The sequence below is a fragment of the Terrapene carolina genome, unplaced genomic scaffold (genome assembly GCF_002925995.2).
Source record: "Terrapene carolina triunguis isolate 2854851 unplaced genomic scaffold, T_m_triunguis-2.0 Scaffold88, whole genome shotgun sequence".
NCBI lineage: Eukaryota > Metazoa > Chordata > Testudines > Emydidae > Terrapene > Terrapene triunguis.
The window spans coordinates 48,178,463-48,229,172 of record NW_020664439.1 but is presented as its reverse complement, the minus strand read 5'-3'; the positions used below and the strand labels follow the sequence as shown (position 1 = coordinate 48,229,172).

The following is a 50,710-nucleotide window of genomic DNA, read 5'->3' as shown; positions in this document are numbered from 1 at the left end:
CGAGATCAGGGCTTTGTGCATAAATCTGAGGCACGGACCTAGATGCAGAGATGTGTCAAAGGCTGATTTGGGGCTGAAGTCTAGGACTGGGTCACAGTGCAAGTCCCACAGTTATCTATAGTCCTTCTGGAAGACGATCAGGGATAAACAAGACACCGTTGTAGGTTGTATTTTGACTGTTGTACACAAGGAATCAACAAGATTGACCCGGACTCTTTATTCAAGCAAACTCACATTAGCTTAACAGCTCCACCATCTTGTTCTCCGGCAGACTCCTTTGCTTTTCTCTACTGTTCCGAAGTGTGCATCGCACTTACTCCTGTTCTAATCAATGATCATGAGCTATCATGCAACATCATTTTTTTTAAAATGGAGGAATCCATCTTAACCATCAAGCACCACTGGTGAGGAAATAAATGGTATGAGATGAAAGAAGGCTTCCATGGACTTCTGGAAAAAAGAATCCATTTGTCATTATGATTTTATTCTGAGGGTTATTGTAATAGGACCCTGTTGGGCTATATTCTGTATATATGCCTCGTAAGAGACAGTCCCTTCCTCTAGTCAGCCTCTTGGATACTTGAAGTTGTTCAGAGGCGAGTAGAACCCCCTATCCTCACCCCTGTCCAACTTATGTTTCATAAGTTTTAGGGCAAGTCAAAATTGGGCTACCAATTCCTTTCTGACTTCTCTCTTAGCCAGATATAACAAGTTCATGAAGGTATGGTGGAAAACCAATTTAATTATATGTACTAATAACAAAATCTAAGGCAGGAGGGAAAATACATGCCTGTCTGTAGGGAATAACACCAGAACATTGTTTAGAGATAAAATAGTATTAAATAAAGGAAAAGGAAAAGTTTTCCCCTAACACTAGCTAAATAACTGAGGGAATAAATGTCTTCCTTACTTGTGGCACCTTAAATGTGTCTGTCCATCCACCCATCTCACAGACCTCCCTTCCTGGTCCTATATGTCAGGCAAACGTCCCTCGTGAGGGTCTGCCCCAGGCAGGAGAGATGGATGTAAAAACTCCCTCCTCCCCTCCCAAGAAGCTGTGTCAGTGAATTCCAGGTTTGCAGATCTTCCTCCCGTTGTGAAGACCAGGCCCTTTAAGAAAAGGGATAATGGATGGCCGCAGACTGCTGGGTGTTGCAGTATTTCTTGCTGCCCGGTAGGTGGTGCCCTTGTCACCTACCAACAACTTTCCGTGCCTAGGAAAAAGTGGGTTGTCGTTTTGATGGAAGTGAACTGATGTCATTCAGAAAAGGCCCCTTTCTAACAATAGGCCACAGCCCATCGAAGGCAGCCTCCAGAGTCCAAGTGGAGAGAGGGACACAATTCAGATCGGAAGAGAGGAAAACAAAACCTGGTCATCAGTAAACAGCCCGTGGAGCTGAAGGTTTATTGGGCAGACATTGCGCTTTTGGAGGGAAAGAGGAGAGAGATTCCATGAGAAACCCTAGGACAAGAAAACACTGGATACCCAAGGGTTTAGGCTCCCAATGCTGCAAAATACTGACTGCAATGGGGTTGCTCATGGTAGGAAGACCTCTACCAGGAATATTTGCAGGATTGGGCCCTTATGCTGGAAATCTTACTGCCCATTTTCAAGTGATCTCTCTGGAACAAGGCTTGCCTTGATTTTTTGTTTCGGGCCCTAGATCCCTTACTACTGGTACAGGGACCGTTGTTTAGATTCACAGGTTTCAATTGATCAACAAATGGAGGTCAGGAAGCAATTTTCTGTAGAACAGCAGTTCTTTAGCTTTTCAGTGTCTGGACCTCACCTTAAGCAAAAAAGAGAGATTTTCATGGGCCCACCTCACCTTCCCACCTGTGGCTTAGGGATTGAGATGTGCCCCATGTTGCAGAAGCACCAGGAAGGGATCCACAGACTGACAACACGAGCCATAGTTTGAGAACCACTATACTAGGATGTCCTGGCAGGGAACTTCATCTAGAGAAGTGAGTGGGGATCATCCATTGGGATTAGATGGATGTATCCATGCGCTCAGTTTCCTATGACTGTAGGAAGGTGGGCACTGGTGGAGATCAACCCAGAAAACCGTTCTTTTACTTTTCAATAAGGGATCTTGAGACATGGCAGGGATGATAAATTGAGCAGCTCTTAATTGAAGCAATTCTGTGTGTGTTCTGCACTGGAGTTCTTGATAATGGTATCTTACTGACGTGCAGGCAGGGAATTTCAGGGAAATAATTGCAAGAGGAAGAAATCTGAAATTAGTTCAGTGATGGACGATTCCTTTGAAGGTCGAAATTGTACAAGTAACAAGGTTTTCCTACCAATACCGAGGACACATTTTTATGCAGTTAGATTTATTTTTTTAGAGAAAAGCTCGGGAATGGATATGACAATTAAGTCAGTTAACAAAGCTGAACAGAAACAGTTGCGCAAATAGCACTGGCTTATTCAGCCTTTTCTATGGCATGATACATATGTCCCCTCCAATGTACGAGAGACACTGCTGTTCAGAGCACATTGCTACGAAGATGGCAGAGATACCACTTCAGCATCCCCACCCCACAAGCCCCCAGAAGGAACTCTGGTTCAATCAGCAAGAATTCCTCCCCAGGACTCCATCCACAACCTGGCTCCTCTACATCCCGGCCTGAGAGTGCCGGGGCAGAAGCTTGCCCTTAACTTGAGATGGGCTCAAATCAGATCCAAACAGCCCAAACTTTGAGGAAGCCGAATCCGTATCAGGCCCATATGAATCTTTAATAATAATTAACAAAACTGGATTGATTTTGCGTGCCCAATGTTATTGAAACCGCACACCTCTTCAGCTGAAAAAACCTGACTATTACCGTAGCTTTGTCAATTGTTACAGCGCATGATGGCATCACTGCCTAATGTTTAACTTTAAATTATCGCAAAACTCATTCCCAGCAACACCCTTTGTGTTAAATCTGCAAGGCCCGAAATTAATGGTGCATTGCAGTCATGGGCTGTAAGCCTCAGTGACAATCTAGTAATGAATGTCGAACAAACCAGAACTGGCTGTTTTGTTACAAACAAAGCTAAAGTGCAAAGAGTTTTCCAGCTATGCTTTAACAATAACAATTCTATGCATCTATCCTTGGTATCTAAGCAACATTTACCTATTGATAGCAAAGCCATATGGATCTTTGGTTTCCAGATACCTTTTGCTCACATTATTGTTACATTATTGCGGAAAGGGATCTGGGGGTCATAGTGGATCACAAGCTAAATATGAGTCAACAGTGTAACGCTGTTGCAAAAAAAGGAACATCATTCTGGGATGTATTAGCAGGAGTGTTGTAAGACACGAGACACGAGAAGTAATTCTTCCGCTCTACTCTGCACTGATTAGGCCTCAACTGGAGTATTGTGTCCAGTTCTGGACGCCACATTTCAGGAAAGATGTGGACAAATTGGAGAAAGTCCAGAGAAGAGCAACAAAAATGATTCAAGGTCTAGAAAACTTGACCTATGAGGGAAGATTGAAAAAATTGGGTTTGTTTAGTCTGGGAAAGAGAAGACTGAGAGGAGACATGATAACAGTTTTCAAGTACATAAAAGGTTGTTACAAGGAGGAGGGAGAAAAACTGTTCTCCTTAACCTCTGAGGACAGGACAAGAAGCAATGGGATTACATTGCAGCAAGGGAGTTTTAGGTTGGACATTAGGAACATCTTTCTAACTGTCAGGGTGGTTAAGCACTGGAATAAATTGCCTAGGGAGGTTGTGGAATTTCCATCATTGGAGATTTTTAAGAGCAGGTTGGACAAACACCTGTCAGGGATGGTCTAGATAATACTTAGTCCTGCCCTGAGTGCAGGGGACTGGACTAGATGACCCCTCGAGGTCCCTTCCAGTCCTATGATACTATGAATTTACGTGCTGCACATTAATTGAAAAATTGGTGCCATTCATACACACAGCTTTACATGCACAATATGCTATGCTCAATTTTATTATTCTACTGTAGCGCCAAGGAGCCCTAGTTTGCGTGTAAGGCAAGAGACGACAGATGGCTACAGACAGATGGAGGAGCACAAGGAAACAATGAACCAATATTGGTCGGTATGATCAGCTCTGGTCTCAGTACACCAGTGGTCTAACTATTATCAAGTTTTTTGTGGGCATCATGGCAAAAGTGAGTTTTAGGGAGGGTTTTGAAAGAGGACAAGTTGGTAGCTTTGTGGATGTTTATGGGGGGCTCCTCCCAAGCATGAGGGATAGCATGGGAGAAAGCATGAAGTTGATCGTTTGAAAATTGAACCAGAAGGGGAAGGAGGCTGGGATCATGGGCTGGCCGGAGGTGAGAGTCAACCTCTCGATACTGAATGAGAGATAATGGGTAGGGTGGGGCTAGGCCATGAAGGGCCTCAAAAGTGAAGACAAGCAGCTCATGTTTGATGCGATAGAGAAGGGGGAGAAAGTGGAGGGATGCAAAGAGAGGGGTGACATGGGCAAAGAGACAGGCAAAGAAAATGATATTTGCAGCAGCATTCTGAATGGATACCAACAGGGCAAGATTGCATTTGTCAAGGCCAGAGAAGGACACCTGAGAACATGGGTCTAAAGGGACTTGCAAACTTCAGGCATTTACTGTCCCATGACTGTCCCCTGGGCATAAATTGTGGTTCTTCGGTGTGCATTTACATTCTGCAGTGGTCAGATCAGCAGCCCCATCAGAATGGCTAATAGATCCCGCTACACCAGAAGGGAGAATGTGCCACTGGGCTGTGTCATCTGAAGATAGCAGCCACCTGCACTGGATAGGAACAGGCTGAAGAAGACTCAACCATCTTAACATTACATATATATTAGGTACACTGAAGTGAGTCTTATGTCTTCCTCTGAAGTAGCGAGCATCGGCCACTGTCAGCTACTGACACTGACTAGACTGCACCCTGTCCTGTCCTGGTATGGAGGAAAGATGAGTTTATGGTTAAGGCATTGGCCCGCGAGTCAACTGATGGGGGCTTGATTCTGAGCTTTGCTAGACTCCCTGTGACTTTGAGTTAGTTACTTAGTGTGTCTCTCTCTCTTTCTCTCTGCCTCAGTTCCCTATCAGTAAAATGGGCACACTTTGACTGCCTCCTCTGTCTAGGTTGTAAGCAGGTGGTGTCTCTAGCTATGTGTACGTACAGCATCTGGCTCAATGTACCCCTGACCGGATGGAGGTTTATTTTAATAATAATAAGTATGCAATTCTTACATTGCCTGAATTCACCAAACCTCTATGATCTGGAAAAGAGGGTTTGAAATCTCACCAAAAAACGGTTTTCTCATGATATCTGTAGGGTGTTTCCCACTTCAGCTCTGCCTGGAGACAGCGCAGAAATATCCTTTCTCCAGCTATTTAATTTGGCACTGCCATGTTCAAACCAGATCAGGATGATGCCAGTCACATGACAACGAAGAACATTCAACCAAACATTTGACTCTCAAGGTTCGGTTTTGTCTTGAGGGATGGGCACAGATTTGGGTTGCTTTATACTTTTATCCAAATTGGATCACCTATTCCTACTTGGAATTATGCCAGAATCCACCCTGAGAAAGGGGATGACAACCCCAGAGGCTCAAGAAATAGTTCTCAGTGCTTCTTTCACTGTTAGAAATTAAAGATCAATGGCACAATCCAAAGCCCTTCAAAGTCAATGGACATCTTTCAGTTTACTTCAGTGAGCTTTGGATCCAGCCCTAAAGGAAATGCTTTCCCTCTAACTCACAGCTAAAATACAGCTTAGTAAATATCATACAGCCAATAAATGCATGCTCCTGCTGAGATCATGTGCGATAAAATAATGGAACAAGGATAAAACCTCCAAAGCCCAAAGCATACAAACAAAAGAAGAATATGTATCCAAAAATAAGCCCTCCGTGCCATACCCTACTCACTCGATTATGCTTATGCACTGAAGCTGATGGAATTATTTGCGTGAGTCAGGCAAGCATGATTTTCCCCTGTTGATGTAAGCCAGCCATCCTTACTCTCTCTCTCTCATTGAAGTCAACGGCATCACTCGCGTAAGGACTGTTCCTGCGACTTAGGCCTGCAGGATGTAGTCCTGTATTTGCAGCAGGTCTAGGTAAATGTACAATGTTATGTTAATATGGAACCAGGTGTTAGCAACAGGAGTTTTCGAAAGCTACAAAAGGATCGGAACATTTGCAAGGTGCTGACCTCAAACTAATATTCATTTAGGACCCCTGGCTATTTGAGTGTGTTCATGCAAAGCGGCATTCATTCCCTGGCTATTATTCCGGAGTCACAAGGACCCATTGGATAATGAATTCCATGGCTCAAAGGACAATTTATAGGGATGTGTAAAAGTCCCAGATCATATGGGATCCTATAGCGGAAGCTATAAAACAGAGCCTTGCAAGGGTTTCTGTTGTTAACAATGCGGAGCCCCAAAGCTCAGTGTCTCACCTGGCTGATCTCAGAAACTGGAGGCCTATGTCTGACATTATTCCAGGTAACAAAATCTTTTACTGGGGTCAGACTTTGATTGACTTTGGGGCTCTGTTGAGCATGTTTTTATTCCTGGGATAACTTGGCAATAACAACGTTTGTAAAGACCTGCCAAGTAGTTGGGATTTTATCTTCACAACCAATTCCATCTAATGTACTGATATTTTTCTTCTAGTATATGAATCCTTTTATTCAATATATGGCTGTTGAAATTAGAAAGTGCATGTCTCCAGCTGAATTAGTAGAATTTCATTGAAGACAGTTTATCTGTCTATCTACAGTGTTATTTGGGTATTTATGTGTGTCAGTAACATCAGGAGTGATGGCTTCACACTGAGTTACATGGGTTCATTCAGCCATAAAAAGCACTCACAGCCACACATGATCCTGTCTTAGTTTTTTTTCACCTGCTCTCCTCATAATTGGCAGAAGTGAGGCAAACAATTAAAAAATGATGCCCCACCATGTGTGTGAGACTTGGCAGATGAGCGCAATTTGAAAAGGGCACGTCTGGAAAAGTTCATTTTGAATTCTCGGTCTCTTTCTGTTTCCCATTTCATTTTAAATCATCCATGAAATTTCATAGATAATGTTTTATCTGAAGGATTCGTTACACACAGAGCCTTTTGTTATACCTGGGGACTCATTCTGCTCCCATCGAGGTTAATGGCAATGCAGACAGGATTGGGCCCCTTATATAGCCTTGTAAGATGATTTATTGCTGTTCGGGGTTTTGCTGGTGTTGTACAACATCGCTCTTACACTGATCCCTGCTAATTAGAAATGTGATATGCGATCTGTCCAAATGGAAATCTGGCTTATATGCAAAAGAGCTTTTTGGTTTTGACTCAAAGGAGGACACAAATTTATATGCCTGTCAGACACATGTAAAAAGAAATACGACGTATAGTAATTATCTGCAAATTATACATAATTTTTTATCTAGGACCTGAATCTAATTTGTCACATTTTATTTATACTGTATCATTATTTTACTGCAATTTGATATTTGATTTAAAGTTTTCTGCAACAGGGCTGGGAAAATATGTCCCAAAATTTCCACTGATATTCATTTGAGATTTTTAATGGATTTGATTCATCTTGTGCTTATCAACTGTTTTGTTCACTTTCCACAGATAAGCTGGAAAATGCAGTTAGTGGCAGGAATGTTTGCCAGATTGAAATGAATGTTATAAAATATTCCCCCAAAGCAACTTTCAGATTCATAGTTGCAAAGATTCACAAAGACCTGATTCTAAGAGTTGCACATTCCTCCAGTCATGGAACAGAAACATTCCAAAACGACTCAAATTACAAATATTGAACATTCACAACGAACGTCTTGCAAAAGAGCTGCACCCCAACAATTATTCACAGACACTGTTCAGCAACCAATGTTGAATAACAAATCAATGCCAGTGTTGTAAACATTTCTGTTTATGCTTGTTTGTATCTCTTTGCTCTTGGACTTTGGCATGTCACTTAGCAAAAACATACTTCACCCGTTAACACTAAACATCTTAACAGGATGTTTTTCTCCCAGCTTTCATTAGAAAACTAAGGATCTGATCAAACTAGATGGCAGACTTTCTGCTGACTTCCACAGGAGCTGGATCGGGCCATTAACAGAAAAATCTATGGGCCCAATCCAAGAAACTTTATCAAGGCTGTTAGTCTTCCTTAGTTAGGCACACAAACTCAATGGGACTGCTCACACAAGTAACAGTCACAAGATCAGGCCCTGAATTTGTCTGTAGGTGCTTTTCAGTTCAAATATAAAAGGATTCTATTAATAAGATACTGTGTTTGCCCTGACTGGTTTACATGTGTGTTTCAGTTAGCAGACTCCGATCCGAAATGTGAACCTGATGAACTGTAAGTACTCACTCTCCACATTCTCACTGGTTTTTATTTTGTGTTTGGAATTTTACAGGCAATGCAAAGTAAGGAAAACACAAAATAATCGAGATGCTCTGCACAAGAGTACCATGTTCATACCATTAATATAAAAAGGGATAGCAAGCATGCTAACAATGGCCGTTTGAGCTTAATTTTTCTTCCGAAAGAGAGAGATACAAAGGGGAGATACCCAGCTGGTTCTTATGATAATGTATAATTTTGTTGTTTTGTTAACATAGAAAGAACGATTGCGATGTACAATATATTTGAAGGAAAACAGATATACACATTTGCATTTAAACACATCCCATTAATTAAATGTTGTACTACTATAAATTTGTTAATGGTGCTGGTTCTTCCACCGCTCAACTTAAGGACGGCACTTCAACTGATTTCATGTCACTGGGCTCAGCGCTGTCCCAACATGTTGTCTGTTTCTTTAATTGCTAGATGTGTTAATTACAATGAGGAGAGCCTCAGTGCCTGGTATGTCTGGTAAGTACTGATCCATTCTAAAGACAGAATTGGCAAAAAAGTCTGTACTGATATATAGACAGGAAAGCTGAGTGAATAATTGACCAAACCAAGAAATTCAAAATAATTTAATTTGGGGTAGAACCAAAATTAAAATGTTTTTGGTTTTGCGAGGTTTGGGTTTTGTTTTGTTTTTATGTTTTTGGGTGTTTTCGCCCTTAAAAAAAACAAACAATTCTAGCTAAATTTCTAAATAAAACGCCGTTTTGAAACAAAAAGTTGCCAAGTTTCCTTTTGAATATGTGGAAATGTACTGTTTTGATTTTTTTCTAATTTTTTTCATTTTTTATTTGACTGGCTGTATTTGCCAAATTTGACCTGAAACTGCATTTTTCAGCAAATAAACTATTTGACTGAAAAATTTCACCTAGCTCTAATAGATATGGAGAGAGCAGTTGATAGCAAGGAACATTTCTCCTCACACTTCACCTGAATTTTCTGTGCTTAAACCCATTATTTTGTGTTCTGCCCTGACTGGATCATTTCTCCTTATCCCCTTCCCTGTTTGCGGACGGCAGAGCTGATCAGCTCAACATTTTTAATGGAAAAACGTCAACGTTCTTCATGAAAAGTGTTTTTGCAGAAATTCTGAATTTTCAGAAAAAGCCAGCCAGCTGGGAGGGCCTGATCCAAGGCACAAGAGCAACCGATGGGACTTTGGCCATTGGCTGCAACAGTCTGTGCAACTCTGGTCAAAAAACTGCCACCTCCCCTACCCCACCCTCCCCCCAAAAAAAAGTTTTGCCAAAAATGTTTTGAAGTTTTTTGTGCAAGAGAATTTCAATAATTAGATCAACTTTGCCCTTCTCCTAGTTAGCAGGTCTCTTCTCACTCCCCCCAAACCCGCCCTCCTGCCTCTCACTTCTGAAACCTTTGCAGTTGCCACCTGCTGTTGATTGTCCCATGTCTATGTCTCTGCCTCAGGTTACTGATCTTGTTCTTTCTGGCCATGATCCTGTCCTGTGGGATTCTCTTCTGCCTGCAGTGCTGGCTGAAACGACGGAGCAGCTTCCCCTCCCGGCGCAGGCTCGCCGTCTTTGCACTCAGTGACTCCGATTCTCTTGGTGGTTAGTTTCCATCTCGATCTTTGCGGGGCTTCTTGTCGCTAAACCTGCTCCGGTACGGTCCAACCCAAACTTAGTGGCAGGGCCATAGTTCACTGACTCGGTAGGTAAAGTGATGCTGCGTTCAATTCAGTGATCTGGCCTCCCACCCAGATGGGAATTACTGCCCTGGGCTTCCTTCCTGGAGAGCTGTCCATCTCCTGGGGCATTCAAAACAATCATTAGGCCTCATATTCATTGGAATGTTGTCACAATGGAACATAGGCACTGGGTTAATTGGGCCCAGCCCCTCCCACAACGCACCCAGGGCTGGTCTCTTAGAGTATCTCGGAGTATCTCCATTAGCTTCAATAGGCATTGGATCAGATCTTAAATGAGCGCCCCTCAGAAGAAACCCCAAGGATGTCCCATCAGACCGAGTGCGTGAGCCCTGATACTCCAAGAGGAAAGCCTGGTAGCTTTCTGGGTCGGGGGGGTAGGAGCAAACACTAGGCTCTCTGGGGAAATCACACCAAAGCAAACTCCTGACTCCTCTAGTGTTGGCAGATTGAATTCAGAGCTTCCCAGCCCACAATGTATAGTTGGCTGGTCCCAGAGCCCTGAGATGCAGCTGCTGCACGTACATGGCAGATTTCTCTTGTAATTTTCTTTCAAGTGACTGGAACCACATGATACTTCAATATCTCAAGCTAATATAGCTCTCACGTCATCATCATTGTCCCTTCTCCCCCACACCCACACCCACACCGTCACCTCGGTCCCCCATGTGTGGTTTCCCTCAAGGCTGGCGTATGGTTACCAAGAAAAGCTCCATTTTTCTCTTCCCAGTAAGTGAAGCTTCTCCATATGCCTTTTCCGGAGTGCACGCCCACTCTCCAAACTCAGAGCTGTGCCCTTCTCCCGTCCTGCGCGTCGGCACCAGGGGGACTGGATCGCCTCCTTCCTACGAGGATATTATGAAGGCAGGCAAATACTAGGGGCCTGATTCATACCTCCCCGTGTTACTCCAGATCTACACCAGTGTGAGAACAGAATCAGCCATGAGGCTGAAGAGGAGACAGAGGAAATATTTTATTTTTAAATTAAAAAGGGAAACAAAATGCAAATAGAATAATGCCCACTTTTCCGTTATGCTCCAAAGGACTACACTGCAGAGAGTAAGTTTTCACCTTCCCCGCAGGCTCAAGATCTGGATCTGAATTTCAGGCTCCTCCAAAGTTTAGGTCTGTCTGTACCCAGCATTTTTGGTTCAACCTGAACATTTAGCCTATTAAATACCCTAATTCCTCCCATGTGCTTACAGCTCACTGCCTCTCAGGAGCCAAGGCTAAGAAATGACTAGGCAGCAGCGTCTCAAGTTGGAAATTGATGGGTTTGCTTCAGTCATTTGGCACCAAGCCAGCATGGCACCACGCAGCGTTAGAGTTACACTGTTATACTGTGCAGTGTGATATGAATATGCCCCATGTAAGTGATAGACTGTTTGCCTCCCGTAAAATGCGTAGTACGGTTTAAAAGACACAGACAGTGCAAAATGCAGCAGCTTGAAAGGCGGCAGAGGGAAAGCATGACCCATGAACTGTTCAACCAGAACCAAAGTAAAACATTGCTTTGGTTATTTTCAGTTGACGTAAATACTCTTGATTTCCGTATTAATATTGTGACTGTCTCCACTTCAGTATCTGTCCGAACCAGAAAGGAATGACGCTCAGCACTGCAGCTCTGTGTGCCGGCCCAGCCCCAAAGGCCAGGAAGCCTCTGAGACCACTGCCTGCTTTCCCATTGCCACGTTCCAGGCCTGTTGACTTCCTAAACTCACCAGTGCTGAGATCCAAGATTCTGCTTTGGGCTTAGAAATAACAATAGTTTATAAGTAATCGAACACGGCGAACTCCATAGGTGGTTTGTAGTTTATTCTGCATAAAGCTGTATCGACTTATTATTTACTTGGTTCTAAATATGTTGCTGCTTTTCATTTCATTGAATGTCACCTTCTAGTCATATTACGGGAGATGCTAACAAGCAAAGAGGGTCCAGTTTTTCATTATACACCCTCATTTGAATACTTTATTCACAAGATTCAGTAATCCACGTTCATTTCACAGATTGTGACTCTTCTCTCCAACGTCCAGCAGAGGGCGATACAGACTATCAACAGTGATTAAGGGGCTTTTTGGTTACATCAAAATTGAGCTTCCCACACAGAACAGGTTACGGTTGCTGTGTTATTGCGGGGGGTTAAAATTTGATTTGTTTCACATTTTGGTGCTTTTGTTATTCAAAAAATAAAATGGGTTAATCCAATTGTGTTCAGAGGCATGCTTGATCTGCAGTAATAACCCCCACAATGCTATGGGATAAAGAAAATGAGACAAAGGGAATCTCATGATTGTGAGATGACATATGTGACCACAATACCTCCAGGCAGCCTGCTTTAACACTATGGGGGTGCCAGGGGCAGCTTGTGGGGGAAGGTCCATCCGCTAAAGGGCTCAATGAGAATGTTTGGGGTGAGAAGGCTTTGGGCCATGGTATCTTGCTGCCCTTGCCTGGCTCACTGATGTGAAATTCCCAGCCCACAAGAGCCAGATATGCTTGACACTGGTCTCTACTTCACTGGATTATCTACAGGGGGAAGGTCATCAGAGGCAAATACCCGATGGATACTGGTGACATCTGGGAAGTGAACCGGGAAACTTGCATTTTGCTCTGAGGCTGGGAGTTCCTTTCCCACATCTGCAGAAGAGCTCTGTGTTGCTCGAAACGTGTCTCTCTCGCTAACAGAAGTTGGTCCAATAAAAAAATATATATTCCCTCCCCCACCTTGCCTCTCTAAGGAAACTCAACGCAGTAACGTCGTTTTTGACACTCTACCCTGCCTGGTCTGGGTATATAACTTCTCATACGCACAGACACACATCTGCTCATACTGGCAACCTACAAACTTCAAGCCAGATCAGGATGCACTCCAGGACGAGCTCAATTCCCACCAGAGTATTGAAGCATGGGGAAAGTGGCCATTGTCACTCGCCATGCTGTACATGTACCGTGCAGAAATGGCAGACCTTCCTCTCCAGAGCTGTCAATCTATCCCCTTCCACCAGCATAACATTGCGGGAGGGCTGAGCATTTGTCCCCATGAAAAGTACACCAGGGCATGGATCCAAGAGGGTTTGAGCAGTAAGGAATTTCCCTCCTCATCGGTGAGCTTGGTGTGGAACAGCTACACCGCTTATGACCAGTGGTTTGTCGTAATAGCTGGAATCTCTACGTGCCCCACAAGAAGCAATGTGGGGTAATGGGTAAGGCACTGGGCTCAGAGCTAGCACACCTGGGGTCTATTCCTCACTCTGCCACAGCAATGACGTGTTACCTTGGTCATGTCACTGTCCTGTGCCTAAGTTTCCCCATCTGTAAAATGGGGATAATGACCGTTGCTTTCTTTTAAGAATGACTGTTACTCTTACTTACTTACATGGAGGCATTTAGGTTTGTGGATCCACCCAGTAGCAGCTCCACTGGTGCACTCCTTCGCTCAGGCCCAGGCCCCTCCGAGCTGTCCCAGAGCAGCATGGGTGGATGCGTTCCCTAGGTGGTCTCTCCAGAGAACAGTCGCTTTGCTTTGTGCCTTATGTTCCCATGCAGCACTCAGCCCCCCAGGAAGAGATTTCTTTTTGCCTGAGCTATGTTTCCAAGAGTTATCAGCTGAAAAATCCCTGTCTTTCTGATGTAATCGTGCTGAGAATGAATGATGGCACTCCATAACTGCCTTCCAACTAACATAACTGCCGCTGCACATTAACAATGCAATGAAATGGAAATCATGTGAAAAAAACGTGGAAGGCAATCAGGGGGTGAATATGTTGACTTTGGGATCCGCTGTCGCTAAGTCTTGATAGTGGATAAATAACGAACTGTAGAAGGATTAATTGCCTGGGGTCCAGTAGGCCGCAAATGAAGGAGTGTCATGAGGAAGGCTGCATAGTGAGGCTTTCACTTCATCACTCCAGTCAAGGATTGAATAATAAAGTCATAAATAAAGTAAATTGGATGGAAAAGCCACAATGGCCTTTTGGATCTAATGCAAAATGGAGCAAAATCGAATACAGACTGGACATGTTGGGGGGATGTTTCCAAAGAGAAAATAAGAACATAAGAACAGCCATACTGGGTCAGACCAAAGGTCCATCTAGCTCAGTGTCCTGTCTTCCGACATTGGCCAGTGCCAGGTGACCCAGAGGGAATGAACAGAACAGGTAATCATCAAGTGGTCCATCCCCTGTCGCCCATTCCCAGCTTCTGGCAAACAGAGGCTAGGGACACCATCCCTGCCCATCCTGGCTAATAGCCATTGATGGACCTATCCTCCATGAACTTAGCTAGTTCTTTTTTGAACCCCGTTATAGTCTTGGCCTTCACAACATCCTCTGGCAAGGAGTTCCACAGGTTGATTGTGTGTTGTGTGAAAAAATACTTCCTTTTGTTTGTTTTAAATCTGCTGCCTATTAATTTCATTTGGTGACCCCTAGTTCTTGTGTTATGAGAAGGAGTAAATAACAATTCCTTATTTACTTTCTCCACACCAGTCATGATTTTATAGACCTTTACCATATCCCCCCTTAGTTGTCTCTTTTCCAAGCTGAAGAGTCCCAGTCTGATTAATCTAAGCCCCAATCCTGCATCAGTGCCAGCAAGAGATGTTTTACTGCTGACTTCAAAGGGAGCGAGATTGTGGCAGTAGCTCCAGTAATGTCAGTGGAGCTGCATCAGGGAGTTTGGGGGTAGAATTTGGCCTCCTGGTTCTTCTATGGCAAGGGTTGCACAGCTTGCTCTTTCAGGTGAGAAGCACTGCACCCTGCTGCCCTTATTATTATCTTATTAATCTCTCCTCATCTAGCAGCTGTTCCATACCCCTAATCATTTTTGTTTCCCTTTTCTGAACCTTTTCCAATTCCAATATATCTTTTTTGAGATGAGGTGACCACATCTGCACGCAGTATTCAAGCTGTGAGCGTACCATGGATTTATCTAGAGGCAACATGATATTTTCTGTCCTATTAGCTATCCCTTTCTTAATGATTCCCAACATTCTGTTCGCTTTTTTGACTGCCGCTGCACATTGAGTGGATGTTTTCAGAGAACTATCCACAATGACTCCAAGATCTCTTTCTTGAGTGGTAACAGCTAATTTAGACCCCATCATTTTATATGTATAGTTGGGATTATGTTTTCCAATGTGCATTACTTGGCATTTACTTTGCAAATCAATCAAGAATGACAAGCAACATGTAAAAAAACCAGGAAATAACAGAAATGCTCATTGATCTGTTTTCCAGCTCAATCCGAAGACTCGGTATTATAGTCTATAACGATTTGTTTGATGGTGTCTTTTGGGTAGAGGGAGAGGATGGGGAATCCATTTTGCAGGACAGACGTAGGTGGCTGTTCTTCTCTGGGCCATTAGATGTCAGGATTTCCAGCTTTTTCGCAACATGAACTGAAGACGCTAATCCAAGTACTGTACAGGCTCAACCTTGTAAGTGCGTATCGGCTACCCTTGGAAAAGTGCCCTCAGCTCCCATAGACAGTGCTGAGCACCGTAGGATCTAGCCCTACGGGAGGTCTGTTGAGCTGCAAGCTGCAAAGAAGCCAAGACATGTTTTTCTTTGGTTCCTTTCTGTCGAAACTAAGGCCGTGATTCTGCCGTGAGCCCCCTGCTACCAGATACTTGTACCACCCAAAGAGAGCTCCATTGAAGTCAGCTGGCTCCACACAGCACAGGGGCTCAAGTATCTCTTAATAGTGCTTTGAATCTATAAAAGGGCGGTGTTGTCTATTGATGTGCACATAAAACTGAGAGCCAGGAGCACCCGGGATCTATCTTCAGTTCTGACACTGGTTTTTTCTGTAGCCTTGGACTAGTCACTTAACCCACCTGCCTCAGCTTTCCCCTCTGTAAAATGGGGACAATAGAACTCACCTGCCAGTTAAGGTTGAATTTCCTAATACGTGTGAAGCTTTGAAGACAAAATCACTCCCAGTGCTAAGCGGTATTATTGATTATTATATATTTGTTCACTATTATTAAATGCTGTCAACATCTGCAGGAAGAACTCAATATCCTGGCGATCTTAACAGGTAAAAAGCCTTTTGGTTTCCCCTTTAAAGAAGTGGGGCACCCCAGGCCTGTTGTTTAGTCATTGTGTTATACAAACTAATCTCATTTATACTTCTGCACATTCTTGGGACTCATCGATGCAGAAAGCAGCCTGTATGGATGCTCTTTCGGTATGAGTTTTCTTTTCAGAAGCATTTGCCATTTGGAAACAATAAGAACAGGTTAAAAAACATGGATGCATCTAAAGCTCCCAGCAAAGGCTCCTAGATCTTGAAAAGCAAGTGACGGCGATATGCAGTGGGATCCAGTGTTAGCGATCAGAGATCCAATCTCTTCCTAAAGCCTCTGCCTATTTCTGCTGCTGCCTTTTGCCCCTCATTTCCAGGAGGGACGTCATCTACATCACACAGATCACGATCTAGCTGGACCATCCCCTGAGCACCTCTCCTCCCCTCCCACCACCATGGGAGAATCGATTCCTGCAGGATTGGAAAGTACATGCATTTCGCAGCGTGCGTTTTATTACAGTTCTAAAATGTTTAAGTACAACTGTGCTCTCTGGATCCACATCCTCATTCTAATAAAATCACCAGAGCCCGGTGCAAATAACTCATGAAAACAGGGGGAGAGGGAAACGCTATATTTAAAAATATATACATACCTCTGCATCAACAAATGGTTTAATCGTAAGATGTCACAACAAAGTATATGATTTACATGGTTAACTGAGGCTGAGGAAAGTAACAAGAGGGTGAAATATTGCAGACTAACATGGGTAATACAGATTGAATTGTTTTATTATAAGACCATTTTACTGGGTGTGCTGCAATCGGAAATCAGTATCTATTTACAGGGAAGGAAATAAACTAATCAAAGAGGTTATTTACAAACAATGTATATTTTTCCATAAAGCACCTGCATTTATACACCTCAAGGACACTCATCATGTCCCTTGAATCCAAGAGAGCCATTCCAATAGTAACTGGAAGTGCCTAGCACCTTGTCTAGATGGGGATAAAAATGCATTGCTACCACAATAGCTAACATATGCCAGCTAATGTGTTCTAAAACTCGTCTAGACAAGGAGTGTAGACTTAACACATGCTAAACTGGGTGCGTTAAACTTGACACTCCCACCCACGGTCTGCGGCTACCAGCAAACGTGTTGAAAATTGCCCTGTCTACACTGGGGTTTTAACTTGTGTTAGCTAATTTGTCAAAAACATGATTTTTTTTCCTAATGAGGAAAAGGCCTACATTCTAGCCTACCTAAGATCTACATAAGGGCTGCAGATTTCATGCCCAGTAAAATAGCTCTGAATTGGATAAGAAAGTGTTTTGATTTAAAGGGGGTTCAGGTCAAAGGGATTTTACAGTCAGTTATATCAGCTCCTAGTTAATCCATTCATCATGAGACAAGGCCAGTTCTGCATCCTCACCCAATTTGTCCTTGTCTGACTCGGGAAGGGAATGGTTAAGTACTGAATTAGGATTTCCAGAGCTGGGCAATAGAGAATCCCAAATGGACTGATCAGCTACTCAACATTTGGTGAAGAGGTTTGCATTTTGCAGGGCAGAATGCATCTGAGCGTACGGCGTTTTCTCCAGCTGGTGATTTGGGGGCGAGCCTAAGGCACAGACAGCAGGGGAGGGTGCAGGTTAGGACAGCCCGTTCCCATCTGTACTGATCTGTTGTTGCTCTCAAGGAGAGGACACGCCTACGTCCTGACTTCATGGATTCCAGATGTTGACCTGGCGGCCCAGCCGTCTCTCAGCAGAGGTCCATATGTGTGGTCCCCCTGGTCTGACTGTCAGCACCTTATCACACCCGGATTAGCTCTGTGATTTCCCACCCACTCTTATTGTTTTGGTTTCTTTATACAACATGTAGGTGCCCACTCCTGCAAAGAGCTGATTTCTTCCAACTCACAGTGAAGTCAATGGGCCAAATTCTGACTGAGGCTGAACAGCAAGATGAATGGAATTCAGCTGGTGTTTAGCACCTCTCAGAATGCAACCCAGTGGGAGCCCTGCCTTCCTGACCCTTCCTGGCCGCTGCTTTCTTGCTTTGTTGCTGAAGATGATGATTTTATTTCAAGCCCCCGATATAGGCCATTCTACACGTATCTGTGAGGCGCGACTTAGCATCCCGCTCACAAACGCTGGAGGCAAGGCGTCTGGATAAGCAGTTCAAAATAAAAGCAGAGCTCTAGTCTCCTCATTTCCTGTTCCTCACACTCTGGTGTCCATTGCGTACATTTTGGCAGTCGCTGTCTGAGACGATGGATAGTAGGTGTTTGCCACAGTCGTTCCAGCTGGGGAATACATCTTCCTCAAGGAATTAGGGGAATAGAACCTCCCAGAGCCAACATCTGTGTTGCAAAAGGAAAGAAAGAGGGAAATCTGATTAGCAATGACCCAGCCATTTCCATCAGCAAAGTGTCCTCCGAATACAGGGCGATGAGGGTTCCAATTTGTTAATAAGGTAAATAATAACATTGCACTTTACACTTAGCCCTCATCTTCCATCTGAGGAGCTCAAAGCCCTTCACAAAGATGAGTAAAGTATTACTATGCCCATTTTACAGGCAAAACACTGCTGCACACTTAACCATCACCCATGATGATGCTGGATAGGAGATGAAGCTTTTTATATAGGCTCTGTGATATTGGGGACTGGGCGTTTAGGGACTGAGCTTCCCAGACAGAGCACCTGGGCAGGGTGCTGGGAAGCTCTTGTTGTTTGGCGCAGCCAGTTGGACGGAACCAGACACAGAACACAGCAGATCTCCTGCGAGCACATGAAGTACTGAGTGAGCTCTGAACGCCACATTCTCCAATGCAGTCAGATCAGGAGTGATCCTAAGGTAATAGCCTCTGACAGGCCGCTGGAGAGCTATAGGAAATGTGTGAAGAATCTTGGTCCTGTTCTAAGCGGCTTAGGATCCACAGCCCAGCAGTCAGACCCACACTGGTATTCTCAGCAGTGAATTCAAGGGTCTAATGGACACACAGACTTGAGCTCTCCTCTCTGCCCCAGAGATGCCCCCTAAGCAACGTTCTATCGCTCTGGGCTCCCACGAGATTATTAACCTTGTCTTGACTGTGTTTAGTTGATGCCGTTGGGTCTTACCTCGGAAGAGATACATGCAGCAGGTGAGCACAGCCCCAGATAAGAAGCAGCCCAGGGACCCAGCCATTCCGAGCCAACAAGACCAGCCAAACTTATACTGGATGCCCAGAAACACATTGTGCAAAACCAGGGAGGAGCGCTCCACGTACACCCCGAGGGCGTACCAGACTGAGCCAATAAGGCCCGGGAAGCCTGCAGGGCAGGAGAGAAGAGCACCGGAGAGATCTGTCAGACAGGTCACGGTGATTACCGGGACTATACGATTCCCAGAGTATACTCTGGCATCTCCTAACCCTCCCGTTAGCTCCTGCTGACTTCATCTGGCGGGTCCCATGTGTACTCAAGGGCAGTTTATACTCGATGGGTTTGCTTGCTCCAACGTGTGATGGACACTCTAGCTGGTTGACATCTTTCAAATTTTGAAACCTCTACTTAAAAGTGTGGTGGGAGGGAGGGGGGATTATATATCTATGCAATTCCCCCCTGCCCCACCATCCCTTGTTTATCAACTTGTAGCTCATCAGGAGTTTTTGAATGTCAATGTTTTTCAGGCATATTTTGAATTTGGATACACATCCGGAGGAAATTGCCAACAAAATGTTCACAAAGTGCTTTTCGATTAGCTCTAATATGCACCGGGCCATATAGAAGCGGATCTCTGAGCACGTTATAAGCACGTGTATTCATAAGCCTCCCAGTAATTGGCATTAGAGTCTTTATATCTGTGAGGGAAGTGAAATTGGGAGAGCTTTTTTAATATTGGTGCAAATCCAAATAAATAAAGTTACTTTGTCCATAGTTAGCCAATGCTATAACTTGGCACCTATTTATCCTAGTTACTTCTCTGGCCCCCATCACGCTAGTGTCTAAGAATCTCACACTCTAATGTTGTTAGCCTTAGAATACCCCGGTTGTGAGGCTAAGGCAGGGCAGTGCTCTTATCCCCATTTTACAGATGGGAAACTGAGGCACAGAGAGGCTAAGTAACTTGCCAGGGTCACAAAGGAAGTCAGTGGTATAGTAGAAAATTGAATTTGATTCTCTGGCTAGCAGCCTAACCATTGGACCATGCTTCCTCTCACAGAGCGTGTGTCTCAGCCCACTAAACTACTCACACTCCTTTGCACTAATTATTTATTTTTAATCGGGCCATCCATGATCATGTGACCATACTGAACAAATACCTGCTATGAGCAACGTAACTCCAGACACGAGACAGATGCGCAGCTTGATGGTGGGCTCGTCCGTGAGGAATTTGACACAGTCAAGTCCCAGGAGCAGGAAAGCGAATCCAAACCCCGCCAGGATGTCTGCTGTGATCATCATGGCTCTGGTCAGCACCAGCTTCACTGCAGGACAGGGTAGGGGATTGTGGTGCAGCAAGGAGATACAGCCAGGATCCTAAAAGCTAAAGAACTAGGAGCAGGTCTACACTACCGTGAGTCGAGGTAACTTACGGCACTCAGGGGTGTGAAAAAGACACCCCCCCAAGTGACACAAGTGACAGCGACCTAAGCGCTGTCCACACCGGTGACATAGCTTCCGCCTCTCGCAGAAGTGGAGTAATTACGCTGACGGGAGAGCGCGCTCCCATCGTCACAGAGCGTCTTCACCAGACATGCCCATTGAAATCAAAGCACCCAGGGTAGCAGAATCTCTCTAGAAAGGGGTATTGCATGAAACCTTAGGCCTGGTGATCAGCTGACATCTGCCACTTCCCAGCCACATTTAATCCCCAAAAGAGAGTGGCTGCTATGCAGCGCTCTAAAATGATTAAGTCCCCCACATAAAAATCATAGATTAGAAGATCAGGGTTGGAAGGGACCTCAGGAGGTATCTAGTCCAATCCCCAGACAGATTTTTGCTTCAGATTCCTAAGTGGCCCCCTCAAGGAGTGAGCTCACAACCCTGAGTTTAACAAGCCAATGCTCAAACCACTGAGCTATCCTCCCCCCCAAATCTTTTGGATAGCATCACAGTGTTAGGCCCCACCATTGATGTCACACCTGGATGACGGTAGTTGACAGGCCCGTAGTTGATGCTAGTTATCCGTAGTCTTGTTTGTATACTGGACATTAATAAAGAAGGCTTCTTCCCCCAACTGGTGACACATCCTCAATTAATCCCACTGCACTATGGCTAATCTAACCATAGATACTTCAAGGGTAAGAATGACTGGAAGATGAAGAGATACTACTGCACCGGTGACTCATGTAGGCCATGCAATATTCAAGTGCAGATGATGAAGGACATACCAATAAGGAACAACTTTACACTGCCCTGGGCATGGACAAGAAGATATAATTACTATCAATAGCTGCTTCTAGAAGTGTATTTGGGTCCAGGGATTTGGTTTGGGCTCATCCGTAATTTTAAGGGGATATTACCTTGAGGATTTATTACAGTGTGCACGGGTGGGTGGTAGTATCTAGATCAGTGTACGGTGTCATCATCCTATCTTGGCCAAAGAGAAATTCAAACAGAAGAGAACGTCTGGCTGCCTATTCTCTAGGGCTCATTGAAATGTTTCAAAATAAATTTGGTGGTTTTTTTAGTTTGTTTTATTCAAACTTTTTTGTGATTTTTTTTCAATAACAAAACTTTCAAAATTAAAAAGGAAATAATACAAAAAATTCCAAAAATGTAATTTTGTTTTGGTGGGTAAATTCCCAATTCTGTCCCTTTTTTCCCCACAGGGAAGTGAAAAGGTGAGAGAATTTAGGATTTTACCCACAAAACCAAATGAAATATTTTGCAAACATAATCAATTTTCTTCATACTTCCAGGGTTGAATTTATCCACGTGCTTTGGGATTCAAAGTTGCTGTGAGGGATCTTTTCTCAAAGGCTTGAGGTTTCATTTCAAAACCAGAATGAAACAGAGATGGATTGAAAGGAGAAACCTCAGTTGTGCTTAATCTGTGTTATATAGGGAGGAATTACAAAGCCTTGGCAACCCAGGAAAGGCCCTGAATGATCTTTTCTATGGGTGGAAGTTGATATCTGCTGATTTTCTTCAATCACAAATATGTACTGGACATTCCTTGAGAAATGAACCATGGTCCGAAGATTTTGGTGCATCAATTTACCTTTGAACTGAATTAACTAAGATGAACTCTGGGTATTTCTGACTCCACATTCTATGTTCTGGGTCTCTGAGTGGCTTTCTGGCACGTCTTTCAATTCAGTCATCAACTACAAGCTCCTTTTCATTGACACGTTCGTTTTCAAAGACTCTTCTGCATCCCTTCCGAGCAACGGAGAAGCGGCGTGAGCCCGCGGGTGTCATGAGCCTTGCTAATGGCCCAGACTGAACACCATAGCCCACTGAAAGCAACAAACAGACTCCCACTGACTTCAGTAGCCTTGCGATCAGGCCTTATTGTTTAAGGCCCTTGTACAATAGGATTCAAGCATGTGCTTAAGAGTTTTGCTGAATCAGGGCCCCAGCTGTCTAAGCTGACCCAGGGGTTGGGAACAGCCAGATTCTTGACTCGGCAGGTCGTGGAGATGAGCTGATGAGCTCAATCCTGGGTTCTAGGAATATCTCCTTCGGCCTATTTGTAGATCAGTGCCACAGGGGCCCTATGTCAGCAGAGCATGTAAGCATGTGCCGAGATCAGTCGCGGTTCAGCAATACTGAAGACCATGGGACGTGCCTAAGTGCTTTCCTGTACAGGGCTGTTGTGCTGAGCCTTGGCCGGGGAGAAGAGGACTGGACTAGGTGACCTCTCGAGGTCCCTTCCAGTCCTATGATCCTATGATTCTAAGAGGCTCACTTGTCTGCCCACTGGCTAGCGGGGCAGCCCAGCAATAGCAGCAGCTGAGACCAGAGAATGTAGAAGGGAAACAAATGGCCCCCTAAAGATGAACTGGGGAAGGCTAGCAATCCATCCAGTGGATGGGAGCAGGCACCGTGGGCAGGTCTTTGCTGAGGCTTTTTTATTGGGATGTGGAGGCAGCCAGAAACCTGGGAGAGGGCGTCATCTTGTCCTGAGCACCCCAGCCAGCTGTGCATGTCATGGAGGTTCTGCTGACAGGCCGAGAAGGTGAAGTTGACCCCCTGCAGATGGCCAGCACCAGGCGCACGCACGGCCCGTGCCCCACCTAAGGGTCTGTCTTCACTGCCGAGTGGATAACTGGAGTCACTCCTCTCCCGTTACCTTAGCAAAAGTGAGAGCAGCCACACTGTGAAATCCTGCTTGAGTTGCTTGTGTCCGCACTGGAGCTGGCTCAAAGGTTTCTGGGGCCGTATCCCATGGTTCTGCCATAAGCTGAGCCACGCTACGAATTCTTTCCCAGTGAATTGTGGCAGAACTTGTCTGTCCTTTTGGGGCACACATGGGTATTGTGGGAAGGCCTGGGAGGACTAGCAGCATTTGAGTGGGACAAGCCTGCTTCACACTACTGAGCAGTTGTGTTAGTGGCTGATGAGTTGTGCTCACTCAAATGTGGGCTAGCCCCCCCGATGGGCCAACTGGCTTGAGTTAAAAGCACCATCACACTTGAGTTAAGGATTCTTGTGTGTGGACAGGACTGGAGTTCATAGAATATCAGGGTTGGAAGGGACCTCAAGAGGTCATCTAGTCCAACCTCCTGTTTGAAGCAGGCCCAATCCCTAGACAGTTTCCCCCCGATCCCTAAATGGCCCCCCTCAAGTATTGAGTTTACAACCCTGGGTTTAGCAGGCCAATGCTCAAACCACTGAGCTATCCCTCCCCTCATAGGGACAGCCCTGGAGTTATAACTCATTCACTTTGCAGTGAAGACAAGCCCTAAGCCCTTCAGGTTTCTAAGAGTATCAAATCAGCTTTACATCTTGCAATATGATAAAAATCTCCTGTGGCGCCTACCATACAAAATCTGTCCTTGGAAAGGGGAATGTTTGAAGCTCCTTCACCAGAGGTTTTCTAAAGGAGGCTGGATAGCCATCTGTAACAAATGCTGCATCTTGGCAGGGGGTTAGACTAGATCGGGGTTCTCAAACATTTTTTGCTGGGATCCCCTTTGAAAATATTTCAGGCTTTGACAATCTCCACTCCCACAAAAAGTGACGAGCCCCCGCATACCATGCCTTACTTCTGCACTGCTACTGGGGGCAGTGCTGCCTTCAGAGCTGGGGCCTGGCCAGCAACCGCTGCTCTCCAGCCACCCAGCTCTGAAGGGCTCGGGCTGACAGCACGAACCCCCTGCATGCATTAGGGGCTGATAGCTCGCAAACCCCCTCCTTAATAAGCTTGCGACCCCCAGTTTGAGAACCCCTGGATTAGATGACCCTTGTGAACCCTTCTAACCCTATGGTTCTATGATTCTATGTTCTCTACCTGCACAGTTTGTGATTGAAATCTGAAGCATACGTACAGGGGTGCTCGGCAAATATAGAGTCATACTCGTCACAGGTTTGAATCCCATCGAACACGTTGGTGACGCATTCCCACCACAGGCCACGGCACTTTGTGCTCACCTAGAAGTAAAAAAGCAGCGGGTGAGCACACCCAAATGCAACAGCAAGAGCCAGAGGAGGGAGTGCAAGGGACATTTTAGCCCAGCGAAGTCAATGACAAAACTCCCATTGACTTCCACAGGGGCTGGTCTTCATTGCTCAAGCGAAAGTGTTCAGTGTACTGAGACCACTACCTATCATGCTGACCCGTATTGCCTCATCGTTTTCTTGTGCTCCCCTGTCTGCAGCCCCCTGTTGTCTCTTCTCTTACGCTTAGATTGTAAGATCTTTGGGGCAGGGACTGTTTGTACAGCACCTAGCACAATGGGGTCCTGGTCTGGGCCTGGGACGCCTAGGCCCTACAGCAATACAAATAGTTAATGACAATAAGAGTTTTGCCATTTCCAGAATCAGGCCCCAGGCTGGTGGTTACCAACATGCCTGGCACTCAGGTCACTCGGAACTGAAAAGTCACTGTATCACTTGGTTCTGAGGGAACATTGTTTTAAATTAAGACGATTCTGCCCCGTATAATTTTACCTCTAGCCACCAGGAATTTGGTAGGGGAAAAAATCCCATGGCTTATGCTTTGGGGTTTCCTGTTTCAAAGTGAACTTAGTGGGAGTGACAGCTGCTGAACTGACATCCCCAGGGACTAAGGTCCTCTCCTGAGTGTGTGGACAAGGTGGCCAACAGCCATGACGGCTCCCCCCAGGCTGCCTTTTTGCCCCGGGACCATAACTCGGGTTGAGGTCATTCACCATTCATGCCCCCTCGCCCAGATTCCCAGCCCCCTGAGCCTTCCCACCCAAACCCCCAGAAGTCAATCTAACACGGAAGATATTTTTGTTAGCACTGTAAATATGCCAACGGGAATTAAGCACCTCTTGCGTATTCTTGGCATTGCTCGTACGTATAGCAGGGAGCAGGGCTAACGTGTGTGCTACCTTGGACTCAAGTCTGCATTACGGCTGCCAGAGAAATCCCAGCCTAGTTTAACAAAAGAGTAACCCCTGTAGGAAAGAGGAACAGTACCTCTTGTTTGGATGATGAGACAAATCTACTTTTTTGGATGGCAGAACGCACCAAATATCAGCCTTAAATGTAGTCAGATAATAACAGGTACCAACCCAGTTAATAGGACATGTTACACAACTTGTAATCTCTTGAGCTAGGGGAAATGATACCACACTATCCTGAAAGAGAATACTCTGTACATCTATGACTGGGTATATAAGCAATCCCTCTTGGCGTAAGACAATACCTTACTAGTTTTCGTTACTATTACACACTGGACTGACCGTTTAAATGTTGGTTCTGTCAGTTCAGCCAGTCCTTTCCCTCTAACATATTAGCTAAGCCATGGCTACCCTGCGAAGGGGTATACTGATACTCAAGCGCAATGCTTTACACTTAGACACACTCCATTTCCTATTCCACCTAGTGTCAGAGCGTCAGAGAGCTTAAGGCCAGAAGGGACCATTAGGTCATAGGCCAATAACTTGTGTTAGACTAAAGCATTTCAGTCCTCAGGATGTTAACCTGTTGTGTGCCACAGGCAGAGAACAACAGAGACCGAGGCTGCCACTCAGCCAACTCCTCCTGAGAACAGCTAGCGCCTACAGTCAGACACCGCCCCCACTCACCCCCAAGTTTAGTGTCGCCTTCAAAATGAAGGATTTCAGATAGATCTATACTCCAAATCTAGAGCTCTGCAGGGCTTCAGGACTCACCAGCTTCCATGGAGTATCTACGCCTCTATGTGCAAAACTCTACCCTGGGCCTGAAATCTGAACCGAGCCCTTTGCTAACCCAAGAGAGCTCAGTCAAAGTTTTGTGTGTCTTGGTGTGTTTTGACGGTTGCCCCCCAATCCTGGCCCTGAATTCATTCAGACAGCAATGGCAAGGCCAAAACACCATGGGAGAGGCTCCTGTCTTCCCGCATTCTTCCAGGGTGACTCTTACCTCTGCACTGCCTTCCCTGTCTGTACCTGTACGGCCACTCCCCACCCCTCAGTCAGAGCTCGTCCCCAGATCCACCTCTGCTGCAGAGCCAGTACGGAATGAGCCATCTCACCCTGGCTCAGTTGAGGAGCGCATGGGGCTAATTGGTGCGCTATTGTAACGGGCCTGTTTCATCCTTGGGCTACACCAGTTGTGTGCTGGGGTAACTCTGTTAACCTCCTTCACTATGTTGTTCTCCCCCGTCCTCTCCTGTGTCGTTGGTCTTTTCAGCTTGTTAGTTAGGTTGTATTTCTCTAGGTACTGACACGGCTGTTGTCACAACAGTCCCTGAGCGCCGCCCTGAATAATAAAGAGAATGGCAAGCAAACGGCTCTGTCTGCAGGGCAAAGGCTGTGTTCACCTTATATGTTTGCACCATGCCTAGCAGAATGGGGCCCTGGTTCTGTGCCGACAACTCCACTCCTCTGGCACAATGGAAATTTCTCCCGTCAGAATAAAGCTCATCTGGGCACCAAGTCAGAGCTTCCTTGGGAGCTGTGCCAAGACTGTGGATCTAAAACTCTCCACCTTCAGCTACCCCTGTCAGGTGCATTTCTGACATGTCTTCTGTAACATAAACATAGAGCAATGCGTGTCTCTAGCTCTAGAGAGCATTTTAAAAATGACAACACAAACCACTGCCCTACACACACTTTCCCGCCTAAGGAGAGGATGAGAGACCCAAACACATGACAGATGTCATGGAATGCATGGTTGGAAGGCTCTCAGATACTAAGGTGATGAATATGGTAGAAGAACTGTTAGAGAATACAATAAAAATGTTAATAATAACTTCTAACCTGGCTGAAACCAGAGAGGGATGACGTCCCCCAAGAGAGCTTTTTCTGAAGCAGTTTCCAGGCCCGGGAGAGTTCGGAGACCTGTTCAAACTTATCCCAAGTGAACTGAGCCTCTAGCCCAGAAGCTCCCAAATGTCATTGGTTCGTGGTCCACTTTCTTAACAGATGGTTGTGAAGTGAATGGAGGGAATATCAAGCTGATGTTCCCCCAGTGGTACGTGCACTCAGTTTGGGCACCCCTGCTCTAGGGTATTGTTATCCCAACCCAGCAGCGTGCGTAGTGATGCTCACACTGAAGGAAACCTAACTCCGGCTCAAACTAACAGCCCCGAATAAAAAGTGCTCAGGGATTCTTACTGGAAACGCAGCTCCTCTCCCTGCAAACCGAAAGCTGATTGAACAATTCTTTGTCGCCTGCTGAAACCAGGAGCAATGTCAATTTCTGAGCGCCCAGGTAATTGATCATTTACCTGCATGCCCATATTTAGAGAGGCAATGAGCTCATTAGGGGAATTCAGAGGCTCGTTCTATCAGGTATTAACGCTGGGGGCACTTTGCTGCGTGGTTTGATATTCACGCTCAGGGCAGGTACGTGAGAATAGTGGCTACCATTAACCCAACTCCGCGTTAATGGAGCACTTAGGTGAAACCCGGTCGGAGGGTGAAGGCAAGGTTAAAAAGCCTTTTGTTCATGGGCTGGAACCTTTATATGAATTGTTTTATTCAGAATGAATTCAGGTCTATGAAAAATGAACAGCGAGGCACAGTATAGTTATGATGCAGTCAATATGTTTAGGTGCTTTACTGTCAACAGCTAGATTCTGGTGTCTCCCTGTTGTCTTTTAAACTCGTCATATTCAAGCCATCTGCTGCTAGAGGCAAGGAGAGAAAAAGCTTCCAATGACTTCGGATTTCTCACCTCTGCCTGCAATACATTTAAAAAAGAGCTAAAAGGGTAGACTGAAAATCCAGGGCCAGCTTTGGTATAGGTGGATGACGTCCATTTACACTTGCTGGGGATCAGTCCTTAAACGTATCTGAGCTTAATACTTCGACATGCTGAACATTATCGTTTTGTTTCTTTCTACAGGATAGATCTCTGAGCACCAATCGCCATAGTACCTAGGCCTTGAGACTATTAGGGTTTGTCTTGTTAGGGGAAAACCGTCTTTCCCTTTCACTGTTCTGGGTGGGCCCTAACACCATGGTTATTGCTGTGGCATCTGAAAGCCAGATTCTGATCTCTGCGCCAGTGGTGCCCAGCCAGCATTACCCCTCTGATTCCATACATTAGCAAGTAGGTGGTAGATAGAAAGTCTGTCTGTAAGGCTGCCCGGGAGTGAATTTCACCCTGATTGTGCAAAGCGCAGACTTTTCTAGAGAACATGTGTTTTAAAAACTGCAGCCCTTCAGCAGGGTTTGACCATTCTGGGGGTTTCAAACGCAACAATAGTAGAACTGTGTGGTGCTGTGTACTTGTGAAAGTGGTGAGTGTTTGGGGGCCAGGGGACTGCTTGGGACTGCATGGTGGGACGCAGGGAGGTCAGTCTGCTGCCTCGATACTCGCGATTTACTTTTGTTGCCCTTTTTCTAGACTGCTAATCTGTGTAAATGTCAACGGGGAGATTACTGAGGCTCAGAACTAAAAGCCAATCTCTGCATTCCCCCTGAAGTTCTGCTAGCCCCATAGGTGCGTCTCATCAGAAAGCCACTCAATTACAGACCTAAAAGTCGCAATTCTTCAACAACAAAAACTTCAAAAACAGACTCCAACGAGAAACTGCAGAACTGGAATTAATTTGCAAACTGGACACCATTAAATTAGGCTTGAATAAAGACTGGGGGTGGATGGGTCACGGCTACCACTCTGAAACCTATTTCCCCATGCTAATTTTCCCCCTACTGTTACTCACACCTTCTTGTCAACTGTTTGAAACGGGCCATCCTGATTATCACTACAAACGTTTTTTTTCTCCTGCTGACAATAACCCACCTTAATTGATTTGCCTCGTTAGAGTTGGTATGGCAACCCCCGTCTTTTCATGTTCTCTGTATATATATATCTTCCTACTGTATTTTCTACTCCATGCATCTGATGAAGTGGGTTTTAGCCCACGAAAGCTTATGCCCAAATAAATTTGTTGGTCTCTAAGGTGCTACAAGTAGTCCTCGTTTTTTATGCAGATCAGAGGTACACACTTTGGCTTCTTTATTCTACAGAATCTGATCTATAGAATTCACAAAGCAAGGAGAAGACGACCAATCCAGGCTATCCATGTGGCCTGGAAATGTAGGACCAAATTGTGCTCTCTTACATTGGTGCAAATCCAGAGTAATGCTGTTAAAGCCAATGGGGATATTCTGCATTTACACCGCTGACGCTGAGAACAGATTCTGGGCTGTGAAGTTTGTCGCAGTAAGCAATTTGCTAGAGCAAATACCACTCTCCAAAGTCATTAGCTGCTTTTCACCCAAGAGAATAGGGGGAAAGTATGAGAGACAGCGGAACAATGATGCTAGCGGGAGCTACCAGGGACCTAATGCCTACGCTCTCTCCATTTTCTTGGCAGGCTCAGTCTGTAGGATTCCTGAACAACTGGGCAGCTTGTTTTCTTACAGACGGGGAAACAGAAAAATCAGACTGCCGTGGCACTTGGCAGCCTTTCCTGGAGAAATCCATTCCATTCCATTTACCACTGGCTCATTAAACTATCTCCAGCCTTTCGCTATAGATGGAGGTTCCCTATATCAATGTTGCCTCTGAGCGGGTTGTACCATATCCCCATCACCCCAGCGGGTGTTTTAGCCTCCCAAAGGCTGGTCTGCTGGGCTCTCATGACATGGCTTTTTGTTGCCTGTCCCCAAGAAGCATGACTGTCCCCTTTGGTTTCCAAAGGAACGTTCCCATTGCAGTGCGTGGGTCACCCTCATCTCGACCTTACCTCCAGGGAGTCGTCAGCGTTCACCATCCAGCAGTCTGTCCAGGTGGCTGCTATCAAAAACCCAGCAGAGAAGAAGGCGAAGAAACACGCGACATATTGGAGAAGATACCTCATCCCAACGAGCGTTCAGCACGTCCAGGGCATAAAGAACACCACCTCCCAGGGAGCCTCCGGGCCTCAGTTCACTGCTCCTGTCTTTCAACGGCCATCAAGCGAGTGAAGTTCCCTTTTCTTTTACAATCACTAATGCTCAACTGTACAAAACTTAATGTTGCTGTGAGAACAATACACACCGGCTGCAACCGAAGGAGGAGGGTCTGAGAGGTCATCCGAAGCAACCGAGCCCTTGCAGCCAATCAGATTTGTTCAGGTAAAACTCGCTATGGCTGGGAAAAAGCAACTCAAGTTATGCAGAAAGTGCACGCAGGCAATTAAAGAGTCCAAAACTTCCTTGGAATGATGGTCAGGGTTGGTACAATTTGCAGCTTGTCTATGAGCTAGGGAAGTGGTAGAAGAGGAATCAAAATGTAAGCTTCAGGATAGAAGTTTTTTTAATTCCCAGAGATCAGGGAGGAATTTGCCCCCCCCCCCCGTCCGTGCCAGAGCACTAGGCAATTGATAGGGGTGCACTTACAAAACAGACTAGGTTTTACCTTCCTTTGAATCATCAGGTACCCCTGGGTCTCTGCTGGAGGCAGGATGTCAGACTAGATGCACTGGTGATCTGATTCAGTATGGAAATCTGTTACCTTTAAAAGGAAAGAAATATTGAAGAGACAAAGGCCCAGACACCCCAACATGGACACACACCCCTCCCGCCCCCTCCCCGTGAACAGACCACCCCTCCCTGGGTGAACTCAGATCTGGAGCTGGGCATTGCAAATGAGTCAAATCAAAATGTGGGCTCCAAGTTCAGTGGGCTCTAGGTTGGTCACAATCTGAACTCAGACCCATGTGATGGAAGGGCTAAATTCTTCTAAAAGCTTTTTTTGTCTGCTCATCGTCTTCATTCGAAATTCAGGCCCTATCTACCCTGTTTTACCTGAAGGATGCTATAGATGAATAGACAGCTGGTACGATCTGGATAGGAGGGAGAGCGTGTCATTAAACCTGAGTCTTTGAGAAAGGAAGTGATTTGTATTCAGACTATTAAAAATTATTTGCCTTTTATTTAAGGCTTGTCTACATGGTGGCGCAGTCCAGACAATGGAGATGTGAACGGCAGCATGCACTAGCTCTAACTGACTGTGCTGGTGCGAACTAGAAGGTACCTAGCTCATGTTTATGGAGTTCGGTTTCAACCAGGATTACGTTATGCTCACTTGGTACCTTTTAGTTCACACTCGCACGGTCTACACAGGCAGGTAGAGTGCTACACATTAGCACACTCTACAAGTCACACCGCCTTAGACCACACTGCACCACAGTGTAGACAAGCCCTTTTTAATCTCACACGCCTGAACAGACAATCGAGAGAAGAGATGTGCTTGTTCAAGGTTCCTCACTCGCCACCACGTTACTCAAGGGATCAGAACACTCACAGTGAGGGCTGGAAATGGTTTTCTCAGCCGGTGAGAATTTTTGAGGTTCCAAAAACTTTCCCCTCCTGAATCAGGACAAAAGGTCAAACGTTTGAAAATGTTCACAAGCCAACAAGCTGAAAAAATAAAATCGTTTCGGCTCAATTGAAAAGTTTTGTTTCAATAATTACAAAATTTTTCTTTTTGATTTCTGACCTAGTTGTGGTAGAAATAAAATTACATTTCAAAAGAACTGAAAAACGGAAACTTTTCGTTTTGAGCCTGTGGAAATGGGATGTTTCAGCGATTTCAGAACTTTTGTTTCTAACATTCATTCAAGTCAGAGAATTCTTCGGCAGGGACCCTTTTCTGCAACAGTTTCCATTTTGATGAACCAGCATTTTTCAGAAAAACGTTTTGTCAAAATTTCCCAATCAGCTGTACAGGTCTGTCGCATCTTACACGCATTTAACATGCGTGATTTCAGCTTTATGCGGTCGGCAAAAACAAAAAAAAACAAAAACAAAAAAGAGAAAAATAACCATTTTAATACTGTACCGGTAGTGCGGGCGATTCCGCCCACCATTGAACTCAATGTAATTTTGACTAGACGCGGTTTTCGCTTTACGCGCGAACCGCGGAACGGAACCCTCGCGTAAGATGAGATTCGCCTGTACTCACCATCCTCGCCTGAGACTTCCAATGAGTCCTCCAGTAAAAGCGAGGAAGATTAAGATTAGAATTCCTGATATTTTCAAAGGTACAAACAAGCAGAAATCCCCATTTCTCTAACGTTTTTATTTGGGGGGCGGGGGTGGAGACTCTTAGGAAACTCTCTAACGATGGGCAAATCTCCAGTTAGATTAAACACATGGCTGGGAGCCTGGAATGCCTTAACTCTAATTCCAGCTCTGCTACCGACTCTGTGTGTGACGTGGGCAAATCACTTAACTTCTCTGTGCCTCAATTCCCTCATATATCAGATGGAGATAATGATCCTTACCTGTCTCACAGGATGGTGACAAAGGTTATTGGCCAATGTTAATGGAGCACTCTGAAAATAGAAAGTGCTTTATAGTGCCTCGATCCTGCAGTGATGGGTGTACTAGAAATGCCACAGACAGACAGGGCCTGATTTTAAATCAGGCTTCCATTCATTGTATGCACAACTTATGATGTTATGTAGATGTGTAAATACCTGATTGTGCCTACAAATCTGGTACTTAGATGTGCAAGTGACCGTGCCTCCATTAATGATGACAGGTGCAAAACTGCATGCACAATTTCTCCAGGTGCTGGTGTGGCCCTCATCATAGTTCACAAGTATATTAGCCAGGTGTAAAAACGGAGACCAGCTTTTAAAAACTACGCTCATCAGGCCTAAGCAGAAATTATTACATAGTAACACTTGCTTAGCCATGGAAAGTGAGACTTGAGTTACCAGCGTCGTTGGCTCCCCTAGGCACTCTGTGACTTCCGGCTGGTGCTTTAAACGCGATCTATTTAGGTCAGCCCATGGATTTAGTGCTCCCCAGCCCCAGTCGCTGTGGAACCCTGGCCAGCCAGGACTGCCGAAGCAGCATGAATAGCCCAGAAGAAGGTGTTGGGGGGTGAGGGGAGCAGGGTGCCTTGTAGCACCCAAAGTGCAATATTAATGGGTCTTCTTGTCTTGTCCAGGCGTCCATGGCTTCCTGGCTGTGACCTCACTGCTTGAGGGAGGAAATGTGTGTGTGTGTGTGTGTGTGTGTGTGTGTGTGTGTGTGTGTGTGTGTACATGCACAGCAGGGGGAAATGTGACCATCACCCGGGCTTTAATAGGTGTGGGACATAGAGAACTCTGAGGATACATAAAAAAAAAACTAATGATCTATAGTATTGCTAACTCTAAACATTTAAGGATGATGAACCGGCTGCCCAAAATCATGAGACTGGTTTATAAATCATGAGACTCAAAAGTGAACAGATGGGGGGTTCTTTATATTTACTTTCAGGTGCTGCAGCATTTAGGGCTCATGTTTTCAAGCTCTTCTCCACAGTCGGGAGGACTAGAGAGTTACTTTTTCTTTTAAATGAAAGCTGAGATTCTCCTGGAATAACCTGATTCCAGCAGCTCAGGCTTTAGGGAAAATACCAACTATCACGGTAAAATCACAGGAGCTGGCGATGCTGGATCTGCACCTCTATTTAACATCATGCCCCAAGCCAATGGGTCTCACTAGAAACCACAGGGCACAAGACTCGACCTCCTAAAGGAGCCCTTGACCAGAGAGACCCTTAGCACCGTAAACCTGCTACCACCACAATTACATCCTTGCTGGCCGTTCAGAGGGGATAGGATTTAGACCCAGCGTGTGTTTTAAATACATTAGGGATGGAAAGACCCAGGAGGCTATTCCAGCCATCCCCCTGCCAGTGCAAGATTATTCCCCTTGGTTCGATCTTCAGTGATTTTCTCCGGTGCTGTTTTAAATCTCCCAGCATGATGGGGTTTGCACCACTTCCCTTCTGAGCCTGTTCCTGCCTGTCATCTAAACTCTGACCTGAAGGTGGCAGCAATTCTGTACTATTAACAGAGCTGCTCGAAGCTCACCATTAATGCATGCCTCTTTTGTGATGCTTAACCCATTATTATTATTTACAATAGAAAAGGCTACACAATGACACAGAAAAGCCCCTTTGGCAAATCTCACAGATCGTCCCTGCAAACACCTTTCATTCCACTCACTGCCCCCTGGGAAAAGGCAGCCTCCCAAAAGCGGAGTCAGCATAGAGGCTTGGTGGGCGCTGAGTCTGGGACAGCCGAGGGTCGCAGGGAGAGTGGATATGGGGTTAGGGCTTAGGACCAGGAAGATCCCTGGGTGTCTGAGGCTGGGCTGTGCCTCACCATGTCTGACCCCGGCTCTCGGGATGGTCCCGACTGCGGCCTCGTTTATCTTGCCCCATGCCCTACATTGTGGGTTTGCGTGTGACACCATCTCCTCCCCCGCCTCTACACCATCTGCCCGGACGTGCAGGCAAGTGACCTTCCCCAGAGGCAAATGTTCATGCTGCAGCTTGCCCAGCCGCGAGTCATCACAAGGAAGTGGCCACGCGCTGCCTGTTTGCTCACAGCCCTAGGGCTCCAAGACACCCTGGAGCTGGCAACCTGAGCAGCATGACTGGTCCCTCCGGAGCCTGCAGCAGCTGGACCTTTTCAGCATCCAGTAGGTGCTCTATGGACCCCTCTGCTGCCAGACGGAATTAGACTGATGCTCCAGACAAGCTAGTGTCCCATCTCCTGCTGCCATTAGCCCAACCACCAGATGATATGAAGAGTTCCTCATATGTATATGGTCCAACTGGGCCATAGCCCATAGAACTGGCAAAGGGAGGGGTAAATTAGACCACCAGTGCCAGCTAGCATTGCCCTATAGGAAGGCAGGCATGTTTCTGCTACCACCTTCCTTGGATTTCTCGCCGAGGGGCAAAAGCTTTGAATTGCATCAAAGGAATCGCAGGAGCCGCTCAGAGGAACTGCTAAATAGCATCATTCCCATCTGCCCCAGCCAGGCCTCCTTCCCCACACCTGTGGCTGCCCATCAGAAGGGGGCCTCCCCCTCTGGCCAACTTTCTGCTGCTGAGAATCTGTGCGGGGGTTTACAAGGCCGAAGCTGCAGTGAAGCCCAGGACGAATGTAACCTCGGATTCAGCAGTATCAAGCTGGTGCATGACAGCTTGCAATGTGGGTGACTTGATTGTTTCCCACCTGCACTTTGGTTTGGTTCGAGAGCTCATACGAACTGGCAGTCGATGAGCTGCAACTTCTGCTTTTCTGCTTGCCTCTGTTCATTGTGTGATCTCCTCTCCCTCCCTCACTCTGTGCATCTGGTTCATCCTCCTCTGGTGTCCTGTCTGACGTGTAGCTTGTCAGCTCTCTGGGGCGGGGACTGTCTTCTTGTTACTTGGCCGTACAGCGCCCAGCACAATGGGGGACCAGGCCCTGACGGCTGTAATACAAATACAAAATAACAATAGTGCATTTCAGCCCTTCCCTACACTCGCAGAACCCCAGGTTTGCAGGATAAAGCCCACGTCAGAGTAAAACCAGCCCAGCAGGCTAAATGCTAGAGATTCGTGAGGCAGAACCCTTCGTTCCTAGAGGCTTGAACAAAGAGGTGTCTTGCAGTCCATTCTAATGTGGCCAGGGGCAGGCAGATACACAGTTTTGGAATGAGTGAATTCTAGCGTGGGGCAGGGCACTGGGGAGACAGGTAGTCACTTGGACTTTGACCACTTACGGCTTTGCAGAGAGCAAGCAGCACCTCCGGTATCACCCAGAAGAGAACCAGGCAGCACGTGCAGACTGGGGCGCCTAAGTGTGATATAGTCTTGCTGGCCTGCCCCACTCAAAAGATGAATGCTAACCAAAGCTTTGAATGGCTGCCAACATCCAGAAAAAGCCCAGCCCTCAAACCTGTAGGTAATAACAATGCAGACGGTCATCGTCTGCACATGGTTTTGGTACCAATTTACCTCTTTCAGTTAGGGGGGTGGTTTTATAGCCATACTGATATAATTGCATTCACAGGGGGGTTGGGCCGCTTTAGCTGTCCTGCTTTCTAACCCAATGTCCTTAAAGGGGCACAAAAACTGTGTGTAGATGGAGGGAGGGACCAAGGGCAGAGAACAGAAGGCATTTTTAGTTATGGAGGCAAAGGCAAAGTCCAAGAGCAGTGAGTCAGTTCCTGGGATTGTGGGTCACCTTGGGTTTGTCTTGAGTAGGATAAAAGATTATTTGGGCACGGGTGAATTGATTATTATTACTTACTACTTGCATTGCACCGAGGAGCCCTAGTCGTGGACCAGAACCCCATTGTGCTAGGCGCTGTACAAACATAAAGCAAAAAGATGGCCCCGCCCCAAAGATTTTACAATCCAAGTAGTGTACGCTCTGAATGTGCTACTTAATTAGCATGTTTTAAGCGACACACTCTAGAATTCCAATGTAGCCAAGGCTGAATAAGCATATTCGTAAGCATATTGCTGGCACGCTCACCTGTATTGACTCACTCAAGCTCCCCAGGGGTTTCTCACAGAAGCATATTGCTGGCACTTTCTCCTCTACTGACTCACAATCTCCCCGGGGCTTTCTCATAGAAACTGAACAAGTGGAACAAGAGGACTACGCTTTGCTGGAGGTCACGCTCAGTCACAATGGTCCCCGTCTGGCTTTGTAATCTATGAATGTGTGGCTTGCACGTCAGAGAGCCTGGGGGAAGGGGAGGAGTTCTCCATCACCTCCCTCTGGAAGGAGCAGATCCCCACTCGAAGGCCGCTTCCCTTCCAAGCCGTGCCGCTGCATCAGCAGCATCGAAAGCTGCAGTAAGTTCTAATACCATCAGCAAGGACTTCTGGGCTCTGACTAGCAACCAGAGATCATCTCCCGCCCAGATTCATGCCGTACTAATGCACAGCCAAGTTTTACGCTTAGCTGGCTAGGAGCCAAGGAATCGGAATATCGATGCTGCTGGAGCTAGCTCACCACCCAAATGCTGGAGGAACTGAACAGCTGGTTCTGGACGTGACCTTCGCAGCTCAATCGCATCTGTGTTTTCAGTACGGCTCTGCCTACAAGGGCCTGTCCACAGCCTTTACGTTTTCCTAACGCCAGTACTTTAACTGGAAAGAAAAATGATTTCTGCAGGAACACACACAAACACACATGCAGAATTGCATGCCCACACAGAGAGAGCTGTACATGCCTGCATGAATACACAGGCATATAACCAGGCACACGCATGCCTTCAGGGATAATTTATCAATGATAAAGAAAAGTAAACAACGCCTGGCTGAGGCCTGTATTTCATTAACAGGGTCCCGGGACATCTCAAGAGGGATAAAGACAGTAGCAAGAAGGAGGAAAATAAGCCCATTTGAAACAGAGAATGGCTTTAAAAAGATTGTAAATGGTAAGGCTTGCCAGAGTGTGTGTATATAATGCATGGAATTAGCTGTTCCCACTCAAGAAAGAGATCTCGGAGTCATGGTGGAGAGTTCTCTGAAAACATCCACTCAATGTGCAGCGGCAGGCAAAAAAGCAAACAGAATGTTGGGAATCATTAAGAAAGGGATAGATAAGAAAACAGAAAATATCATCTTGCCTCTATATAAATCCCTGGTACGCCCACACCTTGAATACTGCGTGCAGATGTGGTCGCCCCATCTCAAAAAAGATGAATTGGAATTGGAAAAGGTTCAGAAAAAGGCAACAAAAATGATTAGGGGTATGGAACAGGTGCCATGTGAGGAGAGATTAATAACACGGGGACTTTTCAGCTTGGAAAAGAGATGACTAAGGGGGGGATGTGATAGAGGTCTATAAAATCATGACTAGTGGTATGGAGAAAGTAAATAAGGAAGTGTTTATTTACTCCTTCTCATAACACCAGAACAAGGGGTCACCACATGAAATTAATAGGCAGCAGGTTTAAAACAAACAAAAGGAAGTATTTTTTCACACAATGCACAGTCAACCTGTGGAACTCCTTGCCAGAGGATGTTGTGAAGGCCAAGACTATAACAAGGTTCAAAAAAGAACTAGATATGTTCATGGAGGATAGGTCCATCAATGGCTATTAGCCAGGATGGGCAGGAATGGTGTCCCTAGCCTCTGTTTTCCGTGAGCGACAGAGAAAGGTTCACTTGACGATTCCCTGTTCTGTTCATTCCCTCTGGGGCACCTGGCATTGGCCACTGTCAGAAGACAGGATACTGGGCTAGACGGACCTTTGGTCTTACCCAGTATGGCCGTTCTTATGTTCTTATGAATATTCTTTTAAGGTAGATTTTTTTCAGACACTCTGAGAGGCATAATAATAAATACAATAATAATAAATAAGAACTTGAACTTAGTCTTTTGAGAATCTCAGAAGACGTTGCAAATCCTTACATCTTTTCATGTGCTAGAATATATATTATGCTTACTGTATTTTTCACTCCGTGCACCTGATGAAGTGGGTTTTAGCCCACGAAAGCTTATGCCCAAATACATTTGTTAGTCTCTAAGGTGCCACAAGGACTCCCCGTTGTTTTTGCTGATACAGTCTAACAGGGCTACCCACTCTGAAACCTCATTCATGTGTACATTTTGTTCTTAACCGTGAATTAAGTCCCACACCTGTGATGTAGATAACTCCACCAATGCATCGTTATCTTCATTTTACAGATGAGGAAACTGAGGCACTGCCTGCACATCAAATATGTGATAGCACTGGGAATCAAACCCACGAGTCCTGACTCGCAGTCCCCTGGCTGTAACCTCAAGAGAGCACTCCCTGACTGGGTGTGGTAAAATCCCTGACATACAGAGGATGTGTGACTTCTAGATTTTCCGGGAAGAAGTCACCAAGTTCGCACACTGCCGTCCATACATGTCTGGCTTGCGTGGGCCGGGGAGCCAGTAGTTGGGTTAGCCACACCCTGCCATGGCATCTCGTCAGGTTAAGGGAAGCCTTCTCCCCTTGCACTGAAGGCCTGGGAGTTGTTGACATACTAACATGTTCCAACAGAACCCCCTCCTGCTCCAAGTTGATTCTCTTCTCACCGTGGCCCAGAACCACTGTGAATATTGCTTGAAAGAGACAAATATAAGAGAATGCCGGGGGAGGGTTGTTTCATTAGCACAGTAAAAGCCAGAGGGGAATTCACAGAGGGCAAAGTGTGGTCATAAAGCATGCATGGTGCAGATGATTTGCAGTGCGTGCACTCTGCCTGCTGCGGGGGAGTTACTGAAAGCCACTTAGCCTAAGCAAGAACCATTAGAGGGAGAGGGAGGGTGTGTGTGTGTGTGTGTGTATATTTTACCCTTGAGACTCTCCCGGCTGAAATCTGACCTCTCCCCGGCTCTCATTACAAGGGACAAGGGAATGCGCCCTTGATTCCCAGACAGACCCTGTTATTCTCGGGGCCTGTAGGTCTCTGCTGCAGGAATGAGGAAAGATCTTGCAGGGAAGCTACCAACAAGGATTCTGAAGCATTTAGAAATGTGCAGTCTGGTAACGGGCCCTCAGCTGGGGTTCACAACAGGAAGGCGATGGATATTTAATCAGCATCAGCTCTTTGAGCATCATTGTCAAGTTGCTGGATGGGAACTGTCCGGGATGCAGGAAAACAGCTGATGCTGTGATTCATGGGGCAGAAGGTGTGCTAAATGGGCTAGCTATCAAACTTGGCGGTGGTTCCAAGACAGACCTAGATTTGGATCCAAATCCCAACTTTCCAAAAGTTTGGGGTGTTCACAATTGAGCCCGGTTACAGGATTCTGGGGGACCCCTGGTCCTCACTAAAGAAGGGATCCACTCCTGCTCAGATCCCCCTCCTCACACTTTGTGAAAGTGGGCAAGTACTGATATTATTCCCATATGGGGAAATGATGGCATAGGTCGCTGGAGCAATTTGCTTGAGATGACACTGCATGTCAGAGGCGGAGTCAGAACTAGAACCCAGGTATCCAGCTGTCCAGTGTCTTGCGGCAGCCACTAGCTCACACAGCTCCCTACTGCCGCTGGGTGAATACACTGAAATCCCGTTGCGCCCCAATAGACACAGGAAATCTCACGCAGCAAAAAAGGAACCGCAAATCAAGTGGAATGATTATCCCTGTCCAAAATCAACAGAGCTCTGCCTCAGTAAGGACATATGGAGTTAAAGAGGGAACACAATTGATGAGGGATCTGCAAGGAATTTCCCCCAGGGCATATTGGCAGGGACAGGCCAATGTGCCGATGTGGATGAGTTTCTTGCAGTTGAAGAGGCAGAGAGAGATGAACGGAAGCTGGTCCTTTCTCCCCTTCCCTATTTAATATCCAGCAACCCAATACTAATTGTTATTGTCACACATCTGCCCCCAGCATATCCCATAATACGCATCGGCTCTGCTGAAGGATCGACGGCGTTGTGTGCTCACCGTCTCCAGTGAGAAAGTAAAACACACCGCAGAGTGCTCAGACAAATGTACCTGGTGTTGTCCAACTAAAGGAAGCTCTAGGTCCCGGTCTGAGCAATCTGTTAATCATTACCATCCCGTGAGGTCCTCCATGGTACTCGCATTTTGACTCTTCCCTGGAGGAATTATTGCCGTGTTTTGTCTGAGTCAGAACAACTTGTACCTTCCTTCGGTTTCACCCACCCACACCCTTACTTGTTGTGTGTGTGGGGGGGGAAATGCGTTTGGCCTCACAGTCAAGTGAACAAGCTTTGACAGATCCCTGGTGCTTCGGCTACTCCCCCAGCATTGCAAAAATGTACTTTGTGGCTTCACGTCTGAATCAACCGTCTCCATAGGTCAGGGGTCGGCAACCTTTCAGAAGTGGTGTGCCGAGTCTTCATTTATTCACTCTGATTTAAGGTTTCGCGTGCCAGTCATACATTTTAACATTTTTAGAAGTCTATAATATATAACTAAACTATTGTTGTATGTAAAGTAAATAAGGTTTTTTAAATGTTTAAGAAGCTTCATTTAAAATTAAATTAAAATGCAGAGCCCCCCGGACCGGTGGCCAGGACCCGGGCAGTGTGAGTGCCACTGAAAATCAGCTCGCGTGCCGCCTTCGGCACGCGTGCTATAGGTTGCCTACCCCTGCCATAGGTTGTAACAACCTGGGGTGGAGGTGGGAGTTAAAAAGGGGAATGTCCAGGACAAAATGGCCCTCGATCACAGCTCTCTTGCCACAAAATAGATACAGCATAGACCAGAGGTGACCACACTTACTGACCCTCCAAGCCAGATATAATAAGCTTCAGAAGTTTGAGAGCCAGGCTTCAGCCCCACAGGAGGTGCCAGCCAGGGCTCAGGGCTTCAGCAAAAGTGGGGCTGAAGCCCCTAGACCCCCGTCCCCTCTGGGCAGAAGCCCCTAGCCCCACTGTCCTGCTGCAGGGCAGAAGCCCAAGCTCCCCTTCCCAGCGTGGTAGGTGGCGAATGGGGGTGTGAGTACTCAGTGTGCAGCGCCTACCAGATTTAGGAGCCTATGTCTCTTTTTCAAAGGCAATTTAGACACTCAGGAGCCAAAATCCCTTTGACTGTCAGTGGGACTTTGGCTCTTAAGGGCCTAAATACCTTTAAAACGGTGGCCCATAGCCTCTCTGTTTCTCAGTCCCCCTCTGTACAATGGGGATGACAGCTCTGGCTGGCCTCCCAGGGGTTCTGGGAGGATAAATACTTGTTAACAGGCTGCGCCATGCTTTGCCATCTACTCATGCAAAGTGCTAGGTAAGAGCCAGGTATGATGATGATGATGGGTCTCTCTGTTGGGTCTTGTACCCTCCTCCTCACTGGAGCGTCTGAGTGCCTTGCAGTCACGCATTAAGTGAAACAACAAATATCAGTCACGGGTGGTCATTGTCTCTCCAGGGGAGAACTGTGTGTGCAGCAGAGCGTTGTGTATTGGTGGGGTGTCGGCTTGGAGTTTTAGGGGCATGTTTGTGAATGTACATGCTGTTCCCGGGCTGAGCCGCTCTCCAGCACGTACGCCCCCCGCTGAGCCCCTCGGAGGGATCCGGATTGAGACAGTCGACATTTCGCCACGCCCCTGTTGCAGTGAAGCCGTTCACATCCCTCTCCCTGAATCTGTCTGGCCTCCGTCTGGGCCCTATTGTGCTAGCTGGTCCTCTAGCGATCGTTCTAACTGCAGTACTTCTTAGTTCAGAAACTACCTGCTGGACTACACTACCCAGAATCCTCCACTCCAGAGTGTGTGGCCTTGTTTGCACTGGGGAGATAAAATTATTGTTGATAGTGAGCAGCTGATCTTTCCTTGCAAAACACAGCCCCTCCTGTGTGCAATACACCACACACGAGGTAGCTCTCTGCCTGGATGTTACTGATCCCAGCAACGTCGCCGCCTGCAGTTTGGGGCGTGGCAGATTCATGACATTCCCAGTTCACCCAAAGCCCTGCCCTTTCATACACAGGAGGCTAAGACAAGTGCTTCAAGTGAGCATCTGAGTCAAATGCAGATGGGAAAGAAACACCTACGGGATCTGGGCCCATGCCCAGCTAGCTAACAATGTCAGCAGCTGGGGTTTTGCGTGGGGCTTTGGGCAACAAAATACGATGCTACGTTGCCAATGCACTCTCACAGCCATAGCGATTAAGGGTGTGTAAAAAAGGCCAGGAAGCACCTCTCTGTACTCTCCCCACCACACACACACACACAGAGAGAGAGAGAGAGAGAGACCCAGCTGCGCCTTGTTCATAGGGCCAGATTTTTCTAAAGATCTCAGCACATTGGGTCTTGAGCTTTATTGAAAATCCAGCCATCAGTGTTGCAATGGGAGCTGCTGAGTGTTTGGCATTTCTGAAATCAGGTCTTTTATTGACTGTGGGCGCTGAGCACTTGGAAATCTGGCCCTGAGCTTTGTTGAAAATCTGCCCTTAGAGCTCATCTCGTCTCCTTGATCCAGCTCTTTGGTCAGAGGATTGGTGCACCAGATGAGCGCAGCAATATAGTTAATATGCATGTATTTGCAATGCTTCACTTTCTTGATTATCTAGTCATCAGTATGGTCTATCACAGGGTTTTCTATAGTTCCCATCCCCTTAGTATCTAACCATATCCCAGGGAGATTAGCTTTGATTAGGTCCCCAGCGGACTTAATGGATCTTCTGTTCTCTATTTGCTTGCTTATTTCTTACCCTCGTCCCATTTTCCCTCCCCCATCCATCTGGTTTATGGCAGAAACGCTTGGTCAAAGAGGAATGTTGTGCAGCATGCCGTTTAGGGGATCTGGTTTTTAGCCTGATATTCCCAGGAAGCTCATTCCACAGCTGAACCACCTTGCGCAAGTCTGAATCTCGGTGAACCCCATTGTCCCAGGGAGCTGACGACGTGAGTCCTGGGTGGAGATGGGATCCCTGATGGAACTGAATCCCAGATCACTTTTGGCCTTGAAGATCAGGACGAAGGCCTGGCACTGGCAACAGAAGCTTCTTGAGAGCTAGCAGAGGGATTGAAGCCCAGGGTTTAGGAGAAGGCCATCCCATGGATTAGGTGGGCAGTTGCTTTCTACAGGAGAGTGCCTTAGGGATATATATTTGCAACAGATTAATTATATCTGTACATAGTGATGTGGCGTAAAGCCTTCGTATGACCAATTAGGGGCCCAGTGCTGTCACCCACTGAAATCAGCCTTTGTTCCATGCAGAATTAGACCCAATATCCCACTCTATTTTCTCCCTTTGTCACCACCACAAGCTGTGGCCTAGAGAGCTTATTTGTTTGACGGTGCCTGGTGTTGTGTTTTCTACCGGGTCTCCTGTATGGAAGATGTTACTGTTGGTATAAAATGTCAAGTGTATCAATCAACATTTAAAAAAAAATCAAAGCAAAACCCAGGTACGGTGGTCTGAGTGAAATGTTGTCCCACGGAAGTTCTTCCACTTACTAAAAGGGAACAGGGACTCCGCCCCACAGAGTCGCGTCAGAATTTCTAGTACGTTGAACATCCTATCCTATCTCCTAGAACTGGAAGGGACCTTGAAAGGTCATCGAGTCCAGCCCCCTGCCTTCACTATCAGGACCAAGTATTTAGTACCCTAAACATCTGCTTGGAAAAGATCATGTGATTTGCTGCGCACACTCCGTTGTTACTACGCAGCACTTTGATGCTTTGCATAAACCTGCCCATTAGTCTGCAGCTCCCGGCAGACCCAGTGCAGCTCCGCACATGCCCAAACCACCTGTTTATGGACAAGAATGACCCCAGTTGTTCAGGGGTTCTCTGAGGAAGACTCTGATCACAGCAGTCTCATGGTAAATTGTGGTCTGCTGGTGCAGAGATCAAGGAAAACAATGTGAGCAGGTGAGAGCAGAGATGTGGGGATGGAGAAGCAATCCTCTCAGCAGCATTCAATGGAAAGTACTGGGCATATGGAGCGTCCAGATCAGCCTCACTGCTGGGGCAACTCCATTAGGTTGGGTCTTCACTAGGAAAATGGTGTATTTAACCTGCGTAATACTACCCCATGATAAAGACCGCATGCTGAAATCCTAATGCAGATAAGGTAGCTGCAGTTTTAATTAGAGCTGGGCAGGAAATTTTTTTGAGACATTGAGGAAAATTTCAGTCCCAAATTCAGATGAAAAGTGAAAATCTCAGCAACAAAACAACAACAACAAATTGTGAACTGAAAATCCAAACATATTCTCCGTGTAGATCAACCAAACTGTTTCCTTTTGATCATTTCAAAACATTTCATTTTGATTTTGACCTTTTCTTTTTTTAACCGGTTTTAGTCTAAATGACTAACATTTCTAACCAGAAAGTCATTTTGACTCGAAAAACCAAAACTTTCCTGTTCAAAAATGTTGAAGTGGGACATTTTGCCAATTTCAAAACATTTCCCCCCCAAATTTGATCAAGTCAGAATATTCATCCAACGCAACCCTGTTTCACAAACAGTTTCAGTTTTGACAAATCAGGATTTGTCAGTGAAAAAAAAAATCAACAAAAATTTACCAACCAGCTGTAGTTTTAATCCACATTACCTGGTCCAGGTAAACCCTAAACTCCCTCTGGGGGTTATCTTGACCAGCTAGCGTGGGTTATAACTACAACTGCCTTGCCTAGGATTATAATACTAGCTAATTTAACATGGGATAAAAATTCACCTTTCTCCTTGTGAGTCTAAGTAGAATTAGAATTAGAAGTAGAATTGATTTAGTTGGGGATTGGTCCTGCTTTGAGCAGGGGGTTGGACTTGATGACCTCCTGAGGTCCCTTCCACCCCTGATATCAACCATTTGATAATTACCTGTTCTGTTCATTCCCTCTGGGGCACCTGGCATTGGCCACTGTCCGAAGACAGGCCACTGGGTTACATGGACCTTTGGTCTGACCCAGTGTGGCTGTGCTTATGTTCTTATGTTCTTAAATAGACAATTCATTCTCTGTGTGTGCGGGGAAATTCCCCAGCCCTGGGTTCAGAAAGAATAATTTTATGCTCTTCTAAGCAGCAGGTAAAGAATCATTCTTCACTCTCAATAGATCTTTGCCAAGATCTGTTACCAGCTTTGCCCGTTACTTTGGGGTACGCTCATTTATTAGGGTTACTTTTTGGAGGAGAGGGGTTCTGTACCTCTATCAATGTACTGCTTGTGTCACTTGTGTTCTCATACGAAGCTCTACTTCTCCCTTCTGCAAGTTCCCTCCCAATGGAGCAATCCTGTAGGACCTAGTTTCCCCAGGGCTGGGTTCTTCCAGCCCCAGAATTAGATGAACACACACACACACATTAACAGAGCGCATCTGAAAGGACCAGGCTAATTAGCACTTCCAAGCTGACCCCTTATATGTCCCTGGACTCAGCAGGCTGGGTCGAGCAACACTTCCAAGCTGTCACCCTCATATGTCCCTGGTTCAGCACGTCTCTATCCCCACTTTTACGTTACAATTGTTCTGGCAGTAACCCACTTGATGAGAAAACCCCACAGGAGTTTTGGGCGCTGCAGGGATCTTTTAGCTTAGGTACGAGGAGCACTGCTGCAGAGCGAATGAGGAACCCCCCCCAAAAAAACACCCACGAGGGGGAGAGAGAGACATAGAGCGAGAGAAGCAACCAGCTTAACCATGAAAGTTATTTATTGCCAGGTAATAATCATAGAGGAGCCAAACAAACAAAACAGTTATAATATTAAATTTAACTTAAACTTGATTATAAAAGTCAGGTTTAGAAATCCATAACTGATCACACAAGTCAGGGTCAGAAGGCTATCCCGGGAGAGAGAGAGAGCTGGGTTCTCCTCACTTCGTAAAGCTTGAATCAATCAGGGGTCCCAGGTGGTGGTGGTAGCTGAGGGTCCGGAGTGCTGGAGACAGGCAGAGCCCCCAGCACAATCAGTCAGGAGAAGATGAAGTCCCAATGGAACGGATGCAGATTTTGGATCCAGGCCTCAGAACACTTACTTGATCATGAGTAGGGGGTTTTGTAGAGAAACAACAATGGTTCAAGGGAGAACATTAGATTTGTTTATGTGTAAACAAGGGAGAATACCAAAGTTGTTTTGTTCAGGCTAGACATGGGAGCTGATCATTCCTGGCTTTGGACGGTGTTCCTTCGAGGGAGCTCACAATGCAATTAGGGAGCTTCACTATTTTGGATACTAATAAAGGATTTATTACTAGAATTGGTCTGATAACTGCTGAGCTGGGTGTGTGCAGGCGTGGGTTCATTAACATCTGGAGCAGAGATCTCCCATCATGCACTGCTTCCCTGCTTTTCTGGTCCCAGAGTTACATGCGGTTCTTGCCTTGGAATCTCTGTTCTCCATTCTGCATGCTAATGGAGATGCCTCCTTGTCCCATCTTTGATGCAAATGAGGCTCGGGGAGTTTCCTTAATCCTGTCATCCTTATCCCACGGGTTTAGGTGTGTCTCCCACGGCCTTTTCATTGCTTTTTGTAAGTCTTTCATCTGATGCAGACTTGATTCACGCAGAGCCTGCCCTTTCGTGAGTCAGCCAGGCTGGGTACTGCGCCCTGGTTCCCCAAGAACACAGAGCTGCTTGGTAACAGATCACATTTTAAAAAGTTACACGGAGTTGATGTGATTAAATGCTGTTCTGTTGGCAAAGAGTTAAACTTTGAGCTGCTGTGCCTTTAAGAAGTAAGGCACAAAAACTCTGTTTTATGGGGGCCCACTTGTCCTAGGACCTAACATAACATCCGCACTCTGGTCTGAAGAAGTGGGTTGTAGCCCACGAAAGCTTATGCTCTAATAAATTTGTTAGTCTCTAAGGTGCCACAAGTACTCCTGTTCTTTTTACTCTGGTCTAGTGTCATCTCACTCTTATTTAACCCCAGAATGGCTGTATTCTCAGACTAGCCCTTCCTCATCCCCGGAGAAGCTTTGCAGTGACCTCTGAGCCCTCCCACACTTCATAACAGCTGGCCAAGGACAAACAGCTGCATCACCCCCGGAATGAGACGCGGGTCCTAAAAAAAAACGGAGCGAAGACTTGGAGATAATTTTCCTGAACGAGTAGCAGAGGAAGAAGGAAAAAGCAGCCTGCCGGGAAGCAGGAATGTTATTCTAAGCACTCCCGTGACTAGGCAAGGTGACCAACGAGCTACGTTATCATCACAGAGAACCCTGAACTGTAACACTGACTCCAAACCACCAGCCATCAGCACCTTGGAAAAGTCCAGGTTCAACCGGGGCCTGATTCTTTGCTCTGTTACAACAGGTTTATACTGGTGTAAGACCATTGTACGCTGGCGTACAGCTGATATAATGGAGTGGAGAATCAGACCACTGGCTCCTCCCGGGAACTCTGATCTCCGTAGCCCCTGATTCTTCCGCTCTCTTTCCACATCACCCACTAATAGCCTGGCTCTAACCAGGGAACTGGTCTGCCCTTAGAAGGTACGTCTACCCTGCGGTCAAAGACCCCTGGCATGGCCGTGGGTGGCCTCGGTCCGCTAACTCGAGCTTGCAGGACTTGGGCTGTGGGGCTATGAAACTGCAGTGAAGACATTCGCACTCAGGCTGGAGCCTGGTTTTTCAGGATACATCTACACAGCAATTAAACACCCGCAGCTCGTCCAGGTTCAGGGACTCGGGCTCTCAGGGCTCTGGCTGAGGGGCTAAAAATTGCAGTGTAGACTTTCGGGCTCAGGCTGGAGCCCGTCATAGAATCATAGAAGATCAGGGTTGGAAGGGACCTCAGGAGGTCATCTAGTCCAACCCCCTGCTCAAAGCAGGACCAATTCCCAACTAAATCATCCCAGCCAGGGCTTTGTCAAGCCAGGCCTTAAAAACCTCTAATGATGGAGATTCTACCACCTCCCTAAGTAACCCATTCCAGTGCTTCACCACCCTCCTAGTGAAATAGTTTTTCCTAATATCCAACCTAAACCTCCCCCACTGCAACTTGAGACCATTGCTCCTTGTTCTGTCATCTGCCACCACTGAGAACAGCCGAGCTCCATCCTCTTTGGAACCCCCCTTCAGGGAGTTGAAGGCTGCTATCAAATCCCCCCTCATTCTTCTCTTCTGCAGACTAAACAATCCCAGTTCCCTCAGCCTCTCCTTGTAAGTCATGTGCCCCAGCCCCCTGACCATTTTCGTTGCCCTCCGCTGGACTCTCTCCAATTTGTCCACATCCTTTCTGTAGTGGGGGGGACCAAAACTGGATGCAATACTCCAGATGTGGCCTCACCAGTGCCAAATAGAGGGAAATAATCACTTCCCTCGATCTGCTGGCAATGCTCCTACTAATGCAGCCCAATATGCTGTTGGCCTTCTTGTCAACAAGGGCACACTGCTGACTCATACCCAACTTTTCGTCCACTGTAATCCCCCGGCCCTTTTCTGCAGAACTGCCACTTAGCCAGTCGGTCCCCAGCCAGTAGCGGTGCATGGGATTCTTCCATCCTAAGTGCAGGACTCTGCATTGTCCTTGTTGAATCTCATCAGATTTCTTTTGGCCCAATCCTCCAATTTGTCTAGGTTACTCTGGACCCTCCAGCATATCTACCTCTCCCCCCAGCTTAGTGTCATCCATGAACTTGCTGAGGGTGCAATTAATCCCATCATCCAGATCATTAATAAAGATGTTGAACAAAACCAGCCCCAGGACCGACCCCTGGGGTACTCGGCTTGATACCGGCTGCCAACAAGACATTGAGCTGTTGATCACTACCTGTTGAGCCCGACAATCTAGCCAGCTTTCTATCCACCTTATAGTCCATTCATCCAATCCATACTTTTTTAACTTGCTGGCAAGAATACTCAGGGAGACCGTATCAAAAGCTTTGTTAAAGTCAAGATATATCACGTCCATCACTTTCAACATATCCACAGAGCCAGTTATCTCCTCATCGAAGGCAATTAGGTTAGTCAGGCATGACTTGCCCTTGGTGAATCCATGCTGAGTGTTCCTGATCACCTTCCTCTCCTCCAAGTGCTTCAAAATGGATTCCTTGAGGACCTGGTCCATGATTTTTCCAGGGACTGAGGTGAGGCTGACCGGTCTGTAGTTCCCCAGGTTCTCCTTCTTCCCTTTTTTAAAGATGGGCACTATATTTGCCTTTTTCCAATCGTCCGGGACCTCCCCCGATTGCCACAAGTTTTCAGAGATAATGGCCAATAGCTCTGCAATAACATCAGCCAACTCCCTCAGCACCTGGGATGCATTAGATCTGGACCCATGGACTTGTGCACGTCCAGCTTTTCTAAATAGTCCTTAACCTGTTCTTTCACCACTGAGGGCGGCTCACCTCCTCCCCATACTGTGCTGCCCAGTGCAGCAGTCTGGGAGCTGACCTTGTCTGTGAAAACTGAGGCAAAAAAAAGCATTGAGTACTTCAGCTTTTTGCACACTACCTGTCACTAAGTTGCCTCCCCCATTCAGTAAGGGTCCCACACTTTCCCTGACCTTCTTCTGGTTGCTAACATACCTGTAGAAACCCTTCTTGTTACCCTTCACATCCCTTGCTAGCTGCAACTCCAATTGTGCCTTGGCCTTCCTGATTACACCCCTGCATGATCAAGCAATATTTTTATACTCCCACCTAGTCATCTCTCCAAGTTTCCACTTCTTGTAAGCTTCCTTTTTGTGTTTAAGCTCACCGAAGGTTTCACTGTTAAGCCAAGCTGGTCGCCTGCCATATTTGCTATTCTTTGAGCCCTGGGCTCTGAGTGTCGGCACCACAGGTTGTTTTATCTCAGTGTAGCCAGACCCAAAGTGTAAATAGAAGGTGTCAAGGCTGGATCCCCACTTTGAACTTTAGGGTTCAAATGTAGGG

The 50,710-nt window shown here is 46.2% G+C and overlaps 2 protein-coding genes across 2 annotated transcripts; one reads left to right on the top strand and one right to left on the bottom strand.

The window, feature by feature from the left end:
- The first annotated feature begins 6,401 nt into the window (after positions 1-6,401).
- On the top strand, positions 6,402-10,946 carry TMEM207 (transmembrane protein 207). Its single transcript, XM_024198647.1, has 5 exons — positions 6,402-6,476; positions 8,310-8,347; positions 8,822-8,866; positions 9,830-9,972; positions 10,798-10,946. The coding sequence occupies exons 1-5, from the start codon at positions 6,402-6,404 to the stop codon at positions 10,944-10,946; spliced, it is 450 nt and encodes a 149-aa protein (XP_024054415.1).
- Positions 10,947-18,319: 7,373 nt separating this feature from the next.
- On the bottom strand, positions 18,320-30,522 carry CLDN16 (claudin 16). Its single transcript, XM_024198650.1, has 5 exons — positions 30,409-30,522; positions 24,581-24,683; positions 20,405-20,569; positions 19,221-19,412; positions 18,320-18,459 (listed from the first exon to the last, which is right to left on the bottom strand). Exons 1-5 carry the CDS (start codon positions 30,520-30,522, stop codon positions 18,320-18,322), a joined length of 714 nt encoding a protein of 237 aa, XP_024054418.1.
- Positions 30,523-50,710: the final 20,188 nt, after the last annotated feature.

Bases quoted from the DNA above. Each gene is read 5' to 3' on its own strand.
- TMEM207 (XM_024198647.1), top strand. From the start codon at position 6,402: ATGCGGAGCCCCAAAGCTCAGTGTCTCACCTGGCTGATCTCAGAAACT. The intron at 8,867-9,829 runs GTAAGTACTGAT...TCTCTGCCTCAG, and splicing joins CTCAGTGCCTGGTATGTCTG to GTTACTGATCTTGTTCTTTC. The intron at 9,973-10,797 runs GTTAGTTTCCAT...TTCTCTTCCCAG, and splicing joins TGACTCCGATTCTCTTGGTG to TAAGTGAAGCTTCTCCATAT.
- CLDN16 (XM_024198650.1), bottom strand. From the start codon at position 30,522: ATGAGGTATCTTCTCCAATATGTCGCGTGTTTCTTCGCCTTCTTCTCT. The intron at 24,684-30,408 runs GTAAGGTCGAGA...TTTTACTTCTAG, and splicing joins ACGCTGACGACTCCCTGGAG to GTGAGCACAAAGTGCCGTGG. The intron at 19,413-20,404 runs GTATTTGTTCAG...CCTGCCCTGCAG, and splicing joins AGTTACGTTGCTCATAGCAG to GCTTCCCGGGCCTTATTGGC.